At 41.1% G+C, this 64,575-nt stretch overlaps 8 protein-coding genes and 1 long non-coding RNA gene across 21 annotated transcripts; 4 read left to right on the forward strand and 5 right to left on the reverse strand.

Moving 5' to 3' along the window:
* Positions 1-4,774: 4,774 nt before the first annotated feature.
* Positions 4,775-6,956, reverse strand: LOC115661478 (uncharacterized). The gene is made up of 3 exons (XR_008815504.1): positions 6,176-6,956; positions 5,742-5,826; positions 4,775-5,302 (listed from the first exon to the last, which is right to left on the reverse strand). It is a non-coding gene; the product is annotated as an uncharacterized LOC115661478 (long non-coding RNA).
* An 11-nt stretch (positions 6,957-6,967) lies between these two features.
* Positions 6,968-9,511, forward strand: LOC115661477 (ABC transporter B family member 14-like). Its single transcript, XM_056307003.1, has 3 exons — positions 6,968-7,152; positions 7,252-7,688; positions 7,825-9,511. The coding sequence occupies exons 1-3, from the start codon at positions 6,968-6,970 to the stop codon at positions 9,297-9,299; spliced, it is 2,097 nt and encodes a 698-aa protein (XP_056162978.1). The 3' UTR covers positions 9,300-9,511.
* Positions 9,512-12,677: 3,166 nt separating this feature from the next.
* On the forward strand, positions 12,678-13,397 carry LOC115661475 (protein RESPONSE TO LOW SULFUR 3-like). The gene has a single exon (XM_030583753.2). It carries the CDS (start codon positions 12,780-12,782, stop codon positions 13,116-13,118), a length of 339 nt encoding a protein of 112 aa, XP_030439613.1. The 5' UTR covers positions 12,678-12,779; the 3' UTR covers positions 13,119-13,397.
* Positions 13,398-17,029: 3,632 nt separating this feature from the next.
* Positions 17,030-23,344, reverse strand: LOC115661473 (chloroplastic import inner membrane translocase subunit HP30-2). Of its 3 annotated transcripts, none has more exons than XM_056307077.1 (7): positions 22,916-23,344; positions 22,208-22,323; positions 21,174-21,300; positions 20,738-20,886; positions 20,536-20,598; positions 20,378-20,455; positions 17,030-17,220 (listed from the first exon to the last, which is right to left on the reverse strand). In XM_056307077.1, the coding sequence occupies exons 1-6, from the start codon at positions 23,201-23,203 to the stop codon at positions 20,422-20,424; spliced, it is 777 nt and encodes a 258-aa protein (XP_056163052.1). In that variant the 5' UTR covers positions 23,204-23,344; the 3' UTR covers positions 17,030-17,220; positions 20,378-20,421. The 3 variants fall into 3 exon arrangements, with proteins under 3 accessions (XP_056163052.1, XP_056163053.1, XP_030439612.1); XM_056307078.1 differs by lacking the exon at positions 17,030-17,220 and adding an exon at positions 19,607-19,915; XM_030583752.2 differs by lacking the exon at positions 17,030-17,220 and having other exon boundaries at positions 19,948-20,455.
* Positions 23,345-24,357: 1,013 nt separating this feature from the next.
* On the forward strand, positions 24,358-29,704 carry LOC115661472 (DNA-binding protein BIN4). 6 transcript variants are annotated; one of them, XM_030583751.2, is made up of 13 exons: positions 24,364-24,605; positions 25,351-25,452; positions 25,863-26,139; positions 26,304-26,353; positions 26,956-27,211; positions 27,352-27,413; positions 27,495-27,548; positions 28,028-28,145; positions 28,505-28,551; positions 28,757-28,783; positions 29,021-29,096; positions 29,190-29,329; positions 29,411-29,704. In XM_030583751.2, the coding sequence occupies exons 2-13, from the start codon at positions 25,405-25,407 to the stop codon at positions 29,513-29,515; spliced, it is 1,260 nt and encodes a 419-aa protein (XP_030439611.1). In that variant the 5' UTR covers positions 24,364-24,605; positions 25,351-25,404; the 3' UTR covers positions 29,516-29,704. The 6 variants fall into 6 exon arrangements, 4 of the variants coding, with proteins under 4 accessions (XP_056162928.1, XP_030439611.1, XP_030439610.1 ...); XM_030583750.2 differs by having other exon boundaries at positions 24,369-24,605; positions 25,312-25,452; XM_056306952.1 differs by having other exon boundaries at positions 24,369-24,605; positions 25,340-25,452.
* A 37-nt stretch (positions 29,705-29,741) lies between these two features.
* On the reverse strand, positions 29,742-32,465 carry LOC115661474 (pathogenesis-related thaumatin-like protein 3.5). 2 transcript variants are annotated; one of them, XM_056306955.1, is made up of 3 exons: positions 30,832-32,465; positions 30,397-30,664; positions 29,742-30,294 (listed from the first exon to the last, which is right to left on the reverse strand). In XM_056306955.1, exons 1-3 carry the CDS (start codon positions 31,319-31,321, stop codon positions 30,216-30,218), a joined length of 837 nt encoding a protein of 278 aa, XP_056162930.1. In that variant the 5' UTR covers positions 31,322-32,465; the 3' UTR covers positions 29,742-30,215. The 2 variants fall into 2 exon arrangements, with proteins under 2 accessions (XP_056162930.1, XP_056162931.1); XM_056306956.1 differs by having other exon boundaries at positions 29,742-30,316.
* Positions 32,466-33,980: 1,515 nt separating this feature from the next.
* Positions 33,981-34,735, reverse strand: LOC115661483 (uncharacterized). The gene has a single exon (XM_056306957.1). The coding sequence runs from the start codon at positions 34,733-34,735 to the stop codon at positions 34,298-34,300; it is 438 nt and encodes a 145-aa protein (XP_056162932.1). The 3' UTR covers positions 33,981-34,297.
* A 1,944-nt stretch (positions 34,736-36,679) lies between these two features.
* On the forward strand, positions 36,680-39,473 carry LOC115669578 (probable ribonuclease P/MRP protein subunit POP5). Of its 5 annotated transcripts, none has more exons than XM_056306970.1 (5): positions 36,680-36,816; positions 37,118-37,321; positions 37,418-37,555; positions 38,024-38,209; positions 38,636-39,473. In XM_056306970.1, exons 2-4 carry the CDS (start codon positions 37,144-37,146, stop codon positions 38,170-38,172), a joined length of 465 nt encoding a protein of 154 aa, XP_056162945.1. In that variant the 5' UTR covers positions 36,680-36,816; positions 37,118-37,143; the 3' UTR covers positions 38,173-38,209; positions 38,636-39,473. The 5 variants fall into 5 exon arrangements, with proteins under 5 accessions (XP_056162945.1, XP_056162942.1, XP_056162944.1 ...); XM_056306967.1 differs by having other exon boundaries at positions 36,739-36,887; XM_056306969.1 differs by lacking the exon at positions 36,680-36,816 and adding an exon at positions 36,881-37,021.
* Positions 39,474-40,798: 1,325 nt separating this feature from the next.
* On the reverse strand, positions 40,799-43,377 carry LOC115669014 (protein ACCELERATED CELL DEATH 6-like). The gene is made up of 4 exons (XM_056307004.1): positions 43,018-43,377; positions 42,504-42,935; positions 41,694-42,226; positions 40,799-41,518 (listed from the first exon to the last, which is right to left on the reverse strand). The coding sequence occupies exons 1-4, from the start codon at positions 43,292-43,294 to the stop codon at positions 40,799-40,801; spliced, it is 1,962 nt and encodes a 653-aa protein (XP_056162979.1). The 5' UTR covers positions 43,295-43,377.
* Between the last annotated feature and the right edge of the window lie 21,198 nt (positions 43,378-64,575).

Consider the following 64,575-nt stretch of genomic DNA (forward strand, 5'->3'; position numbering starts at 1 on the left):
TTGGTAAAACTTCATGGTAAATACCGAAGTTCCTAAATATTGTCTGAAGAGACTGATCTTCAACCTTCTGCAATGACTCGGCAAACGGTTGCTTTCACACTTTGGTGATGGACACGAAAGCATGTCAAGTTAAAATACGTTATCTACTTCATCTTTTTCCCTCCGCCTAGGCGTTTTGCACGACTACATATCGATGATTACAAAGGCCCTGATGGGGTTCATGGAAGAAGACATGTCGTCACTGTCAAGCATATCCTCTCGTATGGTCGGTTTCACGAAGTTAAATGCATATTGAACGCATTGAGTAGCGAACCGAATATCCAACAAGCAAACGTCCCATTCGAAATTCATCGTGAATCACCTCAACCCTAGTACAGCGCAATTGGTAGAGATATATATCTCTTCCCGGGTGATTCGAAACTGGCATACATGGCTCTATTCTTTTTTTTTTTTTTTTGGCATCTCAGAGGAAAACCAATATCAATTCTGTAGGAAAAATGACATTAAAGATGCCAAAAGTTTCGTACAGCGCTCATTTTAATGTCAAAAGTTTTGACCGGATCACTTAAGCGCCAAATCGGAGAAGAAACGATCACTTAAGTGTCACCGACAATAAATTTGGATTAAAAATATTACGTAGCTTTTATAATAAAATGTTTAATTGGACATGACTTTTTTATATTAAAAACGAGTCAACCTCAACTTCTGAGAATCCTGGAACTCGTCTCCATATAAAAAAAAAAGAAGACAAAGATGATGACAAAATCAACCAGTAGCGAAGAAACTCACAGAAGGGCATTTTGTGGAGAACATTTTAGGAAAAGCATCGACCAAGTATACCACAGGCTCTTTGCTTGACGCTCTTTCCTGCAAACAATTCAACACAAACTCATTCATTCTCCAACACCAGCCGAAACAAATAAAAGGGCGAAAAGAAGCAAAACCCGAAGAACTTCGTTCTCAGGATCGTCCTTGTCGTCCTTGAAAACATCATTTGGGTCCAACTCCATTGCCACCGCCAAAACTCCGCTTCCCTGAGAAGCGCCAGAATAGGACTCACGCGCAGAAATGTTGGAATTGCGAAGTGTCTGGGGTGGACTCTGGTTTATGGTCTTTCGCTCTTTGGTTACCCGCCTCACCTTTGGCGCTCTTTGGTCACCCACAGTCATGATGTTCTTCTTGGACTTCTGAGCCGACAACACAGTAATATTCGCCTTCGTCTTCGCTTTGTTGAAACGAACTTGAGCTGTCTGTCCTGCTCATGCTGTCCATTGCAAGATTCCGCTGTTAATTATGGGGGAAAACCGAATTAGGATTTCGAATTTGGCAAAATGCTTCATTGTCTGGTTTAGGGTTTATATTTGGGGCACAACATGTTATATATGCTGATTGGGTAAGCCGGCAAGCCACATTGGTTGGCGAAATTAATAAAATATTGTCACGTCGGATTTTCGGCAACCCAATTCAGAGTTGGCATTTAAGAGATCGTTTTTTTTAAATGGCATAGGAATGATCTGACGAAAACTTTTGAAATCAAAATGAGCACCGTACGAAATTTTTGGCACTAGAACTGTGTGCTCTTCCCCAATTCTATAAGCTATATCATGGGCCAAGTCATGGCTGTTTCGTACTTCATGTCTGTCTGCATTTTGCTGAAACAGAACAATTTTCTCTATTGAAGGCGTCAAATCAGAGTATCCTTATCCACCCCACAGAACGGAACAAGAGAAAACTGCCGTCTTTTGATGTCGTTAATTTAACCGCCGGACAGGGACATTGTCCGATCATGACGTCTCCTCGGATTTGAGTGGAGGAATATCACATTCTTTTGCGGGATGAATGAACCGTAAGATTGATCCCGAGAACCCAATTTCACACTCCTGCAAAGACTACATACTGGAAGATGTCCTTATGCACAAGCATAAAGTGCAATCTTTACTTAAATCAGCTCAACAACTGAATTCATTTCGGCGTATAGTTGCCACCATCACGGTGAGAGAATTGTTAAACATTTTCTCGCCGAAATAGAGGGAGGGGGATGAGAAAGGCTGAGGGAAATGGGTTTCCTACTCCTTGATCACCAAGTTAAAGGTTTGAGCAGAACAAATAATCACAGACTAGGGATTGATATAAAGATTAGATGAGGAAGGAGTAAGAGATGTGACAAAAGGCTGAGCGAAACGAGTCACTTTAGCAGTAAATGTGAACGGCTTGAAGAAGAGCTCAAACCCAAGATACTTCTACGTTGGTGAATCCCAAAGTAACAGAAAAAAACGTCCCTCGTGCATCTAAGGATATCACAAGACGGATAGATTCAAGCTAGCTACTTAGCCATCTTGTGAGATGTTAGCTAGCTGGACATGTACGATGTTTTGAGGAAAAACTACATCCAAAAGAATCTCCATGAACAGGGACTGACCTTTCTGGCATCTGTTGATTCGGTATCGATTTTCCTAAACCATCACTTTTGATGTCTACGAAATATTCTTACTTACACCAAAATGCGATTAATCTAGGGGAATAAAACTGAGAATTGCTTGCTCAAACAATGTCTGCTTCTGTATGTTTTCTCTGTGGCAGCAGGCTCGTAAACGTCAACGGAAATACTGAGAAGGAGAACACTTTCTCGCTATTATTTTTTCCAAAGCTCAAAGGATATGCTCCATATATTCCTCGCACAGCATAGTATTCATAAATTATATATAATCTTCATGGGACTGCGTCCATTCTCAACACATCACACAGTCCTCTCTGCACGTGAAAAAAGGAAAATGGCGCAGACATCTACCAAGCCCGAACAGCCCGCGCAGGTGGAAGGGAAGGAAACAGAAGTACCGGAGGAAGCGAAGAAGAAGAGTGATCCGATAGGCTTGCCATTCTATAAGCTTTTGAAGTATGCAGACGCGCTCGATTGGATTTTAATGGCTCTAGGGACCATAGGATCCGTCGTCCACGGGATGGCTCAGCCTGTTGGATATTTGTTGCTTGGCAAAGCACTAAATGCTTTCGGGAGTCATATCCAGGACACAGACGGCATGGTTAAAGCTCTGAAGAAGGTAGATAGCGGCACGGCACTTACAGTTCCTAGCTTACTGTCGACTGGTGGCTATATTTGTTCACGGCGCACCTTCAAGTACCAACTTACTGATTGCGGATGATTCACATACACCTTGCCATCAGAACTTTTCATAAATGTTTTTTCTTACTTTTTTTCAGGTTGTTCCATATGTGTGGTACATGGCCTTCGCAACTTTCCCTGCTGGAATTCTAGGTTGGCTTCTTTTGATTTTTTTGAGATGATGGAGATGCATAGGTTTTATTCAGTCGCAGAGTTGCAGTTTGTTGTTGGCATAAGCACTCGTTAGGGTCGCACTTAGGGCGGCGTTATTTCCACCCCATATATGACTAAATTCACTCACATTTGCAATCAAAAGACACAATTGCCCTTCAGGATTCAATTGCAATTTGTAGTGGTGGCTCCCGTTCCTCCGTTTTTCCTTTATTTATTTGTATTTCTATTGAGAATCTAGTTGTCATAATCAAACATTTTACATGTTTTGTTTTTGTTTATTGTGGGTATTTAATGTATATTAAAGGTACTATGTTTTCTTTTTAATCTTTACATTTTACTTCTGTAGAAATAATTCTTGTCAAAACGAGAAATTTCCAAGAAAATGTATATCAAGTCTCCTAATTAACTCATCAAACAATGTCTTTTTCCCTTACTACTGGCGATATATTTTTATATGAAGCATGGAGGACAGTGTAGGAGTATCTAGGAATACACTAAAAACATTGGTGTGAAAATTATGCATAATAATGATGATATTAAATTTGTCAATTTAAAATGATGAGATTTCAATAGCGTTTAAGAAAAATTCTTTTTATGCGATGTTTTTTTAAAATTAAATTTATCTTGAAAAGTTTCATGTTGGAGAATGTAACTGTGATTTTATTCTGAAAAATATTTAAAGAGGGTTTCTCGAAATTAGGTTTCTTGAAAGTTTTTCTTTCGACAAAACTAATCAAGAGGCTCATCGCTTAAATTGCAACTGAATGATTGGGGGGCAGTTTTGTCTTTTTGAAGAAAATTGGGTGGATTTAGTCATATATGAGTGGAAATAGCGCCTCCCTATATCATATAATTTTTTTTCGGGCTTTGATGAAACTGTGTCAATCTCTAGATCAGTAAGACAAGAAAATCAGTAGTTTATGACCTCGGCATTGCCTCTGCAAGCAAGTGTCCATAACCTCTCCAGATCAAAAAGACTACACGTTCTGAGAAACAGAACGCCTTGCCAGCAAAAGTTCACCTTAAGGTTTTGACTCATCTCTAAAAAAGACAAGCATGCACCGTGTTGCGTCGCAGGAAAATGCTTAAACTGCACTATCCAGATCGAAGCTTTTGCCTAGATACCAGCAAATATTAGAAAGACAAGATGGGGTTACTAGACCCACTAGAAATTGCTTAATTTCTTGTGTTACTCCCGAGCACACAGCTAACAAGCCAACCTTAAAGTAGAAAGCCCGTCCCAATCCCAGGAAAGCTGAACCATGGGTATCTTACTTACAATCAAAACATCCCTTCCTCTTCCTCCTTATAAGTTTTAAAAACAGGGGTATCTTTAGATCAAGTGCATATGTCAGTTTTTCGAGTGCAAAGTTTCTAATAATATGAGGGCTGGTGAAAGAGAAGTACCACATATTATGAACTGTGAATGTAAGGGATGATGCCTTCATCCTCAAACGTCGCATCAAGTTTTATGGGATCGGAAGTATCATATAATCATTAATCATATTGGACTGTTAGCAAAAGAGTTAGTAAGAAGCAATGGATTAACTACAAGAGAGAAAACTAAAAGTATAGAGAGTACGCGGTAACGTAGCATTCACATGGCTTCCAATTATCTGCAGAGATTGGATGCTGGATGTACACGAGCGAAAGACAAACAGCAAGAATCAGATTAGCGTTCCTGAGATCGGTCCTCAGCCAGGAGATTGGAGCTTTTGATACTGAATTGTCAAGTGGAAAAGTCATTGCCGGGATAAGTACTCACATGAGTGTAATTCAGGATGCTATAGGAGAGAAGGTGGCAATCTCTCCCTCAAATTGACTGCTTTTGAGCTTTCCCCACCGAAATTTGCCGATCATGCTAACATAACTTTTTTGCTAGCAGCTGGGGCACTTCCTTTCGTGCTTCGCCACTTTCTTTTCTGGAGTCTTGATTGCCTTCATTTGCAGTTGGGAAGTTTCACTGGTCACCTTGTTTGTAGTTCCCTTGATTCTACTAATTGGAGCCACCTACACCAAGAAAATGAATGCCATCTCAGCAGCCAAAATGATTTACCTATCCGAAGCTACTACTGTCGTGGAACAGGTGAAAAAACTTCTACCCTTTTTTATTGAAAATCTAAGAAAAGGGGAATCATCTGAAAACTTACGGGTTAAGGTTTGACAACGTACAGACCATATCTCATATAAAAACGGTCTTGGCATTTGTTGGAGAGGATCGTGCAATCAAGTCATTCTCAGAATGCATGGACAAGCAGTCTGTTATGAGCAGAGGAGAGGCACTACTAAAGGGAGTTGGAACAGGAATGTTTCAAACTGTGACCAACTGCTCTTGGGCACTAATTATATGGGTCGGAGCAATTGTGGTTACTGCTGGAAGATCTAGTGGAGGGAACGTCATAGCAGCAGTCATGAGCATCCTCTTTGGAGCTATGTAAGAAAAGTTTACCTTTCTTGTAGAGTTTTTGGATGTGATTGTTTTGTCTTACAGCGGCCAGAGAAGCAATCCAATGATGATCACCAAGCTAGTTATTCTGCAGATTACATGGGAAATAACATCATCTTCCGTGGGTTCTCTAAAGTTTTGTATGAATGCTTGTATGATGCATATTATTTTGAGCCTCATAAGAAGATATCTTTAAGAATCTTCAAATCATGAAGTGAAGAAGATATAACTCTGATTATGGACCGTGGCTTCTTTTGCATTCCAGCTCAATCACTTATGCTGCACCAGACATGCAAGTATTTAACCAAGCAAAAGCAGCAGGAAATGAAGTTTTCAAGGTGATCCAGAGAAAACCAATCATTAGCAACGCTTCAGGGGGGATCATATTGAAGGAAGTTGAGGGAAACATTGACATAAGGGACATTCACTTTGCTTACCCATCCCGAGAAGATAAAGTGATTCTTCAAGGTTTTACGCTGTCAATTCCAGCAGGAAAGACAGTGGCATTAGTTGGTAGCAGTGGGTGTGGGAAAAGCACAATCATATCCCTGGTTGCAAGATTCTATGATCCATCAAAAGGTCTGAAACCTTTATACTCCATGCTCTTGAGCTGATATTTGTTATCCTCTCCATATTATTCCCATGGTTTCATGCTTCTATTGCTCATACATTTTTTGTGCACAAAGGTTGCTGACAATGGGCTAATATTGCATGTTTTCAGGGGTCATTCTCATAGATAACCAAAACATCAAGAATCTTGATTTGAAGTTCCTACGGCAAAATATTGGAGCAGTTTCCCAAGAACCATCACTGTTTGCTGGCACTATCAAGGACAACCTTAAAGTAGGAAATATGGATGCAGATGACCAACAAATAGAGAACGCAGCAATGATGGCAAATGCACATGATTTCATTTCACAACTTCCAGATAAGTATTTGACAGAGGTAAAATGCAATCTCCTAGCAACAGATGTAAACGAAAGATGTCTCTCTTGAAAGTTCTCAAGCTCTCATTGGAAAAAAAAAAAAAGAAGGATTCTGAGTCAAATTCTGGTGCCAAAATGGTCTAGGTGGGGCAAAGGGGCTTCCAGTTATCAGGAGGACAAAAACAAAGAATTGCTATAGCCAGAGCCATTCTCAAGGATCCTCCAATACTTCTGCTCGATGAGGCCACAAGTGCTCTTGATTCGGAATCAGAGAAGCTGGTTCAAGAGGCATTGGAGAAGGCCATGCAGGGAAGAACAGTGATCTTGATTGCGCACAGATTGTCAACCATCATTAATGCAGATGAAATCGCGGTCGTAGAGAATGGACTGGTTAAAGAGACAGGAACACACAGTACCTTGTTGGATACCAGCAAATTTTACAACAGCTTATTCAACATGCAGAACATCAGTGTTGTTCGTGATGAAAGGTTGGCTGCCTCATAATAATTATTTCCTACTGTTTGTGTATGACGATTATATTGATAAAAACAGGTCCTCACTGGCCCATGTTGTTGATTGAATGACAGAACTGATATATCTTCGCAAGATTCTGAAATTGACCAACCCCATGGCTCACCTCAAAGCAGAGTTTTAAGTGAAAAAGGTGCAAAGACAGAAGAAAGCCTCAGAGAAGATCCTGAGCAAGAGGAGCACGAGAAAAGATTAGAAGCAGTCCACTTCTTTAGAATCTGGTTTGGGTTAAGGAGGAAGGAACTTGTCAAGACAGCCATAGGCTCCTTTGCAGCAGGTTTCTCTGGAATCTCAAAGCCTGTTTTTGGGTTCTTCATCATAACAATAGGTGTAGCATATTACCATGAACATGCCAAGCAGAAAGTTGGACGGTACTCAATCGCATTCTCCCTTATAGGGTTGCTATCATTAGTCTCTCACATCTTGCAGCATTACTACTTCGGTATGGTCGGTGAGAAGGCCATGACAAACCTTAGAAAAGCTCTCTTTTCAGGTATCCGTCACTCCTTTTTCCTAGCAGAGTCCTTTACAGTTCAATGCAGAAACTAATAGCCTCAAATTTGAGATTTTCCCCGAGTTATGAATCATTTTAGAGTACATTTTGCATTGATTATTCTAAAATCTTGCAGGTGTACTGCGCAATGAATTCACTTGGTTTGAGAAACCCGAGAACAGCATTGGGTTGCTTACTTCGCGAATCATCAATGATACATCCATGGTGAAAGTGATAATATCTGATCGCATGTCTGTAATTGTCCAATGCATAGCTTCTATACTGATTGCTACGGTAGTTAGCATGGTTGTAAACTGGAGAATGGGTCTAGTAGCTTGGGCTGTGATGCCTTGCCACTTCATTGGTGGGCTCATTCAAGCCAAGTCAGCCAAAGGATTTTCCGGCGACTCTGCGGCAGCACATCGCGAAGTTGTTTCCCTAACTTCTGAGTCGGCAACAAACATAAGAACTGTAGCATCTTTTTGCTATGAAGAGCAAATTCTGAGGAAAGCCAAGTCAGCATTGGAAGTCCCAAAGAAAGAGAGCAGGAGAACTAGTATCAAGTACGGAATAATTCAAGGATTCTCTCTTTGCTTATGGAACATTGCACATGCAGTTGCCTTGTGGTACACCACGGTCTTGGTCGATAGACGCCAAGCCTCATTCGAAGATGGCATAAGATCGTACCAGATTTTCTCTCTCACGGTACCTTCTATTACGGAGTTGTGGACACTGATCCCCACCGTAATATCGGCCATGAGCATACTCACTCCTGCATTCCAGACCCTCGACCGAAAAACTGAAATCGAACCAGATGTGCCGGAAAATACGCATCTTGGGAGGATCGAAGGAACTGCTGAGTTCCAGAACGTCAAATTCATCTACCCATCACGACCAGAAGTCACTGTTTTGAAGAACTTCACGTTGAAAATTGAAGCCGGGATGAAGGTAGCTCTCGTCGGGCCAAGTGGAGCTGGAAAGTCCTCTATTCTGGCCCTTCTGCTGAGGTTCTACGATCCTATGGAAGGAAAGGTGCTCATTGATGGGAAGGACATAAGAGAATACAATCTGAGATGGTTGAGGACACAAATAGGGTTTGTGCAACAAGAGCCCATCCTATTTAGTTCCTCCATTAGAGAAAACATCTGTTATGGAAACAGCGGAGCTTCGGAAGCTGAAATAATAGAGGCGACGAGGCAGGCCAACATACATGAGTTCATAAGCAGTTTGCCGGATGGCTACGACACCCTAGCCGGGGAGAAAGGCTGCCAACTTTCTGGGGGACAAAAGCAAAGAATAGCCATTGCAAGAACACTGCTGAAGAGGCCGGCAATGCTGCTCCTGGACGAAGCGACGAGCGCCCTCGATGCTGAATCCGAAAGGAGTATCGTGAGTGCTCTAGAAGCAGCAAATGAGTCCGATATCGGTGGCCTCTTGTCCCGGACCACCGTCATTACAGTAGCACATAGGCTGTCCACCATAGTAAAATCAGACTGCATCATAGTCATGGACAAGGGGGAGATCGTGGAGACAGGTCCCCATTCGACGCTGATCAGATCAGCAAGTGGAGTGTATTCCAGACTGTATAAGCTCCAGAGCTTCAAAGAATGATCAGGTACCTAGGTATGAGTTCTATCATGAGAATCGAATGAAGAATTACAGACGGATAGAACCAAAGAAAGATGGAAAAGCAGTAGAACTAGGAATGGTCGAATAACACACAGAAGGTGCACACTGGACTCCGAATGCATTTCTTCGAGTCCCGCATCGAGAATTATCATTCGTAGCAAATGAAATCTAACGTTTGCTTTCTTTTTCTGAAACTTTCTTCATAAGTAAGGAGTCTTAGCACCTCATGACAGCAGAATCAGTTCTGAATTCGTACTAGGTGATGATAGAGGGCTCAAATTACGAAATTTTGCAATGAAGAATCCACCAAGTCATAAAACCATCAATCTGACTTCGCTCCGGAAACTGATCGATCACCGTTTCACTTCATGCAAAACGTTGTTAACTCGATCATCCGTACAAACTGGACCGGGTTCGATTTAGTCCAAAAGGTGGCGAAACCAGCGCTAAATCCACCCATCGAGTCGCGAAATGCTGCCGCCAGATCGAACTAATCCGAACCGGCTCGACTGAACTGAATCGATCCCAAGCAAATCATAGCTCATTCAAAGGTTTGCATTAAAAAAGGATTTATCATGAGGTATCACTGTGTTACCTCCTGTCAAGAGAGACTGCAACAGAACAAATCAAGGAGAGAGAGAGAAAGACAGAGACAGAGAGAAGGAACGTGGAGAAATGAGTGGTGGAGGGGATGGGAGACAGAAGTACAGGAGGTGGACCAATACTGAACCAAACCTCCATTGCAGTAAGCAACGCGAGCTCCACGCTTCTCACTCTAGAACCCATTGTACTGCTTAGAAGAATAAATGAACGAAAAATACTTTCACATTTTTTAAAAATATTTAAATATAATTTATTGCTAACGAAGAAAATATATTTCATCAATTAATCATTCCAAGCGATATAAGTAATCATTTTTCAAAAAATATTTTTCAAATCATTCATTTTTCGCTAAATAAATGGAGCCTAAGCGGCTCATAATTACTCTATATTCTTTTATAGGAACTTGTTAATTGTAGATATTTTCAAAATTTGCTTGAGATTACGACAATTTTACCCAATCACATGCGAATTTTAGATATGACAATTGTCTCTCCCGTTTGCAAACTTGCTAATCTGACCAATTAGTTACTAACCAAACCACCTTAGAATTCTTAGTATTGTCACTCAAAGTTACATTTTCCATTGTGGTTAATAAATTTTCGTAGAGAACAAAATAAGTTTTCATTAACTTACTAATCATAATAAGTAAATTGGGAAAAGTAACTTTTCCTATATTGACTAGTAATTTTCTTTTTCAACGTACAATAATTTCCCTTATCGAATAGGGATAATATCACCAAAAACTCCAAACCAATACATCCGTGTCACATTTATCCCAAACTAATTTTTGCGGCACAAAAACTCCCAAACTAATAAACCCGCGCCACATTAACCCAAACAATTTTTTGTGTCGTACAAAATCCCAAACTGGTAACCGTGCCACATTTATCCTAATTTATGGTAAATCTCAAATTTATTTGGGTAAATGCGACATAGGTACACCAGTTTAGTGTAAATGTTGCATGAGTATACTAGTTCATAATGTTTTGTGACATAAAAAGTAATTTGGTATAAATGTGACACGAATATATATCAATTTGAGGTTTTTAATGGTATTAACCATATTAAATAGGGTTAATACCACAAAAAAATTTCAAATTAGTACACTTGTGATAATTTTACTCCGAACTAATTTTTTTACTACAAAAAATCTCAAACTGGTACATTTGTGATAAATTTATCCCGAATTATTTTTTTTACCATAAAAAACTCCACACTTGTATCCAATCCGACAGCCTCGCCTTGTGTCACTTCATCTCTGATCCGACGGTCAAAACGTCTCGGATCGACATTTTCGGGCAATCGGAACGGGGGAAGGGCCATCGCATGCCTTCATGAAGAGAGAGAGAGAGAGTGAGAGAGAGAACCATTTAGAGAATCAAAAGATGGAGAGGACCTAACTTAGGGACATAGCCTGTTTTTGCCATGCGAACCCGGGTGAAAGCAGCCGACGTTTTTCTAATTCGCCAACGCACATCGATTAGGACCACTTCGTGGGTCCGGACCCACGACAAATCACGGAACCCCACACCACTCTCTTCGATCCGACACTAAATGGGTCCGACCAATCTCTTGCAAGATCATTCGTTAGATTCCTTCGGAATATGCTTCTGAGAAGTGGAACATCGCGTGGGTTAAAAATGAAAAGCCGAAAGCCGTCGCTTGGAGAAAGTTTGGGGCATCATGACGATGAGAGTTTGGAAAGGAATCGAGCATCGCCAATTACATAGAAGACCACAAAATTGGCGCAATAGATTCGTGGGGTTGCTCATACGGACGAATCTAATCGTAGCGAATTGTCAACGGTCGTTAGTGGAGATGGATCTCATCATGGGATACGTATGATTTGATGGCAATGATCGTGTTTCATGTGTAGGACTCTCGCAGATACGAAATTTTCCATGCATATTTAATTTTGAGTGGTGGAAAAAGTTAGATATGCATCATGAGGGTTTAATTAGATTCCTTTTATTTATCTAGCCCGAAGGAAAGAAGAATATCTAATGAAATCTTATCGAATCTCGCATAGTTGACAAGTTAGGCGGAACTTCACTTGCGAAAAGGTGGGGTCGCCCAGAACTCAAGTGATGTCTTGTGATTGCCCGAGTTCGCATTAGCCGAGCCAAACGATGTAAATCCGACGTCGCTGGCTCGGCATCGCGCTTCGAGGCCGGTCTCTTCACGAGCATCGATCTCTCTATCTTCCGAAAGTCCCTCTTTCATCCGTCTCAAATTTCGTCACGGATGACATGACTAGATGAATTTGGAGGAGCCTAGGAAGAATTCCAAAAACCGTAGCAACCAAAACGCCTCAAGCTGCCACCTTCGCGAAGCATCCTTGCTGACTTTGTCCATCCAATGGGCGAAGCGAAGATCTATTCTCGCGCAACCTGCCGAATCCCAGATTTGAAAATGTTAAAAAATAAATAAATATATATATAAATGAATAAATAAAAGGGTTAATATTTAAAGGTTAATACCGCGAAAAACCCAAACCGGTACATTTATGGCAATTTTATCCTAACTTAATTTTTTTATCATGAAAAATTTTAAATTAGTACACCTGATATGCTTTTCATCCGGGTCCTTACCAGTTTGAGATTTTTCATAGTATTACCTTAATTTTACTCGGTTCAATCATCAAAATCTGCGCAAAAGAGAGAAAGATGTCTAGAAAAATTCAACACCGTTAGATTCATCGAACCTGGACATGCACACGCACACCGGACATTCCAAGACTTTTCCTCTTTATATTAAACCGCCGTTCTGGCGGACTTCTAGCTGCAGCCAACCACGGTCTCTCTCTCGATCTCGAACGCGCTCAGCTCGCACCGAGGTCCAAGAATCTTGGGGTCGCCTATGGCTCCCGCCGCCGCCACCGCGACGACCCGGGTCGAGCCGGAGAAGGTGCTGGCGAGGAGGAACGAGGAGCTGGAGCGGGAGCTGCGGGAGAGCCGGGAGCGGGAGGGGCGGGCGCGGGACGAGCTGCGGAGGACGGCGGAGCGGCTGCGGGTGGCGGAGGAGGCGGAGGAGCGGCTCTGCTCGCAGCTCGGGGAGCTGGAGGCCGAGGCCGTGGTGCAGGCGCGCGAGTACCGGGCGCGGGTGGTGCTCCTGATGGAGCAGCTGTCGCAGGCCCAGCGGCTCCTCCAGGCCCCCTCCGTCTCCCTCCCCGCCGGCAAAGATCAAGCCTGCGCTTGAAACGGAACATGTATACTGTGAACATGTATTCCTTCTGTTTCTTCCCTACTTTCTGAGGTTGTCGGAGTGGCTTCTTGCTTTTCCGTCGTGCGAAGTCAGTAAATACGGTCAGGTTTGGGATCGATAGGCGAGGAGGAAGAGGAGGAGATCTTGGCGTCTGTGTAGTTTGATGGGATTTCCCTCTCCTCCATGGGATCTTCATCTTCTTGTTGGGTTCATTTCGTTAAGATTTTTGACTTCGTGATGATTGAATGCGGTGCAAAGTTCTCTTTTCTGTTCGTTTTTTCTTGACTTTAGGTAAGTTTTCCGGTTCTGCATTCTTTGTGCTGGCACGTGAGAACAACTCGAGAACAAACCCCTCTTTCCTTGACACCATTCGTTTAGGACATTAAAAGGGAGAAACTTATCATCCGGGCCCCCTCTTCCTCCGGTAGCTTCTCACCCGGTATCTCTCGGCCCGCGTCGACCGGATCCATCGAGCCGTCGATCACGCGGGCCCCCCTCGACCCTGATCGGCCCGGATCGGTCTAGCCGTAATTTCACGTGGGCCTCTCGTGATCCGACGACCGCGGTTGCGCCGGATCTTTGGGCGAGAGTGTTTCTCCATCCTCTCCCTCCTCTAGAGAAGGCGAGTCGATGAGCTATGCAAGGTTCCATTTGGCGAGATGCGCACGCATCTCCGGGGTTCCAAAAATCCCATTAGGCGGTAAACATAAGAAGCAGGGACGCAACGACGCCACGTCGATACAATATACCCCCAAGAAAAGAATCGTTTCCTCATCCATGACGCACGCTTTTACCGCAAAACCCGCAAAGGAAAAAGCGTGTGGGGGGTACTTGTGGCTTTCCCACAATCCCCCTCTTCGCCATTGAAGATGACAACCGAGTTGCTTCCTGATCAGAATCGAAGGATAAGCAATTGGTCCCATGCAAAGAAAAAAAGGGCGAGAGAAATTGGAAAACGTCCTGCTCTACCAAAAGTGCATCCGTGATGAGAATGACTTTCTTTTTTCTTTAGGGAGTGAGATTATTCCCATTTTGTTGCCCCTCTATTATAAATCGACCTTGGTGTATAAGAAAACATCTGAATGGCGGAAAAATAAAGCGGGAAGAACCGGATTCGATTCTTGCTAGGTATGATCGACCTCTCTGACAGCGAGGCCGTGATTAAAGTAATCTCTCGCAAATCCCCGATTTTTCGCGCCTTCCGCCTCAAATCCGATGGGTTAATGTGAGGAATGAAAGTTAGCCAAGCATGGCACCTATCTTTTATACATAAAATAAAAGAAAATAAAGAAAAAGAGAGAGAGAATACTAGGAGGTAAGCCTCTTTCCGGCTAAACAGCTAGGAGAAAATGTTGCTCCCCGAGGTGAGCATCAATTGAAAAATGTTTCATTAGAGACGGATCTACACGTATTAAGGGCCCATCATGACAACGAAATCAAAAGCAATGCGCATTTCGTCGACGGCAGTTGCTTCATCAGGATGGCGACGCACACGACCTTTCACAATCTGGGCGCAAAAAGCAAGAAAGATTGGACCTTTTCCAATTCGGGACGGCAGGAATTTCCTAATAAGAAAGATAAAGATAATAGATATGGGCTTCGAAAAGCACACAATGAAGAATTGCCATTCATTGGGTAGCCCCGCGACCTTGGCGACGGTCAACGTTCTCTCGTCTTGCGCACGGTATAGTTAGGTTTTGAAAAGAAAGACGAGTCAATTAATAGCGTAACCTCAATGGCCAACGCCTAATGGTAGGAGCTAGTAGTATTCCACAAACGAGAGGTCACGATGCTGATATCGCTTCGGAGATCGATGCATGTATTCAGCTGTGAGCAAATGAATTTTAGTCCTCCTACATCCCAACACGACGAGATAACAAGTTTGTCAATTTTGAATCTTTGGATCGCCGACCACGGGCAGTGTTAAATAATTGTGATTTAAATCAAACAATTCGTACTAGATGTGGATGTGATATTGGGAAAGGTTGGTTAAGTCGATCGCCCCTGATAACTCTTTGGTGAGCAAATGGCAACCCAAGAACGAAAACGAAGGAAAAGTAAGGGAAGAGAGAGAACTCTCCTTAAACTTTGAAATGAATCACCGCGTTGAAAATTTTGGTCTTCTTAGACAAAATTGTAAGGAGGCAAGCACGTTGAATTCTCAATTTCTCATTGGGTCGCACGTTGAAATTTTCCCTATCTTGTACAAGTGTGATTCACATCCAAAGATCTCATTAGCTTTGACTTTTACTCTTGACTTTTAGCTTTTGAGTTTTATTTTTGTGTTAAAAGTGTGAGATTTTTACTCTAGAACACAAAAAAAAAAATTCCAAAAATAAATGAATGTTAAAACTCAAAATGACCAAGATTTTTCCGCAAGTTTGATAAATTAGATTATTATTTTTATTTTGAGGAAAACTGGAATGTGGCTTACAGCCCTTCAAAACACATCAAAGTAGAACAAGGTCTAACTGTGCAACGAAATCACACGATGTAGTCCTCGAATTATAGTATGAACTTTCGATTAAAGCGAGATTTCAAGATTGTGAATTTTCTTAAGTCAACATTTTTGTATATTGGCATCCTAAAAATGTTTTTTCTCTTCTTTATGACACAAAAAGTTATGAGATTACTATAGCACCGCGTTAGAATTTTCAATAGCCACAAGGGAATTTCCCAAAGCTTTAAAGAAACACGAGTACACCATTTCAACGCCTCTCAAGCAAAAAGTAAAACATTTCGACATCGATTATTGACAAAGATGATTGGAATTTTCTTTTCCCTTGGGCCAAACTACAAGCTTTCATGGGCAAAAGTACACCACAAGTCTGTAAGCTTGTGTCACGGCGATCACTTTGGTGCCATAACTTTTTCGGATCACTTTGGTGCCAACTTTTTGAAAAACGATCATTTTAGTGACCGCCAATGCTGATGTGGCTCGTCGGAAATCCGATGTGGCGGCCCGACACGGCTCATGGGAGAGGTCACGGCTTGCTAGGAGAGGTCGATCGGCATTAAAAACAAAAACGACGCCATTTAGCCGGACGCGTGTACTTTTTAAAAAAAATTATATTATATTATATTAAAAAATTATTTAAAAGTCCTCAGTCGTGAATAATTGTGATTCAAATAAAACATTTTCGTAGCGGATGTGGATCTAATATCAGGAAAGGTCGGATAAGTCAATCACCTCGTTGAATATTGTAACGAGGCAAATTGTAGCGAGGCAAGCATGTTGAATTCTCAATTCCTCATAGGGTCCCATGATGCATTCTCAATTTCTCATTGGGTTTAGCTTGTTTTTGAGTTTTATTTTTGTGCTAAAAGTGTGAGATTTTTACTCTAGAACACAAAAAAAAAATTTCCAAAAATAAATGAATGTTAAAACACAAAATGACCAAGATTTTTCCGCAAGTTTGATAAATTAGATTATTATTTTTATTTTGAGGAAAACTGGAATGTGGCTTACAGCCCTTCAAAACACATCAAAGTAGAACAAGGTCTAACCGTGCAACGAAATCACACGATGTAGTCCTCGAATTATAGTATGAACTTTCGATTAAAGCGAGATTTCAAGATTGTGAATTTTCTTAAGTCAACATTTTTGTATATTGGCATCCTAAAAATGTTTTTTCTCTTCTTTATGACACAAAAAAGTTGAGATTACTATAGCACCGCGTTAGAATTTTCAATAGCCACAAGGGAATTTCCCAAAGCTTTAAAGAAACACGAGTATACCATTTCAACGCCTCTCAAGCAAAAAGTAAAACATTTCGACATCGATTATTGACAAAGATGATTGGAATTTTCTTTTCCCTTGGGCCAAACTACAAGCTTTCATGGTAACCTTCGCAAAGCAAACGGTAAAACATGGTTTTGGTATTACAGTGGGCGAAACCATCGCATTTCGGATAATAAACGAAAGATAACTTCATATTAAAGATGTTTCGAAGCCTACGGAAACAGATAGCCTGTATGTATGACTTCTTTCTACCTTAGTCGTAAGGATTAAGTAGATGTGATCGCCAAAAGTTTCCAATATGATGGCCAAAACAAGAAAAGAGCTTACTCCAGAGAGATCTGAAAAGAAACTATCCTGCAGCCATATCGAGTGTAAACGAGATGATGGAAAGCTTAAGCCTCCGCTGAAGAAGCTTGCGATTAGATAGAAGCCAAAAATTGCTTGACACCCCGATGTCTAACAGCTCTATGAAGCAAAAAGTAATCTCAAGAGAGCTGGCTCTAGGCATCACTCTTCGACATCTCATGAGATGCAGCTTAACACCAAGAAGCCTCCGATGCTAGCATGGGCTTCCCTTTCTCAATGTTCACCTAGTTTATGCTCTCGCTGAGGGGTTCCAAAAATCGCATTAGGCGGTAAACATAAGAAGCAGGGACGCAACGTCGCCACGTCGATACAATATCCCCAAGAAAAGAAATGAAACCTCCTCGTCCATGACACGCACGCTTTCACCGCAAAACCCGCAAATGAAAAAGCGTGTGGGGGGGGTGGACCTTGTGGCTTTCCCACGATCCCCCCCTTCGCCATTGAAAATGACGACCAAGTTGCTTCCTGATCAGAATCGAAGGATAAGCAATTGGTCCCAGGCGAAGAAGAAAAAGAGGACGAGAGAAATTGGAAAACGTCCTGCTCTACCAAAAAGTGCACCTGTGATGAGAATGACCTTTTTTTTTCTTTAGGGAGTGAGATTGTTCCCATTTTGTTGCCCCTCTATCATGATTCGAAAACATCTGAACGGCGAAAAATAAAGCGTGAAGAACCGGATTTGATTCTTGCGCGATGCAGCCGACCTCTCTGACTGCGAGGCCGTGATTAAAGCAATCTCTCGCAAATCCCCGATTTTTCGCGCCGTTCCGCCTCTAATCCGATGGGTTAATGTGAGGAATGAAAGTTAGCCAAGCATGGCACCTATCTTTTATACATAAAATAAAAGAAAATAAAGAAAAAGAGAGAGAGAATACTAGGAGGTAAGCCTGTTTCCGGCTAAACACCTAGGAGAAAATGTTGCTCCCGAGGTGAGCATCAATTGAAAAATGTTTCATTAGAGACGGATCTACACGTATTAAGGGCCCATCATGACAACGAAATAAAAAGCAATGCGCATTTCGTCAATGCCAGTCGCTTCATCAGGATGGCGACGCACACGACCTTTTCGCAATCTGGGTGCAAAAAGCAAGAAAGATTGGACCTTTTCCCATTCGGGACGGCAGGAATTTCTTAATAAGAAAGATAGAGAAAGATAATGGATACCGGCTTCGAAAAGCACAAGGTGAGAATTGCCGTTCATTGGGTAGCCCCGCGACCTTGGTCAACCGACCCCGCGACCTTGGCGACGGTCGACGTCCTCTCGTCTTGCGCACAGTATAGTTAGGTTTTGAAAAGAAAGACTAATCAATTAATAGCGTAACCTCAACGCCCAACGCCCAACGCCTAATGGTAGGAGCTATAGTTGTATTCCATAAACGCGAGGTCACGATGATGATATCGCTTCCGGGGATCAATGCATGTATTCAGCTGTGACCAAATGAAATTTAGACCTCCTACATCCCAACGAGATGAGACAACAAGTTTGTCACTCTCGAATCTTTGGACCGCCGACCACGGACAGTCGTGAATAATTGTGATTCAAATAAAACATTTTCGTAGCGGATGTGGATCTAATATCAGGAAAGGTCGGATAAGTCAATCGCCCCTGATAACTCTTCGGTGAGCAAATAGCGACCCAAAGATAGAAACAAGGGAAAAGTAAGGGAAGAAAGAGAAGTCTCTTGAAACCATTGAAAGGAATCACCTCGTTGAATATTGTAACGAGGCAAATTGTAGCGAGGCAAGCATGTTGAATTCTCAATTCCTCATGGGGTCGCATGATGCATTCTCAATTTCTCATTGGGTCGCACGTTGAAATTTTCCCTATCTTGTACAATATGCATCACATCCAAAGATCTCATTGGCTTTGACTTTTACTCTTGACTTTTGGCTTTTGAGTTTTATTTTTATGTTAAAAGTGTGAGATTTTTACTCTAAACACAAAAAATTCCAAAAACAAATAGATATTTAACACTCAAAATGGCCTAGAATTGTCCGCAATTTTGATAAATTAAATTATTTTTTGTTTATTTTGGAAGAAACCGGAATGTAGCTTAAAGCCCTTCAAAACACATCAAAGTCGAATAAGGTCCAATCGTGCAACGAAATCACACGATATGGTCCTCGAATTATAGTATGAACCTTCAATTAAAGCGAAATGTGGAGATTGCGAATTTTCTTAATTCAATATTAGAGTATATAATATGCTTTTTTTTTCTTTATGACACAAAAAACGTATGAGATTACTATCGCATCGCGTTAGAATTTTCAATAGGCACAGGGGAATTTCCCAAAGCTTTAGGGAAACACGTCTCTCTAAGTATACCATTTCAATGCCTCTCAAGCAAAAAAGTAAAACATTTCGACATCGATTATTGACAAAGATGATTGGAATTTTCTTTTCCCTTGGGTCAAACCACAAGCTTTCGTGGTAACCTTCACAAAGCAAACGGTAAAACATGGTTTTGGCATTACAGTGGGCAAAACCATCCCATTTCAGATAATAAACGAAAGATAACTTCATATTAAAGATGTTTCAAAGCCTACGGAAACAGAAAGCCTATATGACTTCTTTCTACCTTAGTCGTGAGGATTAAGTAGAAATGAGCTCGCCAAAAGTTTCCATTATGCTGGCCAAAACAAGAAAAGAGCTTACTCGAGAGAGATCTGAAAAGAAACTATCCTGCAGCCATTTCGAGTGTAAACGAGATGATGGAAAGCTTAAGCCTCCGCTGAAGAAGCTTGCAATTAGATAGAAGCCAAAAATTGCTTGACACCCCAATGTCTAACAGCTCTATGAAGCAAAAAGTAATCTCAAGAGAACTGGCTCTAGGCATCACTCTTCGACATCTCATGAGATGCAACTTAACACCAAGAAGCCTCCGATGCTAGCATGGGCTTCCCTTTCTCAATGTTCACCTAGTTTATGCTCTCGCTGAAGAACTGTCTAACTAAAATATCAAAAAAAGAAAGAGGGAAAAGTATCCGAGAAGTCCTAGACCCCGTTCAAATCACCCATATGAAGGTTCCTTCCCCACTAAAGGTACCACCATCAAAGTTCATAGCCCTCAACCACGACTTGATTATACGACACCCCTGAAGAAAGTAGATGGTGCAAAATAAAAATGAATTAAGTCACTCTTACTTTAGAATCTTTCAAATGCCAACCAGTGTGGTGGCAAATGTGATCTACAGCTTCCTTGCACCTTTCAGCTGAGGATCTCTGTACCACAAAATACATCCAAATCAATTGGTTGATGGATAATATAGTCAGTCATACTATGCATTTATGTTGATTCAGACCTCTGAATGTGATCGAGAATGAGAAGCCTTGGTCCTGGAGGAATGTTCACATCTCTTAGAGCACTGCAATACACAAGAAAGATGGATAAAATGCCAAATACAGCCAACATCAAAATAAAAGCATTCAACACAGATATGCATCACAATATGATCCTGAATTGTATGCAGCAAAAGAGATGAGAGTAAACAAGAAACAACTTGCCTATCAGTGAGTAGAGGCAATGTCGTATCTGTTAGAAGGCCTTTCTTAAAGTTTTTCTCATAATTCTGAAGGCCAAGGTTCGTCAACATGCTTCTTGTTCGAGAGTAGTAGACATCTTCCACAGGAGGCTGAGAGAATTTCTGCCCTAGCTGCACAAGCCACAAAAATTTGGTCTGTTTAACTCGCACCTCTAAATGTTATTAGATCCGTCAAAATGACTCATTAATCATCATCAAAGGGCCAAACTCAAAATCCCATGAGGCTATTTCCAAATAATACATGAGCTGATGTATCCATACAAAGGGAAACCCTCAGGATATCCATATTGACCGACATTCATCTTGAAAAGCTGCAATGAATTGTCATAAACCATACATAGAGCAGCGATTGCTGCTATACTATTCAGAATTGCAGGTTCTAAGTATTGGATCTTCACCTTGAAAAGTCCACCCTGAACAAGTGCAAAGAAAAGCCCCGAAGTAACTGCATTTGCCGCCTGATTTGGGCCACCCATGCCACTGACCAAAGTGAACATGGCTCCAGAACCAAAAGCTGCTACCATACTGCAGTGACAATATAATAGTTAGAGTAAGAGCAAAGAGAAAATCACAAACACACGAAATCCAGCTATCTATGGTCAATAATGTCCAAAGTAAGACAAAAGCTGTGATCCTGAATAATACTTTCGAATGTCTTAAGGCAACATGAAACCAGCTTTTAGGGGTTACTTCATCAAGTCCTATGATAAGCACAAATCATCTAAACAGAACCAAAAAGCACCTTAAGTTGCAGCTGCACTCTTCAAATACTCTATACTTCACTAAATTTATAGAGGAGAATTTTTTAAGTAACTAAGTATCTGGACAAAGAATCCACTATTACACATTCGAACTAACTAGCTTGGAGACAAGGACTGTGCCTGTATGTGTGAGAAGGGGGCAATTGACCCCACTGAAGTTATTGATTTTTCCTACAGCATGTATAGATTCTTTAGTTAGTCACCAATTTGATACTATCATGATTTTGACTCCCATTACTATTAAACACCATTAATTCAACCTAAGTAGAGTTTGAACAGCTCAAATTACAACATAAAAGAGTGGAATTAAATGTACTCATCACAATTTTCCTGTCTTGCTATAAGAAGATACAATGTTTGCAAATGTATTAAAAAAATATCCATTATGTAAGTGCAGAATTGCTGAGCCGCTCGTATTCAACTTCCATATCCTCACTACTTGAGCTTGACTTGATTGTTCACGAGTTCAAGAAGCTTAATTATCAAATGAATCAAGGTCGAGCTTAGTAATACTTCATCAAATAGGCTTGCAAGCCAAATCAGTGTCTCCGCCGTATATAATTCACCACTCTAGGTTCCCCAATTGTCTTTTGGCAATTAATTTTATAATTTTTTATTGTATCGTGAATCGGAAATGATAGGAGAGGAGGCAAATTATTAACAAAAATCACCTGGACTGGACATCTTCCTTCCCCCTCAACCTCTTCATGACACAGGAAATGCCAGCATTGACACCCGTCATGACAGCAAAATTGCGAGCTTGTATCAAGGGACCCCCGGATAGAGCCTGTAGAAAAGAAAACCCATTTGTTACGTTCCACTGTTCTCTGTCCTTCAGGACAAAATAGAGCAATGCTCTATTTCACAGCAGTCGACATTGACATCTAAAGTACTTCAACAACTCACTCCATAGATTTCCAATATCTAAAGTACCTCAATGCTCGCTCTTTCAGACCAAAAAGAGCAACTCAAGAGTTCAACCAACTCAATGGACACTACATGTACCGGCGACATTGAAGCTGATAACAAAACTTACAGAAGTCAACATTCGATACAGGGCGAAAATCGCATTACCATTCTTCGATTTTGTAACTTAGTTCGCTATAGACCGCACTTTCTCCAGCATTCCAGCATGACATATAGCAAGTATCACCGCTCATTTTCTCACCAGTGTTATCAATCGCCCCAGAACTCATTATACCATCAATGTTACAAACATGAGGTTCTTAAGCAGAATTCCAAAATTCAATCACACTACAAGCTCCAAATCAGACTTCCCCGAGCCACAACATCAATACCAAAACATGGCTCAAGGACTTGACCTGACCTAATCAGAGAACGGACGAGAAATCGGGAGGAAAATCGAAAACCTAACCGACCTGAGCCTGCTTGAGCGAGGCCATGGCTTGGGGGTTGAGGTTGGCGCCCGGGGGAGGGCCGAGGGAGGCGGAGACGTCGTTGGTGAGGGTGCCCATGATGGCGCCGATGGCGGCGCCCTGGGCGGAGCCGGTGGCGGTGACGACGGCGGCCTCGACGGGGAGGGACTGCTTGGAGAGCCAGTCCTTGAAGCCGGCCTCGATCTCCTTGAAGCGAGACTGGAGCTGCTCGATGGGGTTGTTAGGGGGCAGGAGCTTGGAGACGACGACCCCGTGCTTGCCCTGCTCCATTTCTCCTCGAAGTCTTCGGCGGCGGAGGACGGTGGTTTTCTGGCGTCGGGTGTTGGCGGAGGACGGCGGAGGAGGAGGAGGAGGAGGTTGTTGCAGGGGTTTTAGCGGGGAGGTGTGGAATAGTGGATGGGCTTAGGCAGCAACAAGAAGAAGCTCGGTGCATTTTTGTAATTTCCGCTCCATCTGCCGACCATAGATAAAATTGTCCAAAAACACCTCGATGGATTCCATTTTTATCGATCCAACCATGAACTTTTCAATTTTATTAATTAATTTTTAAATATTTTTTAATTGGCATAAACCTTTACGCTCTTAATTTTGTAAGTATCTACAGGACAAACAACTTTGCTTCGGCTTTTACAAGTGGCGTGGAGGCACCATTTGTCGCGTCTATTGGCTAAATTTAACAATGCTTGTACTTACATCTATCTCTAAAAGTGCATGTCCGAATAAAATTTTTATTTATGATATTTTGCTTTCTCTAAATTTTTCCGCAAAGAACATTTTGACCTTTTTATCAACGAAAACATTTGAAACTTTCCTATCGTAGACACATATAACTTTTTCTTACGATTTTCTAAAATTTAGTATTTCGATTTTTAACAGAATCCAAGAAATTTATTGTTTAGCTTTTCAGAAAGCACAAATAAATAGGTCATTGGGCGTAGGGTTGTGCATCGGTTCCAGTCCAATCGAAAATAGGATCGGATCTAACCACCCGGTTTTGGGCGATTCTCGAGAGGACCGATCCGTTTCCCAATTCCAAAAATTGGGAAGCGGGAATGACAAATCTGATTCTCAATTCCACATAAAGAATTGGACAAACCAGATTAGACCGATCGACAGGCTAAAGTTTCTTAATTTTTTTATTTTGAAGCAAATCCTAATTAATAAATTTTTTTTTTTTAATGTTGGGAAAGTCTCACCCGTATAGAATAGAAGAAAAAAAAAAGATCGACTTGGATCTAGTTCGGTATGATTCCAGGATCGGGTGAGTTGATTCCCAATTTACGAATAGGAATCAATCCACCCCGGAACCGATGGGTGATCCTCTTAATTGGGCCAACGTGGTCTCGGGTGCTTTCTCTATTTTCTCTCTTCTTTCTTTAGGAGCGTCTTTTGGTTTGGTGGAGATGACTATAAACCGGAGTAAAACCAGGACGTAGTAGTTCCCACAACCAAACAAGCCCAAACCCAAAAACCCGATTCCCATCTCCTCCTCCTCCCGAACTCCCGCCTTCTCCCTCTCCCTCTCTCGCCGGAATCTCCCGCTCTCGCCGCATCCGTTCGACCCCGCCGCCGCCGCTCGCTCCTCTCTCTCCGCCGAACGCTTCGGCTCCATATCGTCCTCGTCGTACTCGCTCCGCCTCTGCTCCCTCGGGCTCCCTCGAATTGCTCTCCGGTAGGTGGGAAATTCCAGCCGGTGCAATGGGGATTTTCGCTTAGGGCTTTTTTGAATGTCGTTTCTCGCAAGTCGAGCTCGTTCTTCCGTAGGAACTTGATTAAGAGCTTCGGGGCACGCCTTCTCGTTCTCTGCTAGCTAGTTTCGAGCTGATTTTTATGGGATTGAATCGGTTGATTGTCGACTTGAAACGGGCCAATGGCGCGAGCGCCGTCCCGAGATTTGGCGAAATTGCGCAGCGGTCCTTTGATTTTCTGAGGCCTGGATCGGGGGGGCATCTGTTGCTTTAGAGTTTGTGCATCCATATTCATGACAGTACGGGTGCATTTTTAAAATTATGGTTTTCCATGTGTGCATACTTTTTGAGAAGTAGGGGATGCTCGTCGCGTTTTCAATAAGTATAGGCTGGATTCATGTGACTTAGCCTCTTCGATCTTTTTGGAATTAGATAATGTTGGCCATTTTAGTTTGATGTTTCAAAGATTTCCCCCTCTCCTTAGATTGAACTTCGATGCAGAAGTGTGTCGGCTCATCTATTGCATCACCCGTTTGTTTATATGTGTTTGAGAGTCGCCAGGTCTTTTCAACATGACCTGTATTTATAATGTGAATGTAGACATGTGTGTTTGTTGTGTGTGCGTGCCCGAGTGTGCTGGTCATTTTCAGGATTGATAAGTCTGCTTTGGCTGTATTGTAATTTTCATAGGAGGGGAATGAGATTTCTTTGCATAAAGTGTTGAATTAGGTTGATTGTTCGGTTAGAGAGCCTAGCATCGGTTTCCAGGAGCTCGATGTCCAGATGAGCAGCTCAAGGGAGGATTCACCCGACTGGCTCCGTGCTTTCAAGGTGCCTTGTAGGAATGAATCCAATATTATTTTCATAAGAATTTAATGGTTCTCTGTCATATTAGTTTAAATTTTCATGTTGGTTAAATGTTGTATTCACCTTATGCTAGTTAAGAGATTAAGAGTGTTATGGAATCACTTGTCCTTTACCTTTAAATCAAAGTAATTTGTGCATTGGCAATCTTCTGTCACCTTAAAACATCACAGCTGTAACTTTGTTTCATATATGCTGACCAAAGTGTTATAGTGTTTTGAGGGATTTCCTCAATTTGACTCTTACCATTTTGGTGTGGCAAGATGGCATTATTAGACTCTTTTTTGTACATGTAACTTTCGCAATGGCATTATTATACTTATTTCTGCTCCTGTCTGAACTTTATGCTTATAATTAGGATGTTCTTTGCTTCACAGGCGCCTACAAATTCAACTTTAACACTGTCCTCTGATTCTGATTATTCTCAAAATGACAGTCCTAAAAAGGAGGATAATGTTGATACTGATAAACTGCCTTTACGTAAGTTCATTGAAGTCTCAAGTAAGAGCAAATCTCGAGATTTAGCAGTTAAAGAGATTGGTGCACATTCGGCTGAGAAGATTCTAAAAGAGGAGTCTCCTAAACAAAGACTTGGAGTAGATGATCCAGGATTCTCGAAAACTAAGAAATCATATTATCGAAAGAAAAGTGAAGGTAATGCGGAGAGCAAGACATGATTATTCAAAGGCTTGCTATGGAAATTATTCGAACTATGGATAGCAAGCCATTAATTTGTCAGTTACAAAGAAATCTAAATTTTATTAACGGTACTTGTATACAATTTTTATGCCTGGCGACTTTTTTTTTTTGCAATACAGGAGATCAGAGACTTGGGAAGGTTAGGGATGAAGTATCAGCTAAAAAGCAGGTAAGAAGCTTTCACATAGAAATCTTCAGTGATACTCGCCCTGATCTTAGTATCAATTAAAAGGGATTGATAGGAGATGAGGACATCTTTTTCAGCTGAAATTTTTCACGTTAAATTAGAAATAGTAGAGCTTGGAGTGTTGAGAATAGTATCTTTGACAACTAATAATACAGAAACTTCTCTTCCAGGAACGCACTGAAGGTATTTATGAGTTCTGCGGCGTTTGATGTAGCACATGAGAGATGGAACTCATTGGATGGAATTTTTTATTGAAAAAATTGTACATAACTGCAATATTCTCTATAAAGGGAAATTAGAAAATTTATATCCAACTCACTATGCTCATAATAAATAACAATGTAAGTAAAACTTATGCCGGCATGGTAAGTACACTACCAGCAATTGCGGGGGTAAGTACACTACCAGTAATTGCGGGGGTGTTAAGGAAGTTGACGGAAGTAAAGTCCTAGGCAGAATCATGTTTACTTGGCGTAATCATGTTTATGGCTCTATTCTTTGGATGAAGTGAGTTAGTCTTTTCTAGCAGATTCTTGTTTGAACCAATTTTGTGTTGCTTATAAGCTCGTCTTTTGGTTGAGTAGGCCCCAAATCATTCAATTTGGACATTGTCATCAGATTCAGAGTCATCTCCTGCCAATCACGTTAGAAAAGAAGGCATTGCAAATCATGAAGAACTTCCTGAGATAAAAGCATCTAATTTCCTAGAGGAAGAACAGGGAAAAGATGCATCTCTTATTGATGCTAATAAAAAGTCTCCATCAAGAAAGGCTTTAAAAGGAAAAGGTTTGAGAAAACAGCTGAAGTTGGAGGATCCACCAGATACGGAGAATAAAACAGGTAACATATAAAATAAAAAAGTATAAACGTAGAAGGGAGCTATGAAAAGCCTTAGGTAGCATTATGAATCTATTCTCTTTCTATTCTACACTTGCATGTATACGGGTTGGACAATATATACAAATTTAAAATTTGTGCAGGGGATGGAAGAGATGTTGAAGTTGCAGAGGAAGAAACATCTGAGAAGCATAGAGAACTGCATGTGAGAAGGCTTCCTAACACTTAAGTTGATTTTCTGTCTAGTCTTGGATCAATTCATTGACTTGCTAGTTATTTTTTTCAGGTGGCCTCTTCAAGATTGCCTTTGGTGCTTTCAGAGAAGGTTCAACGTTGCAAGGTGGAGGACAAAATTTTATGTTTATCAACTTTTTCTCGTCTTTCAATCTGGGAATATATATTGTACGGTAGTCCTGGACCAAAACAATGCAGAGCAGTGTAAAATTACTCCAAGAACATCTCTCATTTTGGATTTGTTAGAAAACTACAGTGCAGAGTTTTTTCATGGAGGGATGGGATGAGAACAGTAGTCTGCCCACTTCTGGCCCTTTTTTTCTTTTCTTTGGTTTAGTTTCTTGCTCTTTGATAAGTAAAAACAACAAACTTATGCGTTCAAGTCACCTCCTACTTCTCAAATCTTGTGCATAGTTTAGCACAGTGATGTGTGTAGTGTGTCCTCTGCCTTCATTTTTGGCCAAGAATTACCTAAGGTCCCATTCTTTCCTCTGACCTCACTTGGAATTGTTTTATTGAATTAGGATACAGAGTACAGGTAATAGAACAAATTAAACTGAGAAAAAACTTTTTTGGCTGGTGCAGGCGCTTGTTGAATGTGAAGGGGATTCCATAGATTTGAGTGGTGATATGGGCTCCGTGGGTCGAGTAGTAATTTCAGATACTCCATCTGGAAATCACGACATGTTCTTAGATTTGAAAGGTACATACCGACACCTTGACCCTTGTTCTGCTGTTTCTAGATAACTGAATGACCCATCTGGTGCATCTGTAGAGTTGCTGGGCCTCCCTTGCAATCTTACATTATTTTGACTTGTCATGAGAAGTTTTCGCAGTTACTGACTCAGTTGTGTGCTAAGGTAGCTATACTCTGAATAGTTGCATTCCCCCAGTAATTGTAAATATATTCTTCTGCTGGTTTCCTGGTCAAGCATTCTGTCTCGTTGCATTCATGTCTGTCTTGGGTTTTTGTCCATTTTCTTGAGTGGTTCTGTACCACAATTGTGTATCTTGAGCATCTTAATGGTATATTTTAACTTAGAGATGATGGGTTTATGTCAGGAACCATATACAAAACAAACATAGTTCCTTGCAGGACATTTTGTGTTGTAAGTCTTAAAATCTCTCTCTCTCTCTCTCTCTCTCTCTCTCTCTCTCTCTCTCTCTCTCTCTCTCTCTCTCTCTCTCCAATCACACACACACACATGGCACGCTAATGTGAAAGCTGTTCACATTCATGAGTAGATTGTGTATTCTTGAAATCCTTTTTGTTGCTATGATGTGACGTTTTTTTATGTTTCCTTCTTCTTTTAGGTTAGCTTTGGTCAGTCAGAGGCTAAGGTATGGTTGGTCTTCGTTTGGTTTGTCTAACATTTCGAATTTCCTCAAGTTTTGTTTCTTGTTTATTTTTCCCCTTAACAATCAGGTTCTTTGCATCACGAAATCTCTTTTTCTGGTAGAAACTTCTTCTGTCTCACTCATAGTACATGCTTCTTGTCATGTATACTATGTTATAGATGTTGCATGATGGCTTACCGTGCAACACAAGATATACCTTAGACCCTGCTTTTTCAACAGATAGAAGCAATTATGAATGACTTTGTTCAGCTGAGTGCACAGTCCAACATCAGCGAAGCTGAAACTATGGTTGAAGGTCAGGTTTCTCCATGTGACACTGCAAAATGCTATGTTCTCTGTGTGATGTTCACTTAACGTCTGATCAACATGTAGTCTGTAACTTGAATAGGAACACTTGATGGTTTCTCATTTGATTCGGATGAGGAGCCTGATAAGATATCAAAAGCCACTGCCCATCAAATTGATCAAAACGATGTCGGAGAAGGAGAGACCGTTAAGAAGACCAAAAGGAAGTCTGAGAAAGCATCGGTATGAATTTTCTGCATTCAAACTGAATTATCTTTACAGATTTGTTATTGTCTGTGTTTCTAATCAGAAGTCTGGTTATAGGGATTGCCTCGGAAGAAGGGTAAAACTATGGGGAGCAAGCCACAGCCTGCCAAGAAAGTTCGGAAGAAGAGTCAAGTTTCCAAGAAAGCCACGGCCAAGAAATGAAACCCGCATAGAGTTGATACATTTTTTCCTTGATAGATTAGTTAACAGCTGAAAATCTTGGACACGTAGTTAATCAGAGTGACAGAAAGTAAGAGGCATTGAATCATGTAAAACAGGCCGCGTTGCAGAACAGCGAGAGCCTTTATACCAGAAATGTTGTAGTTTCTTTGATTCTTTTCTAAATATAAATTTCTTATTTCCATATACTTAACTGGGACAAGTCCGGTGGATTTCAACTGGATGACAAATTCAGAATGGTAAGAGGAACTTGTTTTTGCAATATACATGCCAAATACTCCACAAGAAGCTTTACATAGCTTGTCTAAACTTCTGTGTTCTAATTGGAAGCTGTAATAATGAAGAACTAGCACGAGGGCTTAGGGCAATATGCTTTATAAATAATGGACTATGGCGATCCTTCTTTTCTTCTTTTCTGCCTATAGAATAGACTATACTGGTCCCTGCAGTGAACACTTCCTTCTGCAATCCCAATTTTCATCTCGAAATGGTTCTTTATTACCTCTCTTCCTAGTCTTCGGTGTACTCGGGTATCGTATTTGCTCAGGCACTATAAAAGTTCTCAGCAGGTATGCTATGATCGTCTAGACTATACTCTGATCAGGTAGATTCAAATAAAGTAGAACGAGGATTGGGAAGAAAATCGATATTGCAAATGGCAGGAGGACACTAGAGCTGGAAGTCATCGCCACGGTCTTGCTACTTTTCTTTTAGTGCTTTTTACTGCAGGGGGTGTCGATGCGCTATCAGGTCTCTTTGCCCTGCAGCGTCCACGTCGAGGATCTGTTGTGAGGCAGAACTTGAGTAAAGACTTCGAAAGCAAAATTGCGAATGAGTGAACAAGTTTTTACAGAGAACCATACCCATTGGAGTTGGGGCAGAAAATGATCGCATAGGTATAAGCCTTGCAGGTGAAGGTACTTGTGCCGTCATCAAAAGCGTAGCTATAAGCCCTCGGGCAAGCTCTCTTGAAGATGGTGGAATAGAACGAGGGGCGACAGGTCGTCGGGTTAGCAAATTCCCCGCTGCAGCAATACTCATCTAGCCCAAATGCCCCGCATGCGCTCTTGCATGCGACAACTCCTCCGTCTCCTCCCTCGCCACCGACTACTTGAAGCTCCTTCGGACAACCTGTTAATAATGCCAAATCAGATTTTCGTTTTTCCCAACTCGCTCAATCCAGAGCAAAGCAACTAGAGGTCTTATCCTTCGTTCTTATTCGCGGGAGCTAGCCAAACTTTAAGAACAAAAACTCTTAGTTCTAGCCAAATGAAACGCACCATCATAGATTAGCTTACCCATGTTTATATCTGAAACGCAACCAGTGGCATTACAGGAGCCATATACTCCTTGTGGCACCGCAACAAGGGGCAAATTATAGCCGTCGACTATGCTTACATCATAGAAGTCTTTGTCATTGCCTAAACCGAGGGTGATCTCGAATAGCGAAGCTGGAGGGGCTGCGGCACTACCGCCGCACTGCAATCTTCCCGCGCAATCTCCGGTTTGGCATGTCCCTGCACCCGACTCGTCGAATGTACAACCAGTCCTTGCCCATATCCTCCCGGACCATCCTGGAACGGATGGGATCTGGATGCTCTGGCCAGAGTCTAGCCTGAACCCAGTTGTCGGAAGTTGCGGTGTCCCGGCTCCTGCGAGTGTCCCGGGCCATATGGTATGGGGGCAGTTGTTTGTTACGGTGAACGTGCAAGAGTTGGAGCAAGAAAAGAAGAAACCGAAGAAGACGAGGAAGAGACCTTTCAAGAGGTCGGATGACTTCGTTTGCATTGTACTTGCTAAGTTCTTTACTTTACAGAGATTTTCTAGAAAGGGTGGGTTGGACAGATAGGTTGATGAGGCTGTAGTAAGCCCCTACATATGGCAGTTTCTAAGATTCTTGGAAGTATGAGGAAAATTGTGTAGATAGTGTTACGTTGCTTCAATGAATTTCTCAGCCGCAATATGACCCTTCTGGGTTTAGCATTTCCTTTTAGCCTGATAGGCCTCATGAAGAAGCAATTCCTTTCTTTGGCTTTTGCATAGGATTGGGATGTGTCATGAAACGTTCTCTCCATCCTTTGGAATCACCTTCGAATCCCTTTGTAGCGAATCAGATGGCTTTGATTAGATGCTACTGTAAGTAAGATTTCATTCAAAAAAGGGCGATTCCATCTTCTTTCTCAGCAGAGAACATTGTTCTATACTAAAGTGAATTTTGCCTTCACGAAGATACATTTGAGCTGAACAAAAGTTTGTCTGCTTGGATCTCAAGATTGAGTTTGTAAATGTTTTCTTTAGCGAAAGCTACCTATCCGTTTTAGTAGTCCTCCACTTCAATCTACCATCCATCGCTCGAAAGAGCATTAACCACTCAATCAGATTGGCAGAATGTTAGAACACTACAAATGGCACTGAATGTTCTGTTGCAAACCCAGAAATTGTTTAAACAGATACCATACGATGGTTGCAGTAAAACAGAAGTTCCCAGTAAAATTCTGGGATCACAAAGTCCCATCTCACAGGGCTGTTCAACTAATAACCGTTTAATTAGCAGAAAAAGATATACTTCTATCTGGGCCTAGCTGCAAATATACAGCGACTCTTTTTCCGTCAAAGACCAGGCATGACAGTAGAAAAACAATTGTTCATTCCTAATGATTAAAACGCTCACCACCACAACAATGCGCCTGTTTCAACCATCTTCCCAACCATCTTTCAAAACAAGAATGCCTGGGCATTGAAAATACTGACCAAGTCTTTCATGCCAACGGGGCACCAGTGGGTACGTTGCACATGCATAGTCACTTCATAATTCAACAAGCAACCATGAAGAAAAATCAGAGAAAAGACAGAGAAATAATGACAGTGGGTACGTTGCACATGCATAGTCACTTCATAATTCGACAAACAAACATGAAGAAAGAACAGTGACAAGACAAAGAAATATCGATAATACCAGCCTCTATTTGTATTGCATATATTGAAAGGCTTAAAAAACTGCAGAAAGCAATCCCATCTTGGGCCTGTCACTCCATAATTCAACAAGCAACCGTGAAGAAAGACCAGAGACAAGACAGAGAATGAACAATAATAACAGCCTCTCTTTGTATTGCACAAATCGAAAAGATAGAAAAAATGGAGAAAGCAATCCCATCTTAGGCCTGTATACATAGAGCAGATAGTTTTAAGAACAAATACAGATTGAACAGAGAAGTGAGGCAAGATTTTGCTAAGGGGGGAAAACACAGGACAAACTGCACTAGGTTGACTTTCACATCTCATTTTCCAGGATCAGCAGAAGCTTGGTTAAGCAATATCCCAGTACAAACCAAACTGTTGCAAATTAACTACAAGTCAGCAGAGCAAGGAACCCGCAAAGATTCAGTGACTCTCAAACTCAAATGAAGGCAAAAGTATCTCTTCATGTGTATATACAGACAGATGGGTTCCAGTAGCGTTGCCGTTAGAAAGTAACCTAACTCTCCGCTGGCCTTTTTGGGACGTCCACTTCTCTGGCTTCCCAAAGATGGGGCACCGACCTTAACCAAACTGTCAATAGTCCACCATAGAGAATGTTTGCGACGCAAACAAAGATGTCCAAAAGGAGCCAAGTAGGAACCATGAAGTTTTCCCTTTTCAAACATTTGGAATTCTTTGTGCTGAAGAAGACAAACTCCAGAACAAATCCCAGCATTTCTCAGTTGCTACACATGATTCCAAGCTTTTGAAGCCACATGGAGAACGATAATGCACATTTCCGTTCATCTCCATTAAGTCCGCCTGGGATTTGCATATCAGGACACCACGATCTGCACTGTTCTCGTCTTCTTCCTGAGTGATAACTCTGGACGACTGCCGCTGGAGAATCAATTACCTACATACGAAAAATGAACACAAATAAACTAAAAGCTCCAGATCTTTAAACTTCAGAAAATTTAGAGGAAAATAGGTCATTCATCAATATTCAGCAGATAAGTTAAAACTCTCCTGAAAGTGCACATGCTTCAACCCTGCAAAATTACCATGTAGAACATCAACACCCAAGAAAAAACAGCCAAGGATAAACATGAAATGCAACAAAAAGGAAACGACTTAAGAGATAAATTATCGCTCGCTCACTCTCTCTCTCTCTCTCCACACTCATAAGTACACAAAATATGCATTAAGAAATGAAGCCAAGTTTCAACCATACAATTCTATATTGCCCTTGATCTGGGAACTTGGAAAAGCAGCCCTGCATTGGTCAACGGTGGTCAAATTTGACAAACCAATGGATTATAACCATCACATATCTGGAAAAACAACAGATTAAATTAAAAGAAGAGCTAAGAGCTATCGGTTAATAATCTCTTCTACACCTTTGACATTACACATAACCTTCCTCCCTGTTCCCACTCAATCTGGAAAAGAAAGGGAAACGCCATCAAGAACAGAAAAAGAGGGAGTCAAGGAAAATAATGGTGCAACGACCAGCGCATTGACCAGAAGCACCACGGGATAGTTACAGCTCAGAAACTGTTATACAATGAGTGACAGAGTTCAACTACAATATTGGCATCAACGCCGGACTAGAGAAAGAAAATTTATCTAGAAATAGTTAGCCAAGTTTGCATTAAACAACAGTAGAAATAAGGTGCTCCTACAAAAGGCAGGACATATCAAGCCTGCCATTTTTGAGTATCCGCATTAAGTTCTTCGACATAAGTTCAAGGAAAGGAGAAAATGTTGCAGAAGCAACATAGCATAAAGACAATTATTGATAATCTAGCTCATGTCCATCCCGTCTCCAACTTGGCTGCAGATAGGACTGACAGCAGAGAAGGATCTCTCAAATGGAGAAGGATGAAACTGTGCATCACGCCTGCGCTTAAAAGCACAGCTTTCGGAGGAAGAACTTTCAGCATCAAGCTTCCTACGGACGCCTCTCACAGCCTGTTCCTCAGTTGGTGTAAGAGGGAAAATCTTGCCGCTTGCTAGGCAAAGTGAACTATGGTTATCATACAAAATCCTCTGGTTACAATTCTTGTCACAGATGTGTGTCAGTCCTGTCAGTTTACAAAGGTACATGTTTCCACACACATGTTCGTTTTGGCATTTCCGATCGCATTTGTGGACTGGAATAGGCCCATCTCGGCCTAAAATAGTTGACAGATAAATAATATTCCCAGCCCCTGCTACGATGGATTTGCCACATACCTCCATTGCTTTCCTTCGACTAGAAACTCGTTAACTCCAAGACTATATCCCAAACGCTAACACCTTCCCCCGGGAATGTTCTGCAGAGCCCAACAAATAATGAAAAAAATGATCAAACTTTCCACGAAAGGGTAAACGGTGTAGGAAAGCTGTCAAATTCTTCAAGTTTATTATCATTTTATCTTTCACCACTCGCATCATCATCGCCTTCCACAACCGCAAGGCATCTCGGTGCTTTGTTCATCTTTTCAAAACACAATATGGGCAATAATGGAGGGTAATGGAAAAGAGACAGAGAGGGTGGGGAGAATGAGCAGGGCAAGCTCAAAGGACCGCAGATTATAAGCAATAGCTGGAGAAAACAGAACTATTCAAAGGCCAAAAAAGGCAAATACAGGTCCCACCTGCTCTCTATATTTATACTGGAGACCATTGAGAGAGGGAGAGAGAGAGAGAGAGAGAGAGAGTCCCTGTAAGCTGAACACACAACATATAGCCAAGATCTTAATTTCGCCATAGAGACTCGGAGGGAGTAATAAAGAAGGAGGTGGGTCAGTTTCTCCTCGAAACACAATCGCAGCTCCCAACTCAAAACGGCTAATTCTCGCAGACCCTGTCTCATACGAAGCATTTCACTAACCCCTCCTCTATCGCCAACCCATAATTAGGAACACCAGCTAAGATCTCTCCACCAGATCTACGCCACACGAGCACGCAACTGGCAGAAACCTAATCACCCCACGGCACACCATGCCCAAAAAAGCATCCCACGGACAACACACACGACGAAAACGAAGACCCTCTTCCGGGTCAACAAGACCAGGACCCCAACAAAACTCTACAGCCGAACCACACCACACCCCACGCCACACCACCATGACCAGAGAAAAGACGAAAGACCCACGAATCGCACGGACAAAAGCTGAACGTAAAAGCACACTCACCAGCTCGTGAAGCCACGGAAACGCCTCCGGCCCTCCCCTCGGAACCCAACAGAACAACAGCGCCTTCCCTCTGCCCCCTCCCTCCACACACAGACACTCTCTCTCTCTCTCTCTCTCTAACCTCTTTCTCTCTCTATCCTGAAAGCAAAGCAAAGAGGGAACGGGGGAGTGAGCGGAGTATTTATAGAGGAAGAGGAAGGGGCCCCAGCGGGAGGTGGGGGGGCCTCGTCCCTCTCTCTCGTTCTTCTCGTGACGTTGACGAAGAAGTGCGCGAGGGAGAGGGAGGGACATAACCAACGAGCAGGAGAGAAGTAGATAGAGATGAAATGCGGGCGAAATTCGTGCGAAATGAAGGGGTAAATTTGTCAGATCGGGTACCGTCCCTTCAGGGGGAATAATAATCATAATAAAGAAAATGAAGAAAAAGGGAAAAAAAGGAAAAAGAAAGTGGATGATATTATAAAGCGGAAACATTAACCAGCGTTCACTGTCACGTGTCTAACGTCTCTCCCACTCTCTCTAAACTTTAATTCCAAACGTTTTTGCTTCTTTTTTTTTTGGGTTTCCCTTTTTTTTTTCTTTTTTTTTTTTTGTCTTGCTTCCTGATTGGGAGAAAATGAAGGGGGGAGAGTCTAGGGTGGACTTTTTGAACGGTCTCCCCCCCTTTCCTCGCCCGCCACGTGTCGCCCCTCCGCGTCGCGGACGGAGAGGAAAGCGCGCCCGGTCAACTGGGCCTGTTGAACGGCGCCGCGATGGTCGGTGGGCCCTCGAGAGCCCCGGAAAGCTCAGGCCCAAAATCGCTTCACCTAATTGGGCTTTTTTGTAGAGGCCCAGTGGCCCATAGAACCAGGGTGAGCATGGACCCGGTCTAGCCCGAAAACCGGACGGACTAGACCGAACCGGCCGGTTCCCGATTTCACGTGCTCAGCTCGCGACGCCCTTTTTATCTCTGTAGCTATCGCCGCTGGCCGCGCGCTCAGTCTTCCCGCTCGCCGCTCGGTCTTCCCTCTCTCGCGCTCGCCGCCGTCGCCGTCGTCACGCAAGGGAGCCCCTAAATTTCTTGGTGAGGCTGATTGTGGTGCCGTGAGATCTGGACAAGTCTGAGCTTTGAGGTTTCGCGGGTTTGATCGCAGGCAGAAAGAGGTAAGGAAGGTGTACCTTTGCGTGTCGAGCGGCGGCGAAGCGGTTCTTTTGGCTTTTGTTCATAGGAATTGGTAAGCCGTGATCTGTGCATTCTGCGACTCTGATCGGTAGTCTGGAGATCACGGCCGCCGGTTCCCGGTTCTAGGTTGGGAACCGGCCCGCCCGGGAACCGATGTAGAATCGTGGAACGCCTGAAGCTAAAACCGTACGCTACCCCCTTTCGTCTCCGATGTGTATCGCCTCGATCCTTCCGAGCAAGTTCGTACCTTTTTACCTGTGTTCATCTATTCTGCGTTGCTAGGGTTCTGAAACAGCTGGGCTGAGATCATGGTGGGATTCAAGAACCGGTACATGGTGATGGAGGTCTTCTTGGATCCGAATCGGGAGCTCGGGGTCGATGACCCCATCATACTCACTCAATTCAACGTGTCCAAAGCGATAAGGGACAGCATCCTCGTCAACTTCGGGGAGTGCGGTCTCGCGTCGTCTCTCGGATCCTTTCAAGGTACTTAGTAGGTGTTGTTTGGAGGTTAATTTCTTTGTTATTTTGCTACCAAGTTCCGTGATTCGGTCGTTGTCAACCATGTGATTGTTCGTGCAGTCAAGTATGTGAATCCCATCACGAAGCTTTGCATTGTCAGAGCTTCTAGGGAGGAGCACCAGAAGGTTTGGGCCGCAATCACCTTGGTCACAAGCGTTGGAAATTGCCCGGTGCTGTTCAATTTACTCGACTTGAGCGGTGAGTCATACTAAGTGCCGAGCGGGATGTTGAATGCCGCAAGACTCGTCCTTTGCTTGTCGAGTCGAATCGTAGAATTTGTGCTGTATTCTGCTTCTAGTGATGGTACATAGGATAGGTTAGTATGATTGGCTTTTGCTGTGGTTGAGCTTAGACTATTATGCAAATGCGCGAAATTTTCTCTCGCGACTATCTTTGTAAAAATTATCTTGTCTCCATACACCTTGACACGAGAAGAATAGCATCTGGATTATTAAACTGTGTTTCTTTGGATGAGCCACGTTAACCGAATCTTAAACTTTGAAAGCATAATGGCGCTGAATTTCCAGTGCCGTTATTGCGAAACTTTCATGTGAGGTCATTAGCTGGCATTTCTTTTCCATCTGATCATGGCATGTGTGATTATACGGTGGTAAGAGGGAATTCTTTTCCTGGAAGCTAATTGAGTGAGATCTCTATTGGTGCCAGGAAGTGTCAAGGCCTGTAAAAAGGCTGCCTTGAAGTGTGATGAGTTGAAATTTGAGCAGTACAAGCTTGTGCGGGGGTCTCGTCTCTCGCCTGAGGTGATCCAGCAGATGCACAACTGCCAAGAAAAGATAAAAATTTTGGAGCACTAGGAGCGCTGCATTTGTACAGTGTACGTGCCATTGACTGGTATGATCTTGTGCAGTTTTTGTTTTCTTTTTTCCTTTTCTTAGATTTCGAGTTTCAATGCAGTAGCATGTAATTTAAGCCCCTGAGCTGAATCTCTAAATGATGTACATGTTGGTTTGTTGGCAAGAATCTTGTCCTTGTTTCTTTGGAGTGTTGATGAATGTCATGAAATTTTACTGGACAACATGTGCATTTGATATTCCAAATTAGACTTTGGTGACTGAGGTTTCAAAAGTAGTTGAATTTGGTTTTCCCACATCTTACATAATCTGCTTATCCGCAAGAGAAATGTATCTGTATGCATATGTATTATATCTCATAAATTACTTATATATGACTGTTCTCAGTGCATTATTTGCCCGTTGATCTTATTATAACTTCTAGGCTTTATGTCTTATTCGATCTTCGATGTCACCGTCTTTGCAGGTTTAATCTGAAGCAGCGCAAGTGAGAAACCCTTTTCAACTTTCAGCTTATGGATCATAACTTTCCTTTTCTTCCCCAAGCTCCCCAAGCTTCTCAAGCCCCCCAAGCCCCCCAAGCCCTCTTCTCTTGTAAGTTCATATCCTGTACATCAGACACGCCAGGTGATCTTTATGGTGACTTGATATGCATGCCTAGACCTCATCTTGTCCATGGATAAAATCACCATTACTGAAACTAGCGGACTCACAGATAGTCGATCATACAGGTTTGATTGATCCGTGCAGTTAGATTTCCACCAAGGTTCAAGATGCAGTATGGAAGATAAAGCATTCGCTACTGAGTGAACCCGAAAGAAATATTGTTTGAGCAATTGCTGGTACTGGTTATGGTGCTTGCAGGCATTATGCACTGGTCTTGACTTGAGTCTGATTGCCCTCAACTCCATGGGACAATTTTGGGGTATTCTCAAAACAGTCTTCTTTTAGTTGGGATTGGGGGTTTACATGTTCTTTGACTCTGATGTATTGTATGCGAGTCTGGCCACGCGGAAAGAACGGAATCAAATTCAGCAAGTTCTATTTCAAGTATTAATTTTGTATGATATCAATTAATGTGCTTGTGTCATAATCGTCGACATCATTCACACAAGCCTGATAAAGGTTCTATCTATTAAGGAAGTTCATGAAGGTGTCATTCATCTTTATTGTCCTCATGATTCAAAGTCATTTATGATCAGATATGAGTTAATGATAGTCAGATCGGGTTTGCTTAATGTGATTTCTCTCATCCCTTTCACATTTTGAAACTCAAAGGAAAGTAGCAAGATGATTGGGGCTAATGAAGGGTTCCTTAGTGTCACTGTTTATACCGTGTCATCTTTGTTATCTTTACGTTCCAACTACTAAACTGGCATAGAGGAACTACTCTGTTAGAGCTGAATAGTCTGTTATCTGTATCAATATAATTCAGTAATAGAAGTCATTATAGTATGTTGTAATGAATTTATTGATTTGTTTCATTGGTTTTTTATGATGTAATGGACTTAAAACCAAATCACGAGAACATGAAAATGCTAGAAAGAATTTGTGCCGATTGTACATTTGCTGCTCTCAATGATGGCCTCTGACTGACGGAGTTTTTTTGCTAAAACCTTGACACACGGAGTTGTAAACTACTAAGCACGTACAAAAAATGCAGATGTTCCTCGAGTTATGGAAAATACTATCAGCATCAGAATGAAAAGGAGTATAAAAACCAAATACAGGAAAATGCAAGATATCTCCTCAAAACAGTTTGAGAAATTTCACTGAAAATACTTAGTAATGTAGACTAATAATCATCATGTTAACTGGACCACAGAACGTAATGAATAGTTCTCATCACTAATTTGACCTCTCAATTTTCAGTTCACAAAGCAAATTAAAAGTGAAAATAGCATCCATAAGACAGCTATAGGGATAAATTAATTAAGGATCCTTATTTAGTGAACAAAATCCTCTTTCCTATATGTAAATATAATATAATATAATGTATATGAGATCATATATCATAGGTGTACATCAATAAATATATAGGTAAATTGAAAGCTTGAAAAAATAGAGAGCAGATGTCACCCTGCGCAATTCTCTTAATCCTTATTTTATTATAACTAGAAACATTATATGTCAATAATGTAAAAGGGCAAAACAGATAAAATCATTACTTGGTGAGTTTAGATTAATTGACCAATACATCATTAACATCCCAATTAATAAGGCAAACCGATGCTAATATATTCTCCTGAAAACATTATATTAAATTGAATGAGACAATTCACTTTCTTTTCTAAATAATGTAAGCGTATGTGTCTAAACAATGTTAAGCAAAGAGAAAGGGAATAGAACTTCGTGATGATGCAATTCAATTACAAAACTCCATTCTGCCAAACTTTGCACTTATTTATTGATATCATCGGGTAGCTATTACAAAGTACTTTGGATCACTGAAATTGCAGACACCACAAATTCTGACCGCAAATAGGTAGGCTAGCCAAATTGAAACAACAGCAGCTGATGTAACTAAGAAGAAGTTAAAGGTACAGACATCGGTACATAATTAACAAGAGATTAATAGATTCGAGGCTGGATCAGACGCCATTTTTCTGGAACGTAAACGCTAAATGATCTATCCAAGTGGGGGGTGTAGGTTATCATCGCGAGTGCCCTGGATGGATGTAGCTGTGGGCACGGATGTAGCTGCAGGTCCCGCAGTCCCACTCCCTGCAGTGTCTCCCCCTGATATTGAAATACCCAAAAGAAGCACTGTGTCGGTGAACGGACGAATGAGAGGATGTCTGGACCCAAGCGGTATATGTATCAACATGAAGATATCGAAGATAGTGAGGAGGGCGACAGATCCCAAGACCAAGCCAAAAATAGAAAGCCAAGTGAGTTTGGATACTGTCACGTAGATGCCCGCCATGAATGCTAGAGGCATTGCCAAAAGAGTTGTCCATAATGGGAGAATTGACAAGAAAATGACAGTTTGCCCCACGGAAGGATCATTAACTCGGTACCAGATGAGCACTGCGAGCGCCGTGATCGAGCTATACATGGCGATGGAGTTGCAAATCACAAAGACATTGTACATGGCTTTGTGGAGCAATATGGGGATTCCAGCATCTCCTTCAGAACCATTATATCCTCCGGGAACGGAAAAACCAGAAGTGAAAGTGACAGAGGCCACGAGCGCCAGCACGACCGCGAAAGAATCTGCTATGTCCCTATATCTCTCCAATCCCATCGGTTCAGGTCGTTTCCGTGGGTGCCGGCCGGTTGTCTTGCAGATAGCTAATTCTCCACTTTTTCGTGTTCCGGCAGATACCAAAGTTATCCACGTAAATCTCTACAAGAAGTGGGTTGAAGAATTAAAAAAAAAAAACACATTATGATTTTGGCAACTAAATTATAGATGTGGGTGAGAGCAAACTAAATGACATGCCTCCCTATTTTATGTTCTTGTTCTGTTCCTAATTGGTACAACAAATGATTACCCGTGAGAAAAGTGTAAAAGGTCGTACCTTCCCAAGGGGAGGAGGAATTACTTTATTGTCCTGCTCTACCACGTCGAGAGCCGTCATGTTATTGTTATTGACCAGCTTAAGATCAACTTTTATGTCTCGTGCAAGAAACAGGACCGAAGGTTGGCAGTGCAACGCAGCCAGATGCAGAGGTGTATTCCCGTCAAAATCTCTTGCATTTATGAGGTGACCAAATTTGGGATTCGCCAGTATGTATTTGACAGTTGCAATGCTTCCGTGCCTCGCTGACACGTGAAGAATGTTTTGTCCTAGCCTAGCTGCAAACTCTGCGGGGTCTATCCACTGCTGAAGTAGCTCCTTGACGATCCCGACTCGATCCCTTATGCAGGCAACATGGATAGGGAGATAGCCCATCCCGTCTTGCTCCAGGGCGCTTGTTGGAAACTTCTTGATCAAGAACTTGACTCCATCGAGATAATTGTCGTACGCTGCAAAGTGGAGTGGAGTGCCGTCTCCCGCATCTCTCAATTGAAATAGCCACGGCTTCTTTTCCCACATCTTCTTCAGCATATCTAAATATAACGCAAGAAGTTAATCATTTGGGATGAACACGATGTCCGTAATTCTTCAACAGGGGTTGATCCCGTTCTAGACGATCGAAATCATCGGTAGTCGACTCATAATCTTGTCCCTTAGGATGTTAAGCTATCCTACCATATGTGCATTTGCCTCATTACTAGAACTTTGCTTGTGAAACTTGATTTTTCCACTAGTGAAACCAAAATGAAGAAAACAATAGACTGATTAGGAAGTTCAAAGAATAAGCGAGAGCGCGGAGGTAGGATTTACCCATTCTCTTGTGCAGAATGGCAACATGAACGGGTGACATGCCGCAAACCCTTTGACTTTCTGATCTACTCTGGTCTTCGCCATCGTTTGGCGTTCTCAACAAGAGCTCGAGAACCTCCAAGTCCCCTGTTTCGACTGCTAGGCACCATGGAGACTTGCTTTCCTTATTCTGATGATACAGCGTATTGGGGTCCTCACTCACCAGCCAACAGATCACCTCATAACGGTGTTTCCTCACTGCTTCGTGCAGAGCGGTGTTGCCGCTGTGGTTAGTGCAAGTTGGGTTCCCCCGAGGAAGGAGAAGCTTCACTGCACCGGCTTTCCCGGCTCTAGCCGCAATGTGAAGCGGCGTCTCTCCTCTGGAGTTTTGACAGGAGATCAAGTGCTTAGGGACGAAATCGATGACCGCTCTGACAATATCATCGCTGCTCTCTGAATTCCAATGATGTCAGGTTAATTTGAGCGCGAAAGTTTGGGAACATTAAAATGCACGCTCACAACCTTGTTAATATACCTGCTGCAGCGTGAAGCAATGTATTCTTGGAGGGGCTATGTAGCTTGAGAAGGATGGGCAACGACACTCTTTCCTTGGCGCAATGATCCTCCAGGGCTCTGATGAACTCGTCGACGTCTCCTTTCTTCGCGGCCGAGTACAGCACAGGATCCATAATCTTGTCGTGTTGTGCAGGATCGTGCTGTTGCTGGCTCGGGAAGGCCCGGTTTAGTGCTTCCAGTCTCTGCCTTCTCTGCTTCCAAATCTCCTGGTCATCTATAGACAACTTCACATCCATCTCTCCGTGCGTGACTATGCCTGTGACTTTCAGCGAATTGGCCTGGTGTCCAAAGACTCAAATTTAGCAGATTTATAGCGACAAGTCGAGTTTAACTTGATTGGCTTTAATGAACCTCCCCACAACCCACAATTTACCGACGGGTCCACTTTCTGCCACAGATATTTCCTTAGGACGACCAGTAATAAGAAAGCAAAAAAAAAAATCTCCCCTTATAATATTATTACTATGTTGCTCATCATCCGATTCAGAGCAAAGAAATTAGAGGCAGGTTGGATTTCTTGCATTTTCTCTTTTGAATTGAAAGTTATTTGTCCACCTTCTCGTCAAAGTTTCAAATATTATTTCAAAATTTAAAAAATCGGGAAAATAATTACATCGTTGTATGTGTCAATATTTGTATATTTGAAAACCATTTTAGATACTTCACATTCAATAAAAATCAAATTGCAAAGGAACAATTAAAAAAAAAAGTAAAAAGACCACAGTTCGTACATTGATTCAACCGATTCCCTCATAATTCTCTCAAAAGAAAAGGCTTAAAAACTCTAGATCCCGTCCACTGTAACATCAATATTCCAAATTTTTTATCGTCTCACCTATACTCAAACTTGTACTAGTATAACAAAAAAAAATTAAGGTATTGGTACAATTGGTATAGTTTAAGAGTTTTGGTGACACCAAAAAAATTTAGTGTATTGGTGTCACAATTAGCGGAGTTTTGGATTTTTTGTGATATAAAAAAAATTTTTAATATGTTGATATCATAGTAGGGATGGTTTAGAATTTAATCCCAAAAGTAAAAATGACTAGAGTTCTTTTGCCCCAACAGTCCACTGCCTAATAAAACTATTAAAAGAAAAGGCTCAACGCAGCGGTCCGTTCATCGTTGCTTCCTTGTCTTTCTTACCTTTACGGGTGACGTCACTTAAGCACCCCATGGGAAAAAAAATTGTTACATGGCTGTGGTAATTGGTAAAGGCTTGTTTGCTCAGAATTACCTCTTCGTTAAAATTTTCTTTTTAACTCTTTTACTGAAATTTAAATTTCAAAAAATTATACAAAAAATATATTTGTATACTTAGAAATATAAAAAAAAATTGAAATACGTCAGTCACAAGATTTAGATTAAATAAAAGAATTTATCTAGACACCTCCTAGATTTGAATCACTAAAAATAATAGATCCTCCTTCACTACACAGAGCATACAACATAATCATCCCACGGCAAATGATGCCCAAAAAGTATCGCACGGACAAGAATACACAGACATAAATGAAGACGACCTTCACGCCAACAAAGACCAGAACCAAGAAATTCCACAGCTGAACTACATCGCCATGATCAGAAAAAACCCATAAACTACATGAAAGAAAGCTGATCAAACCAAAACAAAGCCACTCACCACCCTCCTCGGTTCCAACACAATGCCTTCCTCCTCCTCTCTCTGTCGCTCTGCAACCTCTTTCCCTCTCTCTATCCTGAAGGCAAACCCGAGAGGGACGTGGAGTGAGTGGAGTATTTATAGACGAGGAGATGGCCCACGGCCTCGTCCTTCTCTTTCTTCTCGTGACGTTGACAACGAAGTGACGGAGAGAAAGAAAGAGACAACAGATGGGTAGGTGCGAAGTAGATAGTAACGGAATGCTAGTGAAATTCGCGTGAAATGAAGGATGGATTAAAACACTTCGCCTTTCCTAAACCCACCTCTTTCTCATCCATAAACTCTAAAATTAATTCATTCCACATAACTTCAAAAAGTTAAGAGATATGTCCAGTCGTGTAGTTTTGATCAGCACCCAATCCCCTGTACTTGGACATAACCATTTGTTAAACTCCAAATCACTCATGAGTTTCCTCATTAATGGATACAGCAGATATACAAGCATCTTCATTTTGGAATAATTTACCTTGCCCTCAATTCCTATGACAAAAAAGGATTGCCTATTGTGACAAAAATGGCACTACTTGATATTCGTCTTCTTGATCATCAATATGCTTGAATTGGTACAATGGTTACGACCCTAAAATCTGGAATTATATTCGGAACAATGCACATAGAGTAGTAAGGCGTTTAATGGGAAAAAGTGCTGCTTGTGAAGTAGTAGGTATCAAAATAGTTCAGATTAAGGTGCACGATGGAGTAGTGAGAACATTGACAGACATAAAGCATGTACAAATCTAAGAAAGAATCTTATCGCGTTAAGTGCTCTTAACGGGCTTGGATAGCAGATCTCCACTGAAGGTGGAGATTTGAATGTCACTCGAGGTGTGCTTATTGTGATGCAAGGAGATAAATTGCGGGTCCTATCTCCACTGGGGAAAGATAATGACGAGCTCATTTATTAAATTCTATAAGGCTTAGGTCAAGACACGATACAGTCGTGACATATGAAATTCAGATACACGAGGTCACCAAACTGGGAATCCGAACTTCTATGAGCACTACTACATGTGCAGTTAGTGGAAAGTGAAGTTTAGTACGACAGTTCACCAAACCTCGGAATTTGTGGAATTTGTGGGCTGTATATCAGTTATATTGTGAATAGTGTTGGAATTTCTTCCAAATGTTGTTCGCTATTGTTTCAACGTTCCTCAGTAGAACTACACTTGCAGCCGTGGATGAAGGAACAGTTATGGGCAAAAGAAATATCTACCCTAATTTCCTTTAGGTTCATATTATGTCGTTCCTACTCCCACTAACTTCACCATTTTCTATGAATCTTGCATTGTTAGTGATGAAGGTATTTGAAGTACGTTTGTCGTTTCGTATATTTCAAATGTTCACATTGAGAATCTAGAGATGGCTTCAAATTTTGGCTAAAAATTTAATTGTTAATTGACTAAAAGTACAGTCGTTGCCTTCTTGCCGTCCTCGACTTGTGCTCCCTACTGGCCTTATCAACCGGACCATCATTCCTATTGGCTCTCGGGAGTCACCATTTCTTTAATGAGTAATTACAATGAAATAAAATAATTGATGTGATTAGAAAAAAATAAACTGATTAATTGACCTGGACTTTTCGACCAAAAAAAAAACATTGACCTGGACTTAGCAATGTGCTTGGTTGTTGCCTTCAAGGCCATTTCATTGACTGCTTCAAGTGGGTCTTTCCTTGTCACTTTCAAGCATTCTTCCTCTGTACCTGCTTTGTCGTTGCCTCCTTGGCATTATCCGGTGGTCCTTCTATATTTGATGCTGAATAGAGTCAACCACGCGAGCTGATATTATTTTAATTTATGCACCAGCATTTTTGTTCGCCTGTGCTAAGCATGGAAGGATCTTTAACGTTCATATTGTTGTCTTTTTTTGCCACGACGTTAATATTTTATCCAAAAGTAAGGAAAAAGAAGGAAAGGAAAGAAAAGAACGTGTAGCAAGGGAAAAAGACTTGTGAAATAGATTATAGGAAATAATCGATCTAGAAGTATACTTGATCATCATGAGAATAAGGGATTTTTGTAATGGTAAAAGTAATAGTTCTAGTAAAATTTTAGTTCCATTAAAGTTGAAAATAATATGGACATATAGCTCTCGGATCTGCTTTATTTGGGTTCTTCATCATTGATTGGGCTCGTCTCATCTATGCAAGAGCATTGAATACGATCAACACTACACTTGAAGTTAAGGATCTGTGTCTTGACTTCTGGATCAAACCATCACTGCCCGCATATTTTCATTACAGCTCAACATACAGCATCAATCAAAGCATATGATTAAAATTACCACTACTCTTCTATTCACCAACGTAGCTCTAACCTCAATATAGCTCAAAATTTCAAGTGGGGAAATTGAATTTTAAGCTGATGCTAAGTGAATGAAAACAAACCGGTGTATGCCAACCAACTATTGTGGACCCTAGGATATGAACCCATAGAAAGAATTGAGTCACTCTCTCCAATTTTCTTTCTGGAAAAACAAGAGAAGAAGAGATTTCATTGAACTTATAGATTAGATTTCAATGGAAACGTTTCGGTTTTTTTTTCCTCTTTTAAATTATCCTCTTTTTTTCTCAGTTCGTGTTCACACTCTCTTGTCCTCCACACCATAGCCAGTGGCTGGTTGATTATGACAATTTCTTCTAGGGAAACAAAATTAAAAACCGAGGATCAAAGTTCAATAGCTAGATTTCAAGCTCATTGCTGTCTCTTATCGTCCACAATTTTGTCTCGCTTACTTGAAAATAAAATCTTACATAGAATTTCTTGAACAAAGATAAAATACTATTTTGACAGAACATTTTAACGACTTCCTTAGCTGGGTATTGACTACATTTTTGTCTCGCTTACTTGAAAATAAAAGCATACACAGAATTTCTTAAACAAAGACAAAATACTATTTTGACAGAAACATTTTAACAACTTCCTTGGCTGGGCCATGTAATTAATCATAAGGGAAAATATAAAGAGATTTCTCATTCGTTGCCAACTGGAAGTAGTTTCGCGATTTGTTGCAGGTTCTCGGATTCACAGAACAAGTTTTGGGAATCTAAGGTAGCGAATGATAACCATTCTATTCCAGAATGAGTTCCTGAAACAGAAATAGATTTTTCTATTTCTGGTTCCAGGATGAGTTTCTGAGAAAAGAAACCCATTTGATAACAACAAAAAATTTCTATTTCTGGAACAGAAATCCGTTTGATAACAACACAAAATTTCTATTTCCTGAAACAAAAACCCGTTTGATAAACAACACAAAATTCTATTTCCAGGAACAAAAATCCATTTTTTTAGAAATGGAATAAAAATAATTAGAAAATCCAAAAAATTCCTAAAAAATCTCAAAAAAATTCAAAAAAATCCAAAAAAAATTGAAAAATTCTAGAAAAATTCATCACAATTTCCAAAAAATAAAAAAAATTCAGATTTCGGGAAAATAGGAAATTTGTTGAATTTTTCAAAAAAATCAAAAAATCAAAAATTTCAAAACTTAATAGAATGGCTTAAAATACCTGTGGCCACCCACTTTTAATGAAATTTAAATTTTTGTAGGCGTCCAAAAAAAAATCAAAAATTTCAAAACTTCACAGAATAGTTTAGAATACATGTGGCCACCTACTTTGAGTGAAATTTTAATTTTTTAAGGTGCCCAAAAAAATTCAAAAACTCAAAAATTTCAAAACTTCACAGAATAGCTTAGAATACTTGTGGCCACCCACTTTGAGTGAAATTTTAATTTTTTGAGGTGAACAAAAAAGCAAAAAATCAAAAATTTCAAAACTTCATAGAATGACTTAGAATATCTATGGCCACCCACTTTGAGTGAAATTTAAATTTTTTTAGGTGCCGAAAAAATAATAAAAAATTTTAAAACTTCACATAATGACTTAGAATGCCTCTAGCCACTCACTTTGAGTGAAATTTAATTTTTTTAGGTGCCCAAATGGTATTTTTGATTTTTTTGATTTTTTAAATTTTTTTCGGCACCTAAAGAAAATTAAATTTTACTCAAAGTGGATGGCCACATGTATTCTAAGCCATTCTGTAAAGTTTTGAAATTTTTGATTTTTTGCTTTTTTTTATTTTTTTCGGCACCTAAAAAAATAAAATATCATTCAAAGTTGGTAGCCACAGGTATTCTAAGCCATTCTGTGAAGTTTTGAAATTTTTGCTTTTTTGCTTATTTTTATATTTTTCTGGCACCTAAAAAAAATTAAATTTCGCTCAAAGTAGGTGGCCACAGGTATTCTAAGTAATTCTGTGAAGTTTTGAAATTTTTTCTTTTTTTATTTTTTTCGGCACCTAAAAAAATTTAAATTTCGCTCAAAGTGGATGGCCACAGGTATTCTAAGCCATTCTGTGAAGTTTTAAAATTTTTGATTTTTTGCTTTTTTTTTATTTTTTTAGGCACCTAAAAAAAATAAAATTTCGCTCAAAGTGGGTGGCCACAGGTATTTTAAGCCATTCTGTGAAGTTTTGAAATTTTTTTCTTTTTTGCTTATTTTTATTTTTTTTGGCATCTAAAAAAAATTAAATTTCCCTCAAAGTGGGTGGCCACAGGTATTCTAAGCCATTCTGTGAAGTTTTGAAGTTTTTTATTTTTTTATTTTTTTCGGCACCTAAAAAAATTTAAATTTCGCTCAAAGTGGATGACCACAGGTATTCTAAGCCATTCTGTGAAGTTTTGAAATTTTTTATTTTTTGCTTTTTTAATTTTTTTTTGCACCTAAAAAAAATTAAATTTCGCTCAAATTCGGTGGCCACATGTATTCTAAGACATTCTGTGAAGTTTTTAAATTTTAGATTTTTTGATTATTTTTTATTTTTTTTTGGCATCTAAAAAAAATTAAATTTTGCTCAAAGTGGGTGGCCATAGGTATTCTAAGTTATTTTGTGAAATTTTGAATTTTTTGATTTTTTTTGATTTTTTTTGGCACCTAAAAAAATTTAAATTTCGCTCAAAGTGGGTAGCCACAAATTCTAAACCATTATGTGAAATTCTGAAATTTTTTTTTTTTTTTTTTTTTTCCCACCTCAAAGATCGTGACTTCCAGATGAACATGTGTTTTGAAAAAAGAGTTCTCTCAGAAATAATTCTCAGTTTTGGTCTAGAAATAGAAAACCTACTTTTTTTTTTTATTCTGATTTCTGGTTCAGAATCAGTTCTGGAACAAAAAGTTGTTCCAGAAATAGAAAAATGGAATTGCGTTACCAAACGGATTTCTGATTCAAAGCTATTTCTGGGAACAGAAAATCAGTTCTGTACAGAATCAGAATGGTTATCACGTGCTACCGAAAGATTTTCACACGTTTCTGTTCGAAAGAAGTTGCTCTAGGAAGGCGTATGATTTTTGCAATGCTGCATGTCTAGTTTCAATCTCCCAATTGGCGTATGACATGATGTGTTTTGGTAGTTGTCCCATCACATGCATGACCCTAGGCATAAAAGAGAAGAACCAAAAGCAGACAAGACACACGAACTCACATCAACTCCAATCGAATTCGTCATCTTTCTTTACATCTCCCGTACCTTTCTATTTCGAGCATTTTTTCTTTCCATGTACTTTTCTTATCTGTGTAATGCATTTAGTTATTACCTTTTAATGCAATTTACTTTTCGTCGCACTTAGATCGCAACTTCATCACTCGATCAAACCTCCATCTGTGTGTTTGGGTCAAGTGTGTAGTAACGGAACGATTTCGATCTCTCACCACTATGTCTAGTATTGATCTTACAATTGGGGTAATATTTTCTCTATATGTTGGTCCCCTAGTACAAAGTAGAGAATGTGTGATCTTTTTCCTTGATTTTTACTTTTTTAATAGAAAGAGATTCCAAGTATACAGTTAATTGAGGTTTAAGAGGAAGAATAAAATACTGTGAATAAGTAGTGTTGGCACGCCAACTTCGATTATTAAGGACACTGATGACCAATAAGATCTCTTTTTTATAGTTATTACATGATTAAAAAATGAATTCAACTAAGAACAACGTAAAAGTGAAGTATTAGATAGATTTCCTACTAACTTGACATGCGATATCCTTATTATGGCCTTACGAGGACCACTCATGTAATTGCATATTAGGTCACTGGAAGGAGTCACCTTAGACATTTAACCAAAAAAAGGAGTCACCTTAGACAATTTCGAAGAGACAGCTGAGAAAGACCGGTAATAACTTACTTCGTCTAGTAGCACTAATGACTGCTTTGTTGATTTTGATTGTATGTCCTGCAAAAATATGATAAGAATATATCTACTATAAATAAAATGATTAGTGGCATGATTATAAGAATTCACCATACATCTTAGTGATCAAGAAAATCACAAACATGGGTCCTATAAACTTGCTAATACCAAGAAATCTATACTTTCCAAGTTCATAAAGACAAGTACTGTTTAGTTGTAGTTGCTAGATGGCTGACTCAAACATAGAAGCGAAATGTACAGTGGTTCGTATTCACAAAGAACCAAGATTCTGCCGGATCAATTGACATTTAGGAGCCAAAATGATGAGGAGAATTGATTCAGTATCAACAGTCTAAGGTTCAACGTGTGAAATGCAAGTATAAAAGCCATGACCAGTGTTGAACTACTAATTCAGACGACTCGAAGAAGACGAATATAAAAACTGGAAGAATTGTAGGCTTGACATATCCAGGGTATTGCTGATGTTATTGTTCTTTGGCATATTGAAATGGCCACATTTTGAGAGGGTGAGATATGGTGTTATATCTCTATATCACAAAGCAAACCCAAACAACTTTCAACCTCAAGCTTTTACTCAACAATTCTAGTAAAGCCCATGTCTACTTACTAGTGAACAAAATGATAAAAGGGGTAATGTAAATCCCATCATATCCCGTAAATCTTAATATATTCTAACTTAAAGTAAAATCTCCATTTTCCTGCAACAATATAATCTCATTTATTAAAATAACTCCAATCATATTTTCTCCTCTTTTATCGATTCTTCTTCCAGTGTGTGCCATTCCTAGGGCTATAGATAAAAATTCAAGGATCCCTAAAAGGAAAAAACCGCAAGGGCTGTGCCCGCACGGATTCGTTTCAACTGTCCAGAGAAGGTAGATAAAAATTTGGGACAAAGACTGTTCACAAATATCGGCAAAGACAGAATCAAACCAACGATTCCGTACAGATTCAGCTGACAAGACTGAATGATTCCATCCTAGAAGACAGAGTAGAGAAGTGAAAAACAACTATGACTTATCTAAACATGGTCCGTAGTGAGACACTTTAAACATTACAGAATATACATATAGATTGTCTACAGTTACTATGAATAGTTTTTTCAATTGGAATGCTGTTAATATAGATAGATCTTGCTTGGAATTGCGGACATTTATATCTGGAGAGACTGTAGCCAAAAAAATCAATTTACAACTGCTGGAAAAAAAATTTGCCACGGGAAACCCATTGGCCCGTCATAGAAACGGAACCACAAAAGAAAGCTATAACGATCCGGTCCGACGAGGGCGGGGAGTGGTCGCCGAGGCCAAAAGGGCCTGGACAAGGAGCGGCTCCCGGCAGGCTTCTAGGATGGTAAGGGGGGCCATGTCTCTTATCCCACATCGCCTAGGGAGAGAGTCCTGGGATTGCTTATAAGGCCTGGGTGGCCTATTTCTGTGTAACGCGTTTTAAAACCATGAGGGTCAGTGGATCCAAAGCGGACGATATTACACAGTGTAGACCCGGGGTGTTACAGGTGGTATCAGAGCCGACTCCCCACCGCGTGTGGGGCCACAGCGAGGACGCCCTCCTCGAAGGAGGGGAGAATGTAACGACTCGGTCCGACGAGGGCGGGGAGTGGTCGCCGAGAGGGAACATGTCTTTTGTCCCACATCACCTAGGGGGAGAGTCCTGGGATTGCTTATGAGGCCTGGGTGGCCTATTTCTGTGTAACGTGTTTTAAAATCGTGAGGGTCGGTAGATCCAAAGCGGACAATATTACACTTTTTGTGTAACGCGTTTTAAAACCGTGAGGGTCAGTAGATTCAAAGCGGATAATATTACACAGTGTAGACCCAAGGTATTACAAAAGCCAATTGCAAAACCCGACTTTGACATTAGTGCTGCCCAGCCAATTGTTTCTGGGCATACAGTTTTGCCACCAGTATTAGGGCCAGCTAAGACCAAAACCTTTGTCTCGCTGGAAATGAAAAAATCAACTGCGACTGGGTTAACCCTGTGGCTAGAAAGTTACGGAGGGACCTGGCTATTCCTAGAAAGGTTTTCCCCATGGGTCTTTGGGTTCTTTGGCAAAATAAAACCTATTTTGTGTTTAAGAATCAGGAAAATTTGCCTAGACTTCTTTTTGGTTGACTAAAGAGGAGAATTGGGTAAAATACCAAAAAAGTCTTAAACCTATTACATTTGTGCGAATTTAATCATAATCTTTTGAATTGTACCAATTTTTGACAAAAAAAAATTGTATCAATTGAGTCATAAATTTTTTGACAATTTGTTAATGTAGTCAATCCGAGCAATTTTAGTTGGAAATCGCTCACATAGACGCCAACTATCTTATGTGACACGATTAATGCTGACATGGACAAATTACAATTTTTTAATATTTTTCTAAAATTTTTATTTTTTTTCTTTTCTTTTTTCTTTTTTATTTTCTTTTTCTTCATTGTGCCTGGCGGTGGTCGTAGCTCTTGCCAAATCCGATGAGGACGACCCTCGCAGTAGGGTGAAGGTCGCCTCCGTCGAATCTGGCCTAAATTTCCAAAACTTTTACCATGTAAAGAAGCACTTTAGTACTCTGAATTAACGCTAACACTCATCGTAATAAAGTAATTTCTCGCGACTCTTCTAAGTTTTGTCATATTAGCTGCGTTTTCCTAACTCGGTTGTGCTGCATGCAGGCTAACAATGTGAACGAAGTGTCACGCCCCGAACCCCATCGGGCACGCGACACCCTTACCTGGTCGATCTATGCGACGTCCTAGGAATGTCACCGACCTCAAAACGCCATCAGAGATTTAAAGGCACGGCGGATACAACAAATAATCCCGGACAATATAAAACTGGGGAAAACATTCAGGGAGAATGCACATATTTCTTTTCATTACCAACTTATAGAATATTCACAATTACAATCTTAATACACAAGTACACACTGTACTGTCCACCTCCGATAACAAAAGGACTAGATGACCTGGCGTCCTAACTTCCAAAAATGGTACACCTCAAAAACTCTGATTAGACCCATGTACTAATCCCTACGGCCCTTACTCGGCGTCCACTCCGAGTCTGATTCATCACCATCTGAATCCGAACTCCTTTGAATAGTTTGCTCCTCTGAGGACTCCGGTTCTGCTTCAATCACAATCGGGTGATTGATGTCGCCCGACTCAACTGGAGCTGCGTTCTGATACTCCTCAGCCAGAAAATCGAAGAAATTATACTCAGGCACATAATTGGGATCCATATATTCCTCAAACGGGAGTATATACTCCGGGTCTCCTGCCGGCTCATCCGACTCCTCAGACTCGACCTCAGGCTCTACCTCGGGCTCCACCTCTTCGGGTTCCTCCTCATCTGGTTCCTCCTCCTTTGGTTCTTCCTCGGGGATTGGTTCTAAATCTATGTCCATCGGGTCATCTTCAGCTTGCGATGCTTCGGGCTCGGGCTCATACTCAGCCTCCGAAGATCCCTGAGCGGCTGGTGCTGGATGCATCCCAGATTGCGCTACGCTAACTTCCGTACTGGTCAACTCTCCATCAATTGAGGGCACAGCAGTCGGGTCCCAATCCCCAACTAAATCAAACGGAACATCGAATCCTCTGATGGGCCCGAACTCAGCCCCGTCAGCATCCCGGAAGAACCAGGCGGTGTACTTATGCTCTTCCCAAAGAGGCAAACCTACATCTATAAACACTGTAGAGGTGTGCTTAATCCAGGTCATCCCATCTCCCATCGGAAATTCTGTAGCGTCAACCTTAGTGTGCCTTGGGACCCCAAAACGTTACGGTGGCGGCGGTGGAGGATTCATGATTCTGTCGGGGTTCGAAATGTTGGTTGAAACAACCATGAGAACACTTCTCAGCAAGTTCACCCCTAAACCCCACCTAGGCTATCACGTACCTCCAGACAATCACCCAAACACACAATCACACACATACCATCATCACATAGCAAGTACATCAACACAATCACAAGCATGCACAATTCTCATGTCATGCACTCATTCCATTCTCATCATATCTCATCCACATTCCTCGCCAGTGACCCGTGTAAACGTACACACCTCAGGTACACTGCGACCTCATTTCACATCACTTCTGGGCCCGCGTAAACGTACACGCCTCAGGCCATGTTTCTTGTCCGCGTAACCTACACGCCTCAGGCTCAACACCTACCACCTACTGCACAATCCGCGTTAAAGTACACGCCTCAGGCTGGCAGTCTTTCGATAATACCGGGCATCGTCCCGCGTAAACGTACACGCCTCAGGACGGCACAATTTCCACGATTTCACATACCGTACAACGCACTATTTCTCGTTCTTTCACACGTGCAACAATCACTTGCCACATAACTGGTCAATCGCACGTGACCCGTGCACGCAACAATTATACACAAACCATGCTCACTCACCATTCAACACGGCCAATTTTAATAATTAAAACAATCTGGCCCAAGCGTGCACCCAACAAACATAATTAACTCAACCAATAGCATAATCACACATTTAATTTCACCACCACAATCTAATTATTTTCAAACGCACGTTAAACACAGAAATCATTATTTTTCTCCCACCAAACGACGCCAATTCGCTTCCGGTCCTTCACGGGACTTTCTCACCATAAATTCTCGGTTCTAAAAATCCAACTCGCGTCCCGATCGGCCCATCACGGTCCCATGAACAGTAGACTATAGCCACTGTTATTTTCGAATTTCCAATAAATATTGCCCGAGTTAAATCCTAAGGCCCGCCATAAAATTTCCACTTCCTATTCACGCAATTCCGCACCTAACTTTTACCAGATTTCGCCCAAAAATCGCCCGTAGATACCCGAAGTCCTAAATTCGATTTAGAGCGCGACTTACCCGCGTTCTAGACTATCGCGGCTAGAACGGAAAGCGGCGGCACTTAATCGGGAACGGCGGCGACGACGTACGGCTCCCGGGTGGCGGCGATCGGCTTGGGTGGCGACGGCGCGGCTTGGGCTGTGATATCCTGAAAATTCGACCAAATTTGGTGATTTATGAAATGGTGATTTCATCGACGCTCTATTAGTTAATTCTCGCTCTGGCCTGATCACCCAGGGAATACTAACCAAAGGGGAAAGGCTATCGAAGAATTTATTTCTAGCAGCCGCCCGTTATTTCGAGATAAACTATAGTTGCGATTGATCGATTTCAGCCACGAATTATGATCCGATTTTGCGTGTCGAGTGCTCAAGGATATCACACCCGAACTATAGGATGTCGCCTCATAATTTTTACGAATTGGCCATCGAAAATTATTTGCTAACTTGCCCTTCTAGAAACTTGTTTGTTAGATTAAATTTTGGCCGTTGGATGGAACTTGGAGAGCAAGGCTTGATCTTGGCCGTTGGATTAAACTTGGGCATCAAGAACACATCCTAGCTCTTGATCTTTGCTTGGGCATCAAGAACTAATCTCAACCATTGATCTTGATTTAAATTTAAACCCTCTTTCTCTCTCTCCTCACTTTCTCTCTTATTCTCTCTCTCTCCCTCTCTCATGGCCGAATCACCCCACCACCGCCGTGCACCCACCAGCCCCTCACGCCACCTTCCTTGAGCCCCGTAGATCGCCGTGTGCCGTTCACCGCCGTTTGCCGCTTGCCGTGTCAAGCCGAGGCCACCACAGACAACTCGTGTCGTTGCCGTCGTCCTCGCGTTGTCGTCGTTTTTAGACGAATAAGTTAACATCTAATCCCTTGTTTAGGATGTTTAACTTGCATTGGGTAGTTTAGCTAGTTAATGTTTTAGTGCGTTCGAACTTCTACAATGAGCGTTGGCAAGTCTTGATTGCTAGATTAAGTTGAAATAGATGTTGGATGTCGTTTTGAACTCTTGGTGTGGTATTTTCATGGCCGAGAAGTGGTGGATCTCAAAGTTGAAGGTGTTTCTTGGAGTTTTTATCTTGATTTCAGAAATGATTTTACTGTACGTCCCTGGTTTTCCATTTTTATAAAGCATTTTGTGGTTAGAATCTTGAAAAGTGTGCTTCATCAAAGTTGTTCACAAGATCTTGATCTATAATATACTTAAATTTCAGATTTTTCTGAGATCAAATGGGTTACACGAAGGTCCAATTTCTTACCGAATCAGAATTATTTTATACTGTGGATTCTGTGACCTTCGTGCCTATTCGGATTTTTATAAAAATTTACAGTTCGATTTCGACCATACTTCCTTCACAATATTTGTAAAATAAATCCATGTCTACAACGTGTAAAAATTTCAAAGTGTTTTGAAATGATTTGATTTGTAAAACGAGTATTTCTTTTGGTTCAGTTCCCCTGTTCCGGCGGACCAGTTCTGGGTTGTTTCCGAGCCATCAAAAGTGATCTTTGTATAAGGATTTTGGGGATTATGTTCTCATGGAAAATTTTTGTGAAGGTCTTTTTTATAACATATTCGAATTTTATAATTTTTGGAGACCATTTGCTATGCTTTTGAAGTTGATTTCCCAAATCATGCAAATCTGTCCAGTTTTACTAGAATTCCATAATCTGCCGGTCCTTACTTGAAATCTTTGGCTTTCGATTTCCGGCCTAATAGAGACAGTAACCGCAATTACCTAGCTTTTCAATAATGTTTATTTGGCTGTGATCCGATGTTGAATTCATGTTTTAAAATGAAGTTCACAAAATCGATTGACCATTTGCATGTGTGACCACTTGTTATTGTTGTATGGCATTGATGTGAGCACGATTCATGGATGTATTGGCTAAATGAAAAGATAAGAATTGGCCTGAATGCTTGTGTGCTCGTGTGGTCACACGTCGGAGCCGTCTTGCTGTAGATCGCTTGACGATGCTTGATTTATCGGATGCCTGGAGATTATTTGGATTGCCGATACTCCGGATGCCTTGTCGCGGCCCGAGGCCGGACTCGATGCTCCTTACGGGATACCATCTTACTGTAGACCGTTTGATGTTGCCGTATTGGAATGCCGTTTTACTGTAGATCGTTTGACGTAGCCGTGCCCGATGGGGCGGGACGGAGCCCGGTTATGCCGGAAGATTGCCATCTTGCTGCAGATCGCTTGATATGTAGTGGCCCCGAGAGGGCGTAATAACTGGAATACGTGTGATGCATAGTGCCTGATTATGTGATAGAAACTGCTAGGCATGATATGGGACGTGCTCAAGTGGATTCTGTCTTATAATCGAGACACGCGCGCCTGTGATGCATTGATGCATGGGAAATCTATTTAAATGCTTCGAGTATGTGACATGTTCATTTCATCAACGAGTGTACCAAGGCGAGGTAAGGATGCCTGTGGTTGTTTAATAATGTTGCTGTTGATGCTGTATTGCCTGGTTAGAGACCCCCGAGATAAGTTGACCTTCTAAACGGGGCTTAGGCGTTAACTTATTGAGATTTTTATCTCATTTGTGGTTGTTAAATATTTTTCGGGCCCTTAGCATGTTGGTGCACCCGAGTACGGTTCGGGGTGCTGGAAGTGACTTTTGGTGAAGTAGATTGACCCCAGCCTGACATCTTTTTGTAGACTTTTTGGAAATGCCTGAAGTGGGCTTGTAAAAATGTTCCCAGGGGTTAATCAAATAAATGTTAAAATGGTGTTTTGATTTCGATGTTGTAAACCGTTTTCCTATCTATCCTTGTTTACTGTTATTTTCTGGGTGAATCTTTGTTTAGCTTCTGCATGCGTAACCAAAAGATAAAATGTTGGGTCGGCGACGCGTCCTGGGACGTCGCATCATAATGACCATTGCAGGATGTTGCGCGCTCGCGGGGTTCGGGGCGTGACATGGGCGGTGGCCGGTGAGGCTCACGGCCAAGGGAGGACCGAAAGGGAGAGAGAGACGGACGGCGGGATGGGGCGCGGCAACGAGGACGTAAGCGGCCTGCGGCCCGGTCAGCGGTGCGGCGGCGGCGTACGGCGGTGAGGCGTCCGGCGAGAGAGAAAGAGAGATTGGAGGGGGGGGCTTCACGGCAAAAAAGGGGAAGGGATTTCACGATGGAGAGGGGAGAAAGAAGAGAGAGAGGAGAGAGAGAAAGGGGGTCAAGGGCTAATTATCTAATTTTGACCACTTTTTTGGTAATTTACCAAAATACTCCTCTTTAATCTTTTTAATCCGACGGCCGAGATTCGATCCAATCTAAAAAATCAACGGTTAGGATTGAATCTTACTTAAAAATATCCAAGGGTAATTATTCCTTTTCCAACTTTGGGCCTAAGATGACCAAAATGCCATTGTCCAACAAAACTAATCCTTTATTAACTCTTAGGGGCATTTTGGTCACTTTCTCCGTTTCTCATCGAAATCAAGTTTTTCTGAAGGATTCGGGCGCAACAAAAATTACACGCTACAACCGCAACGTCGTCCTAACGTTCCGTTGTGACTTCCAAATTTTCCGGTGTCCGATTTGGGCTGAATTAAATAATTCAATTCTATTAAACGTAACTCGAGCGTTTTTCAAACTAACGGGCGGCTTGTTGGGGAAATTCGCTTATTCGACCCGTGACTGACACTAAATCGAGTCACGTGCAATTTATTCAGACTGTCACGACTTCGGTTGTCAATAAAATCGCAAGGATCAATTACTAGATCCGTGGGGCACGATCGTTCGGTATAGGTTCAGGATCGTTCGTCAATTCATTTCGTGGTCCAGCGGTATCACCCGCGATCCACTACTATGACAGTGGCGAACTGACCCCTGACTCTCCTTAGATCGGCCAACAGTGGTTCAAAATATCACCTAAATGATTTAATGGTCGAAAGTTAATCCACGATCGAATTTTATTTAGTCGTACGAATTTAATTTCCCCGATTAGCCTTTCCCTAATGGTTAGCATCCCAGGAATGATCAGTTCCGGGTGAGAACTAACTACGAGTATATTCATAAAACTCAGTATTTTACAAATCCCAAATGGACTATTTTTCAGGATGTCACACGAAGTATAAAGAAGTGATGCTTTCCTGGATATTCATCTCGAAAGGCTTACTCTTAGCAGAGGTAGGATTGAAGCAATGCAGTGCACTGCAAATTGCTTCGTTCACCACACTCGGGTGGCCAAGCGGGCTCTCACGTCCACAAGCTGGGAAACTTGACTTGTCGCAAACAAAGCGGACAATAGTTTGCATAAGTCGAACCACAGATGCCAAATAAATAGCTGACCCGTTTAGACAGTCAAGGAGATGCTGCCAAATCTAGTAAAAGTTAGCTTTTGGGTGGAAGCTTACCATTTGACGATTGCATGCCTGCGTCTGTTTTGTGCACTCCGGATGCTTCCAAATTGCATCGAGATCCATTGAAATTCAATGGTTTAGACGTTTTCCGACGTATGTCTCTGCGAGTGGCCGAACATTCCCCTCCCAATCCCATCGTATATAAACAAAGAGAGGCTGTACAAGTACCCAACTACCTTGCCCATACAGAGTTTGAGCCACAGGCGCAAGGAATCTCTTGAAACACATAGCTAGCTCAACCAGTTCTCATTTATCGAATTCAATGAAGTTTTCCTCGACAGTAATCCTCCCTATCCTGTATGAATGGTATTTCTCCAGGTAGACTAGACGTATGATCTTCCATACTGTCGAAACTCGTGTACTGAACGGAACAATTGGCCATGGGCTCGATTCCTAATGTAGGGAATATCGAGATTTGATTTTCATCTGTTATTTAATAAAAGCTAAGGATTTTATTATATGATGTTTTGTTTCTTTATGTAATCTAATTTTTAGGCTTCTATTAGATTATATCGGAATCTTAGACAGTTTTGTTTGATTTTATTTGTTGTCCAGCTAGATTTTAGACAATATCATCAGAGATTTGTTTGCGCTTTTGAATAGTTTTCTATTTACATTCTATTAGGACATCTTTAGGATTTTTTAGGATATTTATATTCATATTATTCTCTTTTGTATAAAGTTTTTGCCTCTTATTAAAAAATACAGAAAAATGAGAGATTTCTTATGCATGTGCGGATTCGGCGTACATTTGTGAGTTTACTCGTTTACCCCTTTCCCCTATGTCATTGTGGATGAGCGCGTGTTTCAAAAAATAGCTGACTCTTCAGAATCCACATGAAGTTGATTTGGTTTGATATATAATCGACACAAATTTGATTTGGCCCAGGAGCTTAGTGATGGAATCAATATCAACGAGCTATGTGATCTGGCAACAATTACATAAGGCAATTATTAACGACTGCAAAAAAGCTCATCGATGACTGTGGATGACAATTATCGATGACCATTACATACAACTATCTATGCACGGTAACATGCGATTGACAAACATCTCGTTTCGATTAAAAAAAAACCAGCATATGGCCAACCGTGATCGATGAACATCTTGTTTTGATAACAAAATCAATATATGGCCAATTTTACTGTAAATTTGGCTAAGTGTTTGACACAAGGAGAAAGGAGAAAGAATGAAAATGTCGATTGAAGGCATGGATATCTACATCGATGATGTAGAAAGTTTTAGAACTTGATTATACTGTTTAAAAGTTTCAGGACTTCTAGTCTACACATCCCTATTTACAGTTGATCAACATTACAATTGAAGAAAATAGTAGAAGAAAATTGAATACTTTTGAGGGACCATATGATTTGTGGAATCAAATTCGAACCCGGTTTGAAATATAGTATTTTCGCATTTTCAAATCAAAAGAAAAATACTGAACGTAAGCTGGAGCGATTTATAGTAGATGTATGGGGCTAATGAAGGGCTTGTTAGCGTCACTCTTCATACCATGTCATCTATTTTTGGTTATAAATTTTCAATCTGCTTCATGGATTTTTATGATATAATGAAAAAACTAAATCAAAAGAACCTGAAAATGCTTGCAAGAATTTCTGCCGATCGTCCATTCGCTGCTCTCAATGATAGTCTTTGATTGTAAATTACTAAGCTCGAGCACAAATGCAGATGTTTCTCGAATTATAGAAAGTACTATCAGCATCAGAGTGAAAAAGGTATAAAAACCAAATACCGAAAAAGGCACGGTCAGTAAATGCAAAATATCTCCTCAAAAACAGTTGAGAAATCTCACTGAAACTATATGGTAATGTAGACTCATAGCCGTCATGATAACTGGACCACAATACGTAATGAATAGTTCTCATAACTCATTTGACCTCTCATTTTTCAGTCCGCAAAAGCAAATTAAAAGTGAAAATAGCACCCATAAGACAGATGTAGAAATAAACTAATTAATGATCCTCATTTGGTGAAAAAAATCCTCTTTCCTATATGTAAATATATATGTATGTGTGTGTGTGTGTTATATGAATATAAGATCATATATCATAGGTGTACATCAATAAATTTATAGGTAAAGATAGTAAGGTGTAGAGGGATGATTCTGCTCAGCGCGTTCCACGGTCTAAGAGAGTACTACAAGCTACCGGTCAGCGCCGGCCTCGTCACCACCAACACGCTAATACCCTCTCTTTTTTATTTATTGTTGTTTCGGTTGATCATTTCAACGGAAATCTTAGAGGATGGATGAAGATGCAACTTTTGGAAGTCATAATGGGGTGAATGCGAGTTAGAGTTTTGATGCAGAAATTGGGGAAATGTGTTGCGGTGAACTCTGGGGAATCTTGCTGGTGGCCTAGTCTGATGTATGCATCCCCAATCGTGCTGGTGGCCTTGGTCTTGGGAATCTTGCTAAGCGAATACTGCTTGTGTTCTTTAGGAATCCGCCATTTTCTTCTCAAATCAAACTCTTTTTGGGTTGCGTCGATTGAATCTATTTTGCTAAAGGGGTCTAGTTTGTTGGAAGCCAAGGAGAGATCAGGCAGCATATATGCATGGAAGGAAAATGCTGAAACTGAGGCATTCATTGAAACCACATGTAAAGCCACGGTTGCAGATGTTATAAAGGCAAATGAGTGGAGATGGCCTCCAGCAAGGTCTGATGATCTGCTTGTAATACAGGGTGCTTTGTGAGGGTAGACAAAGTGGTACTAATTGGATTATCAAGTGACTCTTTCACTGTAAAGCAGGGTTGGAAGCTAGTGAGGAAATGTGGGAACGAGTGACTTCGCATAAGCTCGTACGGTTTCAGCCTAATGTGCCGAAATATGGCTTTACAACTTGGCTGGGGATTCGTAAGAGGTTGCACACATTGGACGGGATGAAAACTTGTGTGACATCGATAGCATTTATGTGCTATGCAGACAACAAGAAGAATCACGAATGCACTTGTTCTTCAAGGGTGTGTTCATAAAGCAGATTTGGGAACAAGTTTTACAGCTATTTTCATGTCCTAGATCTGCAAGTGACTGGAAGGATGAACTTACGAAGGTTATGTGTTTGTGCAGAAATTTACTTGGGTTAAGACACTGCTGACGTCAAGTGTTTGCGGAGAAATTGACGAGTTCATGTTGACAAGCTTTGCTGTAATCTGGTGGCAGGTTTTGAGTTCGCACCTTGTTATTCAGGGTAGTATCTTGCTGTTGATACTGGTAGTGTAGATGTGGGACACCATGATGTAACGCTTGTCCTTTGGTGTGTGGTATCATTACATGGAAAGAGTGTGTGGGACATAATGTTGTAATTGACTTGTATGGGAGTCCCCGTGTTTTTTTCCACAGCTTCTGCAATAAAATGCATATTTACTGATCAAAAAATATATCTAATATCTCAAGTTATATATGTCTACTTCACTTACAAGTTGCAACTATGCTAAGGCTCCCAATTCATTGCTTTGCATCAGCCAACACGTCATTGATTACACGTTGCGCAGCGGATTCAGTAACAAACTAATCCCCATTTGTTGGCTTGGGCAAGTTTCGTACCCCCTAGAACGGCATGAGCTTGAGCAATTCCTACACTTGTGGACTGAAATGTCTTACCCAAGCCTCCTATAAGTTCGATTACTATTTCTAGGTACTACTCCAACAGCTGCTTTAGTATCCCGAGACAAGAATTCTCCATCACAATTGATCTAAATTACACCTGATGAAGGAGCCTCTCATCCATGTTGCACATCTTTAGAAGTTTTTGTCGTTCTCTTATACAAATTGTTACAGGTTGTAAGTGCATTAACACAATTTCCATAAGAACATTCACTAGAAGTTGTACAATATAAGTGCTTCAAATAAGGTCTAGAAACCTCTCTTCCATTAGAACTTGGATGATTACAACACAGAAAACCATCGTCATTAACAGGATTTCACAAGAACCAGCTCACTAATATTCGAAAACAAATATCATCTCAAAACTGAGTAACTTCACATGGTGAAATCTTTGGTAAAAGCTCCACCAATTAACTACGATTGAAAAACAATAAGCAAATCAACCAGTAACAAATTGACTTCATTAAATAAAGCTTCAGCAACTCAATCAAGCTTTATAATGCAAGACTGAATCGAGCACGACGAACCCTAGAATTTGCCCCAAATGTGACTTCACCCAGCAACCGAGAAAAGACGCTGTGACTTTGAACAAATCGAGCTTCAGAGCTTTATTCTGAATTACTGAATTATTAATTCAGAAGAACCCAATCCCAAAACTTCACCGCAACACATTTCCCCAATTTCTGCATCGAAACCCTAACTCGCATTCACCCCATTATGAATTCCAAAAGTTGCATCTTCATCCATCCACAATAGCATTTCCGTTGA

This window comes from Syzygium oleosum, unplaced genomic scaffold (assembly GCF_021117445.2).
Source record: "Syzygium oleosum isolate NSW1041296 unplaced genomic scaffold, Sole_v2.1 Sole_v2.49, whole genome shotgun sequence".
NCBI classification, from domain to species: Eukaryota; Viridiplantae; Streptophyta; class Magnoliopsida; order Myrtales; family Myrtaceae; genus Syzygium; species Syzygium oleosum.

Excerpts from the sequence above, each read along its gene's own strand:
- LOC115661474 (XM_056306955.1), bottom strand. The coding sequence starts at position 31,321 with ATGCAAACGAAGTCATCCGACCTCTTGAAAGGTCTCTTCCTCGTCTTC. Across the intron at positions 30,665-30,831 it reads CGTTTCAGATATAAACATGG|GTTGTCCGAAGGAGCTTCAA; the intron begins GTAAGCTAATCT and ends CATTATTAACAG. Across the intron at positions 30,295-30,396 it reads TTCTGCCCCAACTCCAATGG|GGCAAAGAGACCTGATAGCG; the intron begins GTATGGTTCTCT and ends TGGACGCTGCAG.
- LOC115661472 (XM_030583751.2), top strand. The coding sequence starts at position 25,405 with ATGAGCAGCTCAAGGGAGGATTCACCCGACTGGCTCCGTGCTTTCAAG. Across the intron at positions 27,414-27,494 it reads AGAAGCATAGAGAACTGCAT|GTGGCCTCTTCAAGATTGCC; the intron begins GTGAGAAGGCTT and ends TATTTTTTTCAG. Across the intron at positions 29,330-29,410 it reads GGAAGTCTGAGAAAGCATCG|GGATTGCCTCGGAAGAAGGG; the intron begins GTATGAATTTTC and ends GTCTGGTTATAG.
- LOC115661473 (XM_056307077.1), bottom strand. The coding sequence starts at position 23,203 with ATGGAGCAGGGCAAGCACGGGGTCGTCGTCTCCAAGCTCCTGCCCCCT. Across the intron at positions 21,301-22,207 it reads AAGGAAGATGTCCAGTCCAG|TATGGTAGCAGCTTTTGGTT; the intron begins GTGATTTTTGTT and ends TTGTCACTGCAG. Across the intron at positions 20,456-20,535 it reads ATTCTCGATCACATTCAGAG|AGATCCTCAGCTGAAAGGTG; the intron begins GTCTGAATCAAC and ends TTTGTGGTACAG.
- LOC115661477 (XM_056307003.1), top strand. The coding sequence starts at position 6,968 with ATGCAGGGAAGAACAGTGATCTTGATTGCGCACAGATTGTCAACCATC. Across the intron at positions 7,153-7,251 it reads AGTGTTGTTCGTGATGAAAG|AACTGATATATCTTCGCAAG; the intron begins GTTGGCTGCCTC and ends ATTGAATGACAG. Across the intron at positions 7,689-7,824 it reads TAGAAAAGCTCTCTTTTCAG|GTGTACTGCGCAATGAATTC; the intron begins GTATCCGTCACT and ends AAAATCTTGCAG.
- LOC115661483 (XM_056306957.1), bottom strand. The coding sequence starts at position 34,735 with ATGGAGGTATGTGGCAAATCCATCGTAGCAGGGGCTGGGAATATTATT.
- LOC115669014 (XM_056307004.1), bottom strand. The coding sequence starts at position 43,294 with ATGGATGTGAAGTTGTCTATAGATGACCAGGAGATTTGGAAGCAGAGA. Across the intron at positions 42,936-43,017 it reads ATTGCTTCACGCTGCAGCAG|AGAGCAGCGATGATATTGTC; the intron begins GTATATTAACAA and ends ATTGGAATTCAG. Across the intron at positions 42,227-42,503 it reads CATTCTGCACAAGAGAATGG|ATATGCTGAAGAAGATGTGG; the intron begins GTAAATCCTACC and ends CGTTATATTTAG.
- LOC115669578 (XM_056306970.1), top strand. The coding sequence starts at position 37,144 with ATGGTGGGATTCAAGAACCGGTACATGGTGATGGAGGTCTTCTTGGAT. Across the intron at positions 37,322-37,417 it reads GTCTCTCGGATCCTTTCAAG|TCAAGTATGTGAATCCCATC; the intron begins GTACTTAGTAGG and ends TTGTTCGTGCAG. Across the intron at positions 37,556-38,023 it reads CAATTTACTCGACTTGAGCG|GAAGTGTCAAGGCCTGTAAA; the intron begins GTGAGTCATACT and ends TATTGGTGCCAG.
- LOC115661475 (XM_030583753.2), top strand. The coding sequence starts at position 12,780 with ATGGCTCCCGCCGCCGCCACCGCGACGACCCGGGTCGAGCCGGAGAAG.